This window comes from Castanea sativa, chromosome 5 (assembly GCF_040712315.1).
Source record: "Castanea sativa cultivar Marrone di Chiusa Pesio chromosome 5, ASM4071231v1".
NCBI classification, from domain to species: Eukaryota; Viridiplantae; Streptophyta; class Magnoliopsida; order Fagales; family Fagaceae; genus Castanea; species Castanea sativa.
The window spans coordinates 81,251,883-81,323,971 of NC_134017.1; the positions used below are offsets into that span (position 1 = coordinate 81,251,883).

Here is a 72,089-nt window from a genome sequence, read left to right on the forward strand (position 1 = left end):
TATTAAACGCTACGTTTGAACTTTTAGTAATATATAGATAACTACAGAGTTCCTCAGTTTGCAAAGATACTGGCATAATTATATTTCTTCTTGTTGTTATAAGAAGATGCCTTTGAGAAATACAAACTAGGCAGGGCAAGGTGTACATTGGAAAAAGCTCATGCATCTGATGTATACCTACTTCCTCTTACCACGTGTGGGTACTACGGAGGATACGTATTATTAGATATTGCCACTTGTTGGGCATTAGGCCTAAGTATACCATGGTCAGCCAAGGCACAAAAATGTGGACTTGGCACAGCGATGTGGAAATATTTTTTTTTGGCTTACTTGGGCAATGTTTCCAACATATATCCAAAAAGAAAAATACCCTCTGTTTCCTTTTTTTTTTTTTTTTGGGCAAGGTGGTATTATGTGTAATCCTTACATTTAGAAAGTGGCAATGTTTGACATGACTAGCAAATACAAAATGAACACGGTATGGCTTTTTGTGGGTTAGCATTCAATGTAAATGGAATCATGTCAAAGCAAATCGACACGCTTCAAGCCTTCAACACGATTAATAAACGTGTCAAATTTGTGTTAACCTATCTAACCTGTAATCAACATGAAATGACCCGATTCATATAAATAAATGTTATTTTTATCTAACATTAACCTCTTTTTATTTTAACTTTCTTAACTGTGAATTCAATGGGTTAAATTGGATTGTGTGTCGTATCAACCTGAGTAATAAATGGGTTATGTAAAGTTTTTAGACCTCTTAAAACAATCAGATTAACTTAGTTATTTAGTCAAGTTATTAACTTAGGTAAAATATGTAAATCTAGGTTAACACAAATATATCATATCATGTAAAGCAGCGGAAAAATAAATAACACAATGATATGATGACCCAGGAAAACCAAACCGGTAAAAAACTTGGGGAGGATTTAACCTAACTATCCTCAAGGTAAAACCAAATCCACTATGAAAGAATCGAAGTTTGTATAATAGCGATTTAGACCACTAACATCCTATTACTACCCACCAGGAGAAAACTTACTGACACGACTACGTGCAAGCTCTGAGACCACAGACTCATTCTTTCTTGGATTCTCTAGTAAGTACAAGCATTCCTGCTTGTATATCTTTAAGCTCTTATAGCAGCAACTGAATGATCATCAAGTTTTTGAAGAAATCTCCTGTTGGGATTTGTGCCCTTAAATCCTATTGTATGATACTATATATAATATTATGTATGACATTATGTATGACATGATATATGACTTAATATTGTGATTGATAAAGTTGTTTTATTATTATCTAAAATAATGGTAACATGAATATGAGACATTATCATATAGTCCATGAGATGCATTGTATGTGATTTATGTGAAAAGTCACAGAAGATGTAAATCACAAGTTCTTTGTAAACTCAGAATTTATAGTTCGTAGTTGGTGATGAAATTGGGCATTTCATCTGCGAAGACTATAACGTGTCAACTAAGATGATTTGTCTTGATCATGGAAGTGGAGACTTCTAGTTGATATGTTGATATGTTTTAAGAGTTAAGACATATTGAACAGGACCGCTGTGAGATTTATTATTCTCCTAACAACTGTTAAATGAATAATAAATCTCACGACTTCTATTTGCATGAACTCTTAATCTTGAGAGAATAATGGACATGATCATGAAGTGTAGGTTGCTTTGATATATCAGGAGTGAGATCTGAAGTGACGGTCAAAACCTCAGTATGTTGGGCAGCCACATTTAGTGTTGATGGAACATATATTCTTAAGATGGAATTCATAATCTCTTGATGGAGATATAAAATATTCCCTTGAGATAAGTTTAATGAGTTCAGTTATTCAGAGAGTTAGGCCTAACCACTTTAGTAAGAAATTACTAAAGTATATATTTATAAAATTGGATTTCATAAATATATAATGAATAACTTTAAATGATTAAACTGGGTACTCAAGGATAAGATGTAGTAATTTACAAAGTGGCAGTTTACGTTCATGACTTTGTATTACTACGAATATTTTATGAAGGGGTTACGTGTATAATAAAGTCTTGAGATATAATTTATTAATAAGGCCTAGAGTGCAATTATATTTATATAGTAGTATTAAATATAATTAATGGGAACTTTGGACTTGTCAAGAGTTGACGGAAAAGCCCAAGGCCCATTGGAGCTAGTGTCTTATTGGTCCCTTTTGGTCTCACTCCAAGCCACACACTAAAACTCAATTGGAAAGGCCTAATAGGCAAGCCCAATTAGATAATCAGTTAGTTATAAAGGGAGAAACATACAGATTTTTTTTTTAGAAAAGTGAAAAAGAAAATAAGAAACGGTGTGTGAGAGAGTGTGAGACACACTTTCATTCTCCATTTGAAAACTGATTGAGAGACCACACATCTTGGGCGTAAAGTGGAATTGGAGTGAAGATTAAAAGTGTTCCCAAGTGCTTCTAATCTTGGTTTTGAATTTCTCCACACCAAGGTACGCTATCTTGTTCTTAATTCTGAAATTTACATAGTGCACGTTATTAACCATGAATGAAATAGATCCTTGTTTGTTGCTTCCGCTATGTGTTTTGTATGAGATACAAAACCAGAATTTTTCCTTCATCTCCTTCTTGATAATCCTAAGCTTGTGTGAAGGCAAACACCTCTTAGATCTCACAAGAGATTCACACAAACAGCAATATGAGCAACCTCTTAGAGAGCTTTTGGGTACAAAATCCTAGATCCCCAAAAAAGGCACAAGATACACTCTAATCTCTCTAAAAAGCTCTGAAAAAACCTCTCTAGGGTTAGCTTATAATGTTCTTTAAGTACTAGAAAAAACGGCTTGTGATTTGGGCTTCAAACGATCAAGTTATGGGCTTTTTATGTTTGCTGATTTTTGCTGATCTGTGACTTTCGACCGATCGAATCTAATTTTCGATCGATCGAACACTGTAGCAATTGAATATTAATTTCCTGCAATTACTTGATTTCAAACTTAATTTAAACCAAACTTTGAGCAAATTTAAACCTAGACTAAATGTTTTGATCATGGTTTGCCAACACAATACACATTGAAGTTCTAATACATTAGTCCCTAAGGTCTTCAAACCTAACAAGTTATGTTAGGATTGAGGGGTTTTGACATAATTATTGAAATAGGTTAGGTTAGGGTTAAGTTATGTATTTACTCACAAAAAACATGATATGCTAGCTCAAATTGCTGCCCTTATTTGCATGCAACATCTTTCTCACATGGGGTGGGTACTACACTTATGGGGCCCACCTCCATGTGAGAAAGATGTTGCATACCACCATTACACAAAATAATGGTAAATCCATTTATCATAAAACATTACTAAGTTTATAATATCAGTTCTCCAAAAGCATTTAATTAAGCAACTGTAACATGTAATACGGTGCTACATGAGAAACATCATTTTAGGGAGACATGAATAAAAAAAGTTGGTCCTTACATATTGTTCATGTAGCACGACATTACATGAATTTAATTGCAAATCATGTTCTCTCCCCAACACCTTATCCTTAACAAGAGGCTGAATTGAATTAAATTAAATTTCCAATCAACCTTAATAAGTTCTAGTCAAAAGACGTGATTCGTGTGCCTTTACATTTTAGATACATTTATTCTATCAAACTCCTTTAAAAAAAATTTAGTTCCAAGTTTGGACAATCTAATAGTACTTTAAGAATTGCTTTAAACTCTAAGCTAGCCCTCCCATGCAAAAGTTAGTTCAAAAGAAGAGAAGGTTAAAAACACAATCAATTTTGACTGGAATAGGAAATATTTGCGAAGTCATGCTCCTTTTACCATTAGATACTTAGAAAATAGTGAGCATATGCATCCAACAACAATTATAAGGAAAAGAAAAGAATGTATCCACAAAACTTAGGAAGCTAGTTGTACTGTTGTGGCCTATTGAGGCTTGCTGGTATTACTCGAGCAATTGAGGTAGAAAGAACATACGAACATATACACATAATGACCTGTATGTAAGTATATTGAAGATACATAAGTATACAGATATTAATACAAACACATATTTATAAAGACACTATTATACATACATATACAAGTGTTCTGTGTAAGTTCTTGTTTGTGCATGTTTTTAATTAGTATACAATCATTCATTTCCATATGCATACATATGCCAATAAATATTCGTATACTATCACCTGTATAAGTATAAATACCATCTCTGCATCTCCAACTTTACCATATTCTTTCAAAATGATTCCCTACCGAAGCAAAATAGTGATAAAACATATACAATTAGTCCAGTAGTACTTCATTTCAAAATATCTAAAGACTAATTAAGCATAATCAATCAGCAGGAATGAGAGGGAATCATAACCAATAAAGAATTAATAATGGGGCATGGTGAAGAACAATGTAATATCGTTTCTGTGGACAGTGGATCCTACTTGATGAACTGCATAACCAATCTTGATAGCTTACTTTTTTTGCTTTTTTAATGATGAGAAACCTCTTCCAAGGAGGGCCACTCTACCACTATTGTTGAGTAAACCCTAGATGAGATACACGACCCCGCTCTCAAGAATTATGTATCAAATAATTTTGAGACTCGAACTAGCTAGAGACCTCAGGAGGAGTAACCATGAATAGCTTACTTTTCATACAATTGCATACAATAATAAGATTATATATATATATATATATATATATATATATATATATATATATATATATAATATCTAAATGCTAAAGAATAATATTTATTGTTGTTACGCTTATCTTGAGCCACATTAGTGTATCATTTTAGTACACTTCAATCAATTTCAATTGTAAAATCTATTAGCAAATAACTAAATGAATTTATTTAATTATTTTGTCCTAATCTATTAGTACATGAAGTCATTTAAGCCTTTTTAAAATTAATATTAATTAAACTATATGACCTTATAAGTAATGTATCCTATGAATGTTGTCATTTAAATTTTTAATTGTGATTTTGTTTACTAACTAAAAAAATTTACAAAGTGACATGATTAGTTAGTTTAACATCAACAATATAATAAATAAATTCCTAATTATTTTTTAGTAATACTATACTTAGTACAAATTTGACTATATATAATTCTTACAAATCTATATAACCCTGTATCTATATAATATTTAAAAGATGAATCACTTATTGTTGCTACGCTTCTATTAAGTCACAATATTAGCGTAGCATTTTGGTCAAGTTCGGTCTTATTCAATCCATTCACTCCACTTTGGCCCTATTTGGTCCATTCACTTCACTTTGGTCCTATTCAGGCTACATCGGTCCATTCAGTGTACTTCAATCCACTTCGGTCTAGTTTGGTCCTTTTCAGTTCATTTTGGTCCATTTCTATCCATTTCAGTCCATTTTGGACTAATTGGACCATAAATTGATTCTTTGGCCTTTGCCTCCACCTGCAAGCAAGTTCCTCCGTAAAGGTTATATTGTCTCATATCATGCATTACTAGTACTACCAATACCGCATTTTTTCAGAATGCAACATGCAATCAACAAATCTTAAATCTAAATCTCTTTAGTCCACCTTGATTGATTATACGAAAACCTAATCTATGATTCAAAAAGTCTTAAAATCAATTTTTCTTAAAAGTAAATAAGTATTTTATTAAATAAGACTACTAAACAAAACATAAATGAATCTAAAGAGTTACAAAAGGATATGTAAAGAAGGACAATGATTCTGAAAACCAATTAAATAATGAGCTAGTAGTAAACAATATTATCAACTACGTTCTTAAAATTTCCATTTTTTTTTTATAAGTATGACACATACATGCTTGCTTTAATGTCTACATCAAACATAACCAAACTAAATTCCAAATATTTAAAGAATACTTGTCTATCTAGTTCCGCTAACCAAATAAAAGGTTGGTGACCTTTTTTGGTAACACCCTTTGAATGGATGAAAAACAGAGTTCCACAACTCAAACACAACACTGTAGTGTAACAAAAGATGCTCCATTATCTCCCCACTATTGGACACATACATGTACAACACCATCCAACAAACTTATTTTCTATTTTAATTAGAAGAGCATTGTTTGTTACACGTGTAATAAGTTTTAGCCTAATTAGAATATCGCAACTGAGGACCCTCTTCCCCCATACTATCATCCATACAAAGAAAGAGACCATCTCAGTCTTAGTCTCACTCTCTTATTTTCAACATTGTAAGTTTCACTCTTTTGTGCTTTTTTTTTTTATTAATTTTTTTAATTTTTATAGAAAAGGTTAACTAACTGGGATGTTAATACAATTCTTTTTAATAAATATGATAAAATTTGCAATCCATTGTGTTTACTCCATAATAATTGTCCTTTATAAGTAATGACACCAAGGAAGTCAATACTGTACTGAAGGTTTTTTTGGTTTAGTCATGAGAACAATTTATTTCAGTACCGGTTAACATCAATGTACCGTTTCGAAGTTACTACAATTATATATATATATATATATATATATTACAAATGATGATATGGTAACGTATTGGGGTAGGGAAGTTGTTAATAAGTAAGGAAATATTTTCTTTTTTTACTGTTTCCTCTCCACAATCACTGGATTTCACATCTTTCAATAAAAAAATTACTGATATACACTCTTATATATGTTATAAAGTTGGTTTTTTATATGTTACACTTTCTTCTCCACTCTTAAATTTCAAATAATTTTAGCTCTCTCTTCTTAGTTTTGTCTTTTGAGCTTTTTGTTCTGTATCGTCTCTCTTAGTTTCACAGTTTTGGTTTTGAGTTCATTTCACTGCTTGTGTCACCATCCACCGCCACTCAAGATCTAGTTAGAGGTCATTGGCTTCAAAGAAAAAAGAGACGGTGAGCACGTGAGGGAGGAATCCATTTTTGGGTTACTAGTCAGTATTGGACCAGTATCTATTAACCAACCGAAATTTGGTATCTTGCTTGGTACGGTTGGAACAATGCCAGTATTTATACCCAAAACGAAATTGTTGCAGTTTCTGTACTGGCCAAGCTACCGGTACTAAAAATAGTGGTATCCGTTGGTATGGTATTCACTTCCTTGAATGACACAAATGGGCTTTTTTTGTTATAGGTCTGGTTCGAACTTTTTATTTTATTTGATAAGAATACTAAGTATTTTAACAAACACAGGAGATGAGAGTAGGTCTTAAAGAAACTGATAGTGATATATATCTAGAAAAGTCTAACTCTTGGTGGGTTTCAAACCTAGATTTTTTAGTTGTGGATAAAAAAACTTAAGGACTGACCTAAATGTAATTAGTGTATATGTAGTTATTAAATATCATTTAATGAAAATTAGTATTAAATTTTTTTAAAAAAACATTAGAATACGTCTTATATATTCATTTATACAACTCCTAATAAGCACAATATAATGGATATATATATTTGTTTTTATTTATTGTTTTCCAACATTAAAATTCCACTTATTTTCGTGAGTAACATTTTATTAGCCAAATTAATTACACACACGCATGTGTGTGTATATATATATATATATACACACATTAGAATACGTCTTATATATTCATTTATACAACTCCTAATAAGCACAATATAATGGATATATATATTTGTTTTTATTTATTGTTTTCCAACATTAAAATTCCACTTATTTTCGTAACATTTTATTAGCCAAATTAATTACACCCACGCGCGCGTGTGTATATATATATATATATATATATATATATATATATATATATATATATATATATGTATTATATTGGATTTGTGTGTACCTAGGCTATGATGTGTGTGGGTATGTGAAAATGTGTATAATGTATGTTACTTACAAAATTTGGAATGTCCGTACAAGAGTATTGCACTGTTGATTGGTAGTTGCATGTACGGACAGAGAATCGAATACCGTTGTCAATATAGGAAGGTAGATTTGCATTGCATTCCCACTAGGGCTACTTTCATTTGACTTCAAGTCAATGTCTTCTTTTACACCTTTTTCTATTTTTTCTTCTTTTCTAACGTGTTTTTCTTTTAATAATGTTGTGTACGTCTATATGCTTTTCTGACCTTTACAAGGGAACTAATGGAAACTCTTACAAGCCAAAAGCATGTTAGGAATCTCACTTTTTCTTTCTTTCATAATTGCCCCTATGTCGGTCTTTCCATAGGGTAACTTCTTCCAAGTTGGTTCCTTTGATGCTAAGCTAATCTTCATGATCTCTATTTTTGAAGGGTGCATGTGTGTGACATTTTGGCCATTGACTGACTTTACAGAAGAGAAGAAGGTACTGACAGAATGGAGAAGACTGCGGAGAAGAAGAGAGAATTTCCTGCAGGTCGAGGCTTAATAGATTTGGTATTCTCTTGGTCTATCGAAGATGTTCTCAATGAGGATCTTTACAAAAACTAGGTTTGTCCTCATTGAAGAAATGATCATGACTAATGAACATTCAATTAGATAAAAAGATAAATTTCAACTTCTTAGAATATATTTACAACAAAAATCATAACTCATCTTAATCCAAACTTATATATACCCACTAATTGGTTTTGGCGGATGAGGTTAGTTGCTAGTAGATGATGAGTCTAAAGGGCTCTTCTTTAGAAAAGTTCATACTTTATTAAATTAAAAAAAAATAATTTGATCACACAATGGATCTTTATCATTATTTCCCCAATAATAATCAAATAAACTTTACACATAAGCTAGACTCATCTTTTTCATGCGTTTTGCTGGAAAATGTTAAATAATTGGGACTTTAGTACATTTTTTTTTTAATAGATTGTATAAAATTTGAAACCTATGGGGTCCCCTTCCTCCATGATTATTGTTCTTTATAGGGCAAGACACCAATGGATTCTATTTGGTGGAGGAATTTCACTTTACCATTATGCCAATACACTAGTAGGTTCCTTTTTGTCTAGATGAGATTCGAACCTAGGTCTTTTATTCAAGGATTAAGGACTTTATTAGTTGAGCTTATTGGAAACCATGTTAGACACCCATACAAAGTGTAACAAGTAGCTAGGATTAAAGACTTTACTAGTTGTGCTAATTAGATACCACATTAGACAGCCGTACAAGTAAAACAAGTATTGCACTGTTGCGTGGTAGTTCCATAGACAGAATCGAATATTGTGGTGCAAGGAAGGTGGCAGGATACAAAGGGTAACTTGCATTCCCACCTTAGTCACTTTCATTTGACTTGAAGTCAATGTCTTCTTTTACACATTTTTTCTTGAGAATATATTCTTTCCTTGGTTTCTTTTCTAACGTTTTCTTTAATCTTGTTTTGTATTTCCATTGGCTTTTGCTGAATTTTTTAAGGAAGCAATGGAAATTCTTAAAAGCCAAAAGCATGTTAGGAATTTCAATTTTCTTACTTTCATAGTATCCTGTATATTGGTCTTTCTATTGAATAACTTCTTCCTAGCTGTTCTTTAGATGCTAAGCGAACCTTCATTATCTCTATTTTGAAGGGTGTGTGAGATTTTAGCCATTGACTGACCATACAGAAGAGAAGAAGAAACCGAAAGAATGGAGAAGACTGTGCTGAAGAAAAACTTTGTTCGGGGTAGAAGATTAATAGATTTGGTATTCTCCTGGTCTATCAATGATATTCGCAACGAAGATCTTTACAAAAAGCAGGTTTGTACACCATGAAGCTCTCACCCTCCTCCTCATTGTAAGAAATTAAATTGTAACACTTGCAGATTGTAGGGTACTATTAATTTCATTAAAATTGTTGTTGGCTAAATGTAAAAAAATGTGGATAACAAAATGAAAATTACATCTGAGCAAAAGGGGTATTATTAATTTTACAATTCCTCTTTTTGGGGGGCTTTTATATACCAATAGAAAGTATGTTGTCACGTTGGGCTAACAGTGAGTTCACATTTTGGGTTAGTGTGTTAGTTCAATTTTGGAAGTAGAATGTGTTGTGATTAAATATTATGGTATCAAATTGTTAGAAATGACACTAAGTTTATTTATTTTGATCTAATTTATCTGCATACTTAAGACATGACATTGATGGTAATTTGTATGTGGTACATATTATTTCTTTATGAAGTTCCCATTTCAGGCAGAGATATAGTTGAAAGCTCGGATTTGTGTTAAAACACAAGAGCTTGTTTAGACCCCAAATTAAAAGAATACGGCTATATTGCTTTTACTCTAACTTATCTAAGTGCGGAAACAAGAGTAAATGAAGCGTAAACAACTGATACTACTCTAGTGCATAAACATGAACAACAAACAATAAAAGTAAAGCACAAGAGTAAGAGAAGAAGAATGCAAACACAAGATAACACGCTGATGTATTATCGAAGAGGAAACTGAAGAACTTGGCGAAAAACCTCTCCGCCGCCCTCCAAGCGATAATCGATCCACTTGAGAATAAAGTTGGAGTACACGAATAACAAAAGACCCTCCAAGCTCCCGCTACCAACGGACTTTACTGAGTCATGTCTTCTCTAACTTTCTAGATCCCGCAATACGCCCGATTGCATTTGCCAAGCCTTCACCGGCTTTTTTTGGCAAATCTCCAATGCTTCCTAATCTCCAAAACACTCTCTACACTCTGAAAATGTGTGAGTTGTGTTTGGGTACAAATCTCCTCTCAATGTATGATTATGGGAGAGGGAAGGAGAAGAGGCTACAATGATTTTTCTCTAAGGATGAGTAGCTCTCTCTCTCTAAAAGATGGGTGTGTGTGTTGTTGAAAACCTATTTAGGGTTTTCCTCTCTGAATGGCCTCCTTACACATTTGTGGGTAATGAGGGTATATATAGTATGAGTGAAGGGTAAGAAAGTCACATTTAAAAAACCTCTAGGCAGAGTTTTGCAGGTGTCTCGCGGGAAGGCCTTACTCGCGAGACACTAGTGAAATCCTCCATATTGGCACGTTGCTTCAGCTTCCAGCATGTGCTTCTCACGTGACTCTTTCGCGGGTTAGCTACTAGCGAGACAATCGCGAAAACCACTGATCTTCAATTTAGCTTGAATCTTCACCAACTTAATACTAAATCTAATACAGTAAAATCCCACAAAAATACAAGGAACAAATTAAAGCAAATACAACACTTTTTGTCATGGAATAAAGCCAACATAAAACATAGTTGTAAATCACAACTTTACAATCTCCCCATTTGGTTATTCTATAACAAAACACCCTATAGCAGACTCTAGACTTAAACGTGAGTTTGGGAACAATGGCAAAACTCACTCACACCTAAATCTAGAAGCTGTGAACTTGAAACACTTGCACAAAACACATTAGACCCTCAAGGTAAAGCAAGTAATAAAACACATTAGACCCTCAAGGTAAAGCAAGTAATAAAAGGACAAGTATAATGTAACAAGTAAAATGCGATCAAGTAAACAAGATGTGAAACATATGAGCAACTTGATCATACACCAAAACAGTCATATGGAAATGACTACAATGATCATATAGCAAAGTAAATGATCATCCGAACATGCAACCAATAAAGCACAATGGCAAAAGGATGTATGCATGTCCAACACTCAACCAATGCAAAACACCAAAGTATTTGCATTAAGGATATAAGATCCAATAAGGGTACAAGAACACACAACTAATGCAAAACACAAAAGGTATTTACATTAAGGATATAATATCCAACAAGGGCACAAGTGTGTTCCAACACAAAAACACGATGCAAAGAGAGCAACAAAGCATAGATACTAAAAGTAACTCAAAGTACCATAAAGCAACGAGAAAACAAGCATAAAGTAAAACAAAGGAAAACAAGGTTTTCTAAAAAAGATGTCCTCTCTCCCTTGGTATATGCATCTCCCCTATGGCTTTCTCCCCCTACGAATGTGTACGAGGTAAAATATCCCCCCTAAGAATGTGCACATGAGTCATATAAAAATGACAAAACACATCAGCATACTCTCCAGTATACACTCCCCCTTTTTGTCACGAATAGACAAATGAATCAAGAGGAATGAGGGAAAGAAAAGAAGATATGAACAAGAGTATGATGCATGAGGGGTGCAAGATGTATGAGAAAATGAAGCTCAAAAAAAGAGAAAAAATATCTTAAAGACACAATGCTACAAAGCATAAAGAAAACATGACATGCTAAAGATGTGGAACAAGATATAGACCTAGGCATGACATAGACACAAGAACATGTTATATGAGCTAAAAGATCTAAAAAGACTTAACTAGTATGAGTGAATGCAAAACATGTCAAGTGTTAGAGTGCAGCAAATGTGCATCTAGTGTGCATCTGTGTGCATGTGAGATGCATGACCAATGATGATTAAGCACTTACGGGGCAAAGTGTATAAAACACACCACCGATGATCAAAACATGATAAACATGAATAATTATGGCGATCTCCAAAATTTGGTACTCATCGGAGTCCAAAACAGCGAGAAAATGCCATTTGGGCATTTTATCAAACACTTAGAGTGCACATATTACACATGTATGTTAAACAATGCAAGAACATATGAAAATCTTGCCTAAATACATGTTATTTTTGTCACAAGGGGCCAACAACCAAAGCAAAACATCATTTAAAACAAAGCCCAATAAAAAAGATTTGATAAAAATTAAGTTTTTCAATTTCCATTTGAGAAAATCCCAACTATGTACATAAAACCCCTAAAAACATAATCTAAGGATCAAAATCAATGAAAAGAGTTAAAGATTACCTTAGAGATGTTTATGGAATGTAAAACACTTGAATTTAGTTGGGTTTTGATGTTGGAGCATCAAAATAGGGGTTTGGGAGAAGACGAGAGAAGTTTAAAACAAATGTCCCACAAATTGCCCTTTAAAAAACTGATCTGAGAATTTTCGCGGGAAGCTGACTCGCGAAAGTACTCGCGGGTAAGCCTTACTCATGAGATACTCGCGAAACTCTCTGTCCAAGGTTGAAAAACTTGAGAATTGGACCATTTAACTCCCAGTTGACCTTATACATGAAAAAAAGGTCACAAAAACATCCAGAAAACATGTTTTTCAAACAAAAACAACTTGAAAAACTTTGAAAAACATGAGTGATACAAATTATTTCCAAAAGCAAACAAAAAGAACAAAAATCTTTTTGGTTTGATCCACATAAGGTTGAGCACACACACATCACATTTGAGCATGTACAATCATATAAATGAAATAAGCATTCATTGAACAAAGTCTTATGTGTTGTGCGTGAGTATCAAATGTGAAAGAGTCCTTAATCTAGAGTGAAGCTTCAATGATCAATTCAATTATGTCATACACAACTAGTACTAAGTCAAGTGGACTATCTCAATTATAGAAATGAACATATATGATTTCCCACAAGAATGAGTACATAACTTTGAAGCTTTTCATTTGGCTTCATTACAAAACATAACATATAATCATTTTTGAACAAAGTACATCTCATTTTGAGATCGATGCCTAAACTTTTGATATTTCAACTTTGTAAGTGAGTAAGCCTTTGGCTTTTTAAGGAACCATACATTTCAATACAAGTCGCTTTCCCTTTTTTCTATTCAAATACTAGTATGTGCGACGGCTTTTACAACTCAATATCTCTTTTTGAGATTTTACATTTGATGAGCGCTTTAAGCAAAATATAAAAACGTGAGAAAAGATATAGACACAAGTCTATGCATGTATCAAGACCAACAAGACTATTGACTAATCATTAATAACAAGCTTGAAGATCGGTTTACAATAATCACACATAGATTTCAAGATTTGTCCCACAAAGATAAACGTGCATACAAAACAAACTAAGTTCGTAAATGCACTACGCCATTAGTATGAATGTACTAGGCCAAACTCACATGTGATATGTGTTCAAACATATACGATCAAACTTTTTGAATTTTTCACTTTTTATGTGTTTTTGGATTTTTACACACACAAAAACAAAAGTATAAAATTAAGATCAAATGCAAAACACAACAAACACAATGCATATAAAGAGATGCATGATGCACAAATGCATGACAATGAAGTATCTAATGCATGAAAGGTCCTATAAAGATCCAAAGAATTAGATCAAGGACCAAACGAGCATAAGCTTAACCATAGGAACCCTTCCTCATCCAAACGGAATGATTGTTTGGAATAAGTGTCTCATGAGAAGTAAGATGAGGGTTGGAAGAATGAGAATCGGAGATGCACATAGACAAGGAGGTAAGAACATTAAAAATTTTCTTCAACAACTTACCATTTTCCCCCAAATCCAATTTTGCTTGCAAAGTACAACTTCCAAGAAGCTCAAGTTTCTCTTTTCTTTTGATTCTTTTAAGAGCCTGAAACTTAGAGCAAAGAGGTCTAAGATGGCCAAAAGCACCACAATGGTGACAAACAATGGGTTTAGGTCCACTAGGCTTTTTAGGGAGGGATCTAGTAACATGGTTTTGTTCTTTCTTCAACTTGGAACATTGAGATCGTATATGACCGATCACACCGTAATGGTGGCAAGTTGGAACAAACTTAGATCCATCCAAAACCTTAGGTTGAGACCTAAACGGAGGCTTTGGCTTAAGAGCCTTTCTCTCCACTTTTTGGTTTCTTTTGTGTGGAGGAATGTATACCGATTTGTCTTTAGATGTAGAACTCACAATAGGCACAAAATTGAGTACCACAACATGATTGCTACAAATATTTTCATCATTTTTAGCAATAGGTTCAGCAATCAAACACTTGGCATGCAACATAAGAGATTCATTTTCACATTTTAACTCATCAACAAGTTTGTTAGACAAAACAAGTTTAGCATCCAAGTCCATATTCAAACATTCAAACTCTTTTAGCTTTTCAAGAGAATTTTCAACAAGCTTCTTATTCTTTTCAACCAATTTATTGGATTCATTGAGCTTAGCAATCAAATCATCATTTTCACAATGAAACTTGCTCAAATTCTTATGAAACTTCTTAGCTTCTTTCTTCAAGAGTTTGATGTTTGGAATATCAACAACAACCAAAGATTCATGTAACATGGCATCACAATTTTGAGGATTAACACTCATAGAGACATTTTCACAAACACATGGTATGTTACAATCAATAAGATCCATAGAAGCATAAAAAACACTATCCATGAAAAAACACACAAAGAGGTCAAGGATCACACTTAGGTAATGAAACCAATACAAGTGTACCCACTCTAATACCAATTGAAAGCTCAGATTTGTGTTAAAACAAGAGTACGGATAGATTGCTTTTACTCTAACTTATCTAAGTGCGAAAACAAGAGTAAATGAAGCGCAAACAACTAATGCTACTCTAGTGCATAAATATGAACAACAAACAATAAAAGTAAAGCACAAGAGTAAGGGAAGAAGGATGCAAACACAAGATAACATGCCGATATGTTATTGAAGAGGAAACCGAAGCACTCGGTGAAAAACCTCTCCACCGCCCTCTAAGCGGTAATCGATTCACTAGAGAATAAAGTTGGAGTACACGAATAACAAAAGACTCTCCAAGCCTAGTCTACCTAATGTACTTGTGCCCTCCAAGCTCCTGCTACCAACAGACTTCACGGAGTCATGTCTTCTCTAGCTTTCCGAATCTCGCAATACGCCTGATTGCATCCGCCAAGCCTTCACTAGTTTCTTTTGGCAAATCCCCAATGCTTCCCAATCTCCAAAACACTCTCTACACTCTGAAAAGGTGTGAGTTGTGTTTGGGTACAAATCTCCTCTCAAGGTATGGCTATGGGAGAGGAAAGGAGAAGAAGCTACAATAATTTTTCTCTAAGGATGAGTAACTCTCTCTCTAAAAGATGGGTGTGTGTGTTGTTGAAAACCTATTTAGGGTTTTCCTCTCTGAATGGCCTCCTTACACATTTGTGGGTAATGAGGGTATATATAGTATGAGTGAAGGGTAAGAAAGTCACATTTAAAAAACCTCTAGGCAGAGAGTTTTGCAGGTGTCTCGCGGGAAGGCCTTACTCGCGAGACACTAGTGAAATCCTCCAGGCTGACACGTCGCTTCAGCTTCCAGCATGTGCTTCTCACATGGCTCTTTCGCGGGTTAGCTACTAGCGAGATAGTCGCGAAAAACACTGATCTTCAATTTAGCTTGAATCTTCACCAACTTAATACTAAACCCAATACAATAAAATCCCACAAAAATACAAGAACAAATTAAAGCAAATACAACACTTTTTGTCATGGAATAAAGCCAACATAAAACATAATTGTAAATCACAACTTTACAATAACCTTGCAATCATGTCCAGAACTTGTTGATCAGATTTGTCCATGTACTTACTTTTCTCTCATGAAAATTGCAGTCTTAACCCTGACTTTATTTACTAACAGGTGAGACAGATTCCACAGACATTTTCCTCCATATCAGAATACATGAATTCATTTATTTATCCACTTATTGAGGAAACACGTGCTGACTTGTTATCAAGCGTGTCAACATTGCCTCTAGCACCTAGCCGTGTTATATTGTCATTCATACAAGCTACGGAATATGAACCACCCAAAGACTATTTTTACCATGTTATATTTAAAAGTGTGAGTGAATTGGAGAATAATAATGGGGCATATGAGCCTATGGTTGGAGACCTCATTGTCTTGACAGATGTAAGACCAAAATACATTGAGGATTTAGACAGACCCAACAGACCCTTTGTTGTTGCTTTAGTTCAAAGGGTGATAGACGACAATATTCTTACAATATTAGCCTCAAAGCCTATCTTGGCAGAAGAACAAGAAAACAAGAAGAAAAAAACTCTTTATGCTGTTTTCATGATAAACATGACCACAAATATCCGTATATGGAGAGCATTGAACTTTGAGCTGGAAGGTGAAAACATAGACATCATTGCAAAAGTGCTGCAACCAAACTCTGCTGTAAGAATTTCAATCATTGCTTAATTTAGTGTGCCATATTGATGTTTTTGGAAACAATTCTCAGAAACTTTTTATTTACTTCTTGTAGGAAGCTAAAATATGTACTACTTTTTCTGAAAGAAGTTGCAGTACTGCCTATGCAGATATGAGGTCCATAATTTGCTTTTCTGATTTAAATGACTCCCAGAAAGATGCAGTTCTTAGCTGTTTGGAAACTAGGGAATGCAAGCATCAGAATACTGTTAAACTAATATGGGGCCCTCCGGGAACTGGGAAAACCAAAACAGTTGGTGTGCTATTGTTCTCTCTGCTTAGAATGAAATGCAGAACTCTTACATGTGCCCCAACGAATACTGCAGTTTTGGAAGTGACAAAGTGCCTTCTAAAGCATGTAACAGAGTCAGTTGAATATGATACCTATGGGCTTGGAGACATAGTTTTATTTGGAAATAGGGAGCGAATGAAGATTGATGATCGTTATGACCTTCTGGATGTATTTCTTGATAACCGAGTTAGTATACTGTATGAATGCCTTGTTTCATCAACTGGTTGGAAAGGTAGTCTATTATCAATGATTAGTTTGCTCAAGGACCCTAAAAGTGAATATCATTTGTATTTGAAAACTAGAAGAGTGGTAGAAAATGAGGAGGAAGAAAATGATGGTATATCTGAAAATAAAGGGATAAATGTTAATCAGGGGAAGGAGATTGATGATCAATCCTCAAAAGACAAGAAGAGCAAGAAAAATTTGAAGAAAGTTATCATTCAAACCTTAAATGAAAACAAAAACAAAAACAAGAAAACACAGAAGGAGATGAGGCCTTTGTGGAAAGGAAAGAAATTAGAGAACGAGGAAATAGAAAGCGGGGGTAATTCTTCCCAAGATAAGAAAAACGAAGGACAGGGAACTGATGAATGTGACAATCCTTTGACATTTGAGGAGTTTTTACAGGAGAGATTCAATTGCATTTCAGAGCGTCTGACATGTTGTATTGGAAATTTGTATACACACTTACCTACTTCTTTTATTTCATTAGTGGTGGTAAAGAAGATCATTAAAGCTCTTGATTTCCTCAAATCTCTTGAAACTTTGTTGTGTGCTGTCAGTGTTACTGACAAAGGGTTATTAGAGAAAGTCTTCAGCGAGAATGTAGGAACTGGACTTGGTCACTTAAGAGAGTTGAGTATTGTGAGAAATGAGTGCCTTCTTGTACTTACATCTCTTCCTCAAAAATTCCCAGTTCCAGATTTTGAAGACAAGTATGATATAAAAGAATTCTGCCTGCAATATTCTTGTCTGATTTTCTGCACTGTATCAAGCTCTGCTAAATTGCATGAAGTAATGGCTGATCTGGAACTGCTGGTTATAGATGAAGCTGCTCAGCTTAAGGAATGTGAATCAACCATTCCTTTACAACTTCCTGGAATCCGCCAAGCTATTCTTGTTGGGGATGAACGGCAATTGCCTGCAATGGTTAAAAGCAAGGTTCAAAGTTTTATTTTTATGGTTCTCTTGTTTTCCTTGTTTGTCTTTAAAAATTATCAATGTAACATCTTTAAAATTTGCTATTACTAGATTTCTGAGCAAGCTGAATTTGGAAGAAGTTTGTTTGAGAGGCTAGTATTGCTAGGACACAAGAAACACCTTCTTAATGTCCAGCATAGGATGCATCCATCCATAAGCTTATTTCCAAATAAGATATTCTATGAAAATCAGATTTTAGATGGCCACAATGTCAAAGGAAGAAGCCACGAGAGGCATTTTCTTCAAGGGAAGATGTACGGCTCCTATTCTTTCATAAATGTACCACATGGAAAAGAGGAATTCAATAAAAGCCATAGTCTGAAAAATATGGTTGAGGCTGCTGTGGTGTCTGAGATAGTTTCAAGCCTTTTCAAAGGTATGTCTAAAGTAGCAACTAATTCTAGTCTTATTTTTGGCAAAATGTTTTGCTAGGAATGTTAGTTATGGTTAGCTTGATCATCAATAAGTTAATGTGTATGATAACTATCATTTTCTTTTGTTTCTCCTTTCACTCCTAAAGAATCAGTTCGCACAAAGAAGAAGGTTAGAGTTGGTATCATCTCACCATACAAGGCCCAAGTCCTTGCAATTGGAGAGAAGGTGAAAAAGTACATTGCAGATCCTAATGATGACTTCTCCATTTGTGTTCGCTCTGTTGATGGATTCCAGGGTGGTGAGGAGGATGTGATAATTATCTCTACTGTCAGATGTAATCAGAATGGAATAGTTGGTTTTCTTAAAAATCATCAAAGAACAAATGTGGCACTAACGCGTGCAAGGTAACAAATGATGTATACAGTATAGACTTCACTATGTTGCAGCTAGAACATTTTTTGAGAATCTGGTGGTTTTGCAATTAATGGGCACAATTTTAATTTGCAGGCATTGCCTTTGGATATTGGGAAATGAAGCTACTTTAACTAAAAGGTGCACTATTTGGAAGGAGTTAGTCATTGATGCCAAGAAACGGAGGTGTTTCTACAATGCCAATGAAGACCAGGGCTTGTCTCAGGCTATCACAGTTGCCTTGGTTGAATGTGGCCAAATGCACATTTTATTCAACATGGATTCTTCCCTGTTCAGGAAAGCAAGATGGAGGGTATGCTGATTCTTACTTGTTTTTTCCTTTTAATAGTTCTGGTGGTACATCAACAACTTATTTTCTTTACTATTCTATGTCTCTTTAATATTATTATATATAAAAAAAAAGTGTATGGGGATGTGGATCCTCTTTTCATGGTCGTGTTGCTCATTAGTTTTAAACATTTTGTTGGACCCTCTATTCATTTCTCAATATAGGTCTCCTTCAGCAATGATTTTTTGAAATCTATGTCAAGAGTTAAAGATACTGAGACCTGTAAAGAAGTGCTTACTTTATTGAAAAATCTTGCAAATGGTTCGCGTCAATCTCTCAGGAAGAAAAACCTCTATGACCATCATGGAACTTCTTCCCAATTATTAGAGCAGTACAAGGTCAAAGGTTTGCTGCATCTTGTTTGGACTGTAGACATTCTCAAGGAAAATTCATACTACATTCAGATTTTGAAGTTTTGGGACATTTTGCCATTAGATGAAATTCCAAAACTAGCAAATCATCTTAATGTCTTATTTGAGAACTATACTGTGGAAAAGATGAATCGCTGCAAATACAAACGTAACGATGGGTATGTGTTTTATTTGAATTCATTCTTGTTACTATCCAATTTTCTCCTTGTAAAAATTACAAGCAAAAAGGTCAAGTGTTCAATTATACGGTCTTTTGGTTAGATTTTCTTCTTTGAAGCAACATGATGTAACATGCCATATGATTGAAAATTGTTTAATCCAATTAGTCTCCCCCGGCGCCCCCCCCCCCCCCCCCCCCCCCAATAACAAGAACAGGAGGGGGATGGGGAATTTTTGGTAGAATTTCCTCCGTGGGAGAACTAGGCAATTCCATTGAGCTACAAGGCTCTTGGCTTAACCAATGGAATCTATAGATTAGACTTTCAATAGTGGTTTAAAATTTCTTATATGTATATTGAGAGAGAGAGAATGATTGAAAGGTGTTTAATCCAATTAGAATCCCCCCCCCATAACAAGATAGGAGGGGGATGGGGGATTTTTGGTAGAATTTCCTCCATGGGAGAACTAGGCAATTCCATTGAGCTACAAGGCTCTTGGCTTAACCAATGGAATCTATAGATTAGACTTTTAATGGTGGTTTAACATTTCTTATATGTATATTGAGAGAGAGAGAGAGAGAGAGAGAGAGAGAGAGAGAGATTTGTTTTATTACTATTTAGGTAGGGCATTGTTGCAGAAGACGTGCCTTATGCCTGCAGGATGTGGAACAGGAAATAAATAAAAAGAAAATATTTATGGCAATATCTCTACTACAAGGATTTCCTTTATGGGGACCTAACATCATTTTTTATTTGCTACAGGTGTTTAGTTGTTCCAATGCAATGGCCAGCCAACTTAAGTAGTTGTCCTGAAGCTGATTCTTTATTGTCACTATCAGAACTATTAGCATCACTCAGTTTCAGGGATGAGTCAGAATCATCATCTACAAATTATAGGTGAGTAACATCAGAAATTATCCAACTAATCAATTTTTCTTACTTTAAAATTAGCTTTAAAGAGATTTAAAAGAGCGTAAGCCAGTTTTATTCAATCTAAATAGTCACTTAGCTTGTCAAATGGGAGTTATCCATGCTGTTGTTGTAAGGTATAAAATTTAACATCAACAGCATTTTCTGTTTTGCTTTAGGTGACTAGCACTGCTTGCAAAAATTATACTACTGCATATAAGGTGACCGACAAATTCTCATGCTGGTGATTGTAGAAATCCTTATAGAGGACTAAAAATTATGCCTAGATACAGATACACTGTTTTCTGTCCTTCAGAGTATTAGATCACGTTCTTCTTTTCATACTAAATTTGTTATTATCAATATGGTTCCTGATTTGTGACAGTCTCAGCTCCCACCAGAATCATGATTCTTGCTGAACTTATTTCTCCTCTAGATTAACACACACACGCACACACAAACTTTTTTATTTTTATTTTTCTTTCTTCTTTCTTTTGCAAATGATATTGAAAGTTTCAAGCTGCATAATTTGATCTTGATGTTTCATGCTTCTCCTTCTCTTTTCCTTACTTTTCCCCCTTAGTACAAGACATGCATGTTAAGTTGAAGGTTTGATTGTCGGACTGATTGTTTTTCCCATCAATAATTTCCAGAAATAATTAAAAGTACACAATGGGGAGAATTGTTGTTACAAATAGATGGCCAAGAAATTTGCCTAGTTACTAATCGGGTACATTTACCTTCTTATTGGGAATAGAATTTGAGTATGCACTTCTGAAGCCATCTTTATTTTTACCTAATTAGAACTAAAACATAGGTTGTATCCATCAGTATCCTGAAATGTTTCTTACATATTATACATGTTTTATCTATTAATGACACTATTACATACAGAGTTGAAAGGGTTAGATCTAATATATTAATATCATACTATGCATGTCCTATTCATTTAGTGTGAGATGCTAAATCAAATGTCTATCCACAAAAGTGTTTTTGTAGAACAAAATCCTCAAAACTGAAATCCATAACATCTTATTAAATTTTATAACAAATAATCTATATTGGTACTTGTATTAAAATCCAATGATTTCAAATCCTAGAATACATATGCAACCCCAGAAAATGCTGAAAGTATATGAGCTAGTTCTTCAGTTGATATTTCACAAATCTGTTTTCTACTTAATATGCATACAATGCAAAAGACTCCCCTCATTGTTGACATTCTATGACTCTCAGATAGTGAAGACCTATAAAGAATCCGAAAGATAGGTTTCGTAGGAGGAGTTGCTCTACAGAAGAAAGACACACAAAGCTTCTGGGGTGTCTTACTCTTAACGAGGCACGTTCACTCTACAGAAGAAAGACACACAAAGCAAATCGACACGGTTTAAGCCTTCAACACCATTAATAAATGTGTCAAATTTGTGCTAACCTATCTAACCTGTAATCAACATTAAATGACCTAATTCATATAAATAAATATTATTTTTATCTAACATAAACCTCTTTTCACTTTAACTTTCTTAACTATGTATTGAATGCCTTCTCAAAAAAAAAAAAAACTATGTATTGAATGGGTTAAATTGGATTGTGTGTTGTGTCAACTTGAGTAATAAACGAGTTGTGTTAAGGTTGAGAGGTTTTGATATAATTATTGAAATAGCCTAGGTTAGGGTTAAGTTATGTATTTATTCACGACAAACACAATCTGCTAGCTCAAATTGTTGCCTTTATTTGGATGCAACATCTTTCTCACACCAGGTGGATCCAACACTTATGGGCCCCACCTCCATATGAGAAAGGTGTTGCATATCACCATTACATAAATAATAGTAAATCCATTTATCATAAAACATAAGGTTCTAATATCAGTTCTCCAAAAGCATTTAATTAAGCAACCCTAACATGTAATGAGGTGCTACATAAGAAACATCATTTTACGCAGACTGGCTTACATACATGAATAAAAAAAAAGTTGGTCCTTACATATTGTTCATGTAGCACGACATTACATGAATTAATTGCAAATCAACGTGTCTCCCCAAACACCTTATCCTTTGTCAAGAGGATGAATTAAATTAACTTCTGAAAATTTAGTAGACCTATGCATAATAAACGAACCATGCTTAAAAGTATAAGTGCCAAGGGTCTACACTAGCATGTTAATCATTGTTATTACGTCAAAATGTACAAAATTAAAGAGACCTATATGGTTTTGATTTAATTTCCAATCAACCTTACTTCATACGTTCTAGTCAAAAGACGCGATTCGTGTCGCTTTACATTTTAGATACATTTATTGTATCAAACTCCTTTAAAAAAAATTTAGTTGCAAGTTAGTATAATCTAATAGGACTTTAAGAATTGCTTTAAACTCTAAGCCCTCCCATGCAAAAGTTAGTTCAAAAGAAGAGAAGGTAAAAAACACAATCAATTTTGACTGGAATAGGAAATATTTGCGGAGTCATGCTCCTTTTACCATTAGATACTTGGAAAATAGTGAGCATATGCATCCAACAACAATAATAAGGAAAAAAAAAAAAGAATGTATCCACGAAAACTTAGGAAGCAAGTTGTACTGTAGTGGCCTATTGAGGCTTGCTGGTATTACTCGAGCAATTGAGGTAGAAAGAACATATGAACATATACACATAATTTCATACATAATGACATGTATGTAAGTATATTGATGATACATAAGTATACAGATATTAATACAAACACATATTTGTAAGGACACTATTATACATACATATACATGTGTTCTTTGTAAGTTCTTGTTTGTACATGTTTTTAATTAGTATACATTCATGCATTTCCATATGCATACATATGCCAATAAATATTCGAATACTATCACATGTATAAGTATAAATATCCTCTCTGCATCTCCAACTTTACCATATTCTTTCGAAATGATTCCCTACAGAAGCAAATTAGTGATAAAACATATACAATTAGTCCAGTAGTACTTCATTTCAAAATATCTTAAGACTAATTAAGCATAACCATCAATCAGCAGGAATGAGAGGGAACCATAACCAATAAAGAATTAATAAAGGGGCATGGTCAAGAACAATGTAATATCCTTTCTGTGGACAGTGGATCCTACTTGAACTGCATAACCAATCTTGATAGCTTACTTTTTTTGCGTTTATTAATGATGAGAAACCTCTTCCAAGGAGGGCCACTCTACCACTATTGTTGAGTAAACCCCGGATAAGATACACGACCCCGCTCTCAAGAATTATGTATCAAATAATTTTGAGACTCGAACTAGCTAGAGACCTCAGGAGGAGTAACCATGAATAGCTTACGTTTCATACAATTGCATACAATAATAAGACTATATATATAATATCTAAATGCTAAAGAATAATGTTTATTGTTGTTACGCTTATGTTGAGCCACATTAGTGTATCAGTTTAGTACACTTCAATCAATTTCAATTGGAAAATCTATTAGCAATTAACTAAATGAATTTATTTAATTATTTTGTCCAAATCTATTAGTACATGAAGTCATATAAGCCTTTTTTAAATTAATATTAATTAAACTATATGATCTTATAAATAATGTATCCTATGAATGTTGTCATTTAAATTTTTAATTGTGATTTTGTTTACTAACTAAATTTTTTTACAAAGTCCATTCACTTCACTTTGGCCCTATTTGGTCCATTCACTTCACTTTGGTCCTATTTGGGCTACGTTGGTCCATTCAATGTACTTCAATCCACTTTGGTCTAGTTCGGTCCTTGTCAATTCATTTTGGTCCATTTCTATCCATTTCAGTCCATTTTGGACTAATTGGACCATAAATTGATTCTTTGGCCTTTGCCTCCACCGGCAAGCAAGTTCCTCCGTAAAAATTATATTCTCTCATATCATGCACTACTAGTACTACCAATACCCCATTTTTTAAGTATGCAATATGCAATCAACAAATCTTAAATCTAAATCCCTTTAGTCCACCTTGATTGATTATACGAAAACCTAATCTATGATTCAAAAAGTCTTAAATCAATTTTTTAAGTAAATAAGTATTTTATTAAATAAGACTACTAAACAAAACATAAATGAATCTAAAGAGTTACAAAAGGATATGTAAAGAAGGACAAAGGTTTTGAAAACCAATTAAAAAATGATCCAATAGTAAACAATATTATCAATTACGTTCCTAAAATTTCCATTTTTTATAAGTACGACACATACATGCTTGCTTTAATGTCTACATCAAACATAACAGAACTAAATTCCAAATATTTAAGGAATACTTGTCTATCTAATTCTGCTAACCAAATAAAAGGTTGGTGACCTTTTTTGGTAACACCCATTGAATGGATGAAAAACAAAGTTCCACAACTCAAACACAACAATGTAGTGTAACAAAAGATGCTCCACTATCTCCCCACTATTGTACACATACATGTACGACACCATCCTACAAACTTATTTTCTCTCTTAATTAGAAGAGCATTGTTTGTTACATGTGTAATAAGTTTTAGCCTAATTAGAATATCGCAACTGAGGACCCTCTCCCCCATACTATCATCCATACAAAGAAAGAGACCATCTCAGTCTTAGTCTCACTCTCTTATTTTCAACATTGTAAGTTTCTCTCTTTGGTGCTTTTTGTTGTTGTTGTTGTTGTTTTTTATTTTTTTATTTTTATTTTTTATAAAGAAAAGGTTAACTAATTGGGATGTTAATACCATTCTTTTTAATAAATATGATAAAATTTGCAATCCATTGTGTTTACTCCATAATAATTGTCCTTTATAGGTAATGACACCAAGGAAGTCAATATTGTACTGGAGGTCGTTTTGGTTTAGTCATGAGAACGATATATTTCAGTACCAATTAATACCGATGTACTGTTTCGGAGTTATTACAAAATTATATATATATATATATATATATATATATATATATATATATATATATATTACAAATGATGATATGGTAACGTGTTGGGGTAGGGAAATTGTTAATAAGTAAGGAAACATTTTATTTTTTGACAATGGTGAAAAAAATTAAATAACAAATAAACTAATGGCTTCAAACGAAAGAATCAAGAATCAATAAATACATCACCTGTTTTCTTATCTTTTCACACGTTGGTATTGCTACCTTTTTTACTTTTTCCTCTCCACAATCACTGGATTTTACATCTTTCAATAAAAAAATTACTGATATATTCTCTTAGATAATTCTTATCAAAGGTGCTAAAAGTGCTAAATACTATTTTTTAGCATTTTTAGCACCTCAAATGATAAAAACACACCTACATCAAATATGCTAAATCATAAAAATTTTAGCATTGAGAGAGAGACAGAGGAGAGAGAGACAATGAGAGAGAGGAATAATACAAAATAAAAAATAAAATAAAAAAGAATATTGAAATGAACTGTTAAAAAAATAGAAGTTTTGATGTAATGTATATTGTAAAGTAATGTATTATATGTTATAAAGTTGGTTTTTTATATGTTACACTTTCTTCTCCACTTTCAAATTTCAAACGATTTTAGCTCTCTCTTCTTAGTTTTGTCTTTTGAGCTTTTTGTTCTATATCATCTCTCTCAGTTTCACAGTTTTGGTTCTGAGTTCATTTCATTGCTTGTGTCGCCATCCACCGCCACTCAAGATCTAGTGAGAGGCCAAAGAGACGATGAGTGTGTGAGGGATGAATCCATTTTTGGGTTAGTGGTCAGTATCAGACCGATATCTATTAACCAGCTGAAATCCAGTATTTTGCCTAGTACAGCCGAAACAATGCTGGTATGGTTGGGATTTATACTCAAACGAAATTGTTGCAGTTTCTGTACCGGCCAAGCTACTGGTACTAAAATTACTTGTGGTATCAGCTGGTACGGTACAGTATTCACTCCCTTGAATGACACAAAGGTGCTTTTTTTGGTATAGGTCTGGTTCGAACTTTTTATTAATTTATAAGAATACTAAGTATTTTAACAAACATAGGAGATGAGAGAAGGTATTAAAGAATCTGATAGTGATATATCCAAAAGGGCCTAACTCTTGGTGGGTTTTGAACCTAGATTTTTTAGTTGTGGATAAAAAAACTTAAGGACTGACCTAAATGTAATTAGTGTTTATCTAGTTATTAAATATCATTTCATGAAAATTGGTATTAAAAATTTTCTAAAAAACATTAGAATACGTCTTATATATTCATATATACAACTCCTAATAAACACAATATAATGGATATATTTGTTTTTATTTATTTATTTATTTTTGTTTTCCAACATTAAGGGTCTGTTTGGATACCGCTTATTTTGCTGAAAACAAAAAAATATATATATAAAAGTTATTGTTCACAAAATTTTTACTGTTCATAAGTCTAAATGCACTGTTCATGGACAATGAACAGTGCAAGAGGTGCTGGATTTTTAAATAAAAAAAAAAATGTAAATACAGGAGATTTCATCCATATCCAAACCAATCCTAAAATTCCACTTATTTTCGTGAGTAACATTTTATTAGCCAAATTAATTACACACGCGTGTGTGTATATATATATGCATTATATTGGATTTGTGTGTACCTAGGCTAAGATGTGTGTGGGTACGTGGAAATGTGTATAATGTACGTTAGTTACAAAATTTGGAATGTCCGTACAAGAGTATTGCACTTTCGCATGGTAGTTGCATGTACGGACAGAGAATCGAATACCGTTGTCAATGTAGGAAGGTAGTTTTGCATTGCATTCCCACTTGGGCTACTTTCATTTGACTTCAAGTCAATGTCTTCTTTTACACCTTTTTCTATTTTTTCTTCTTTTCTAACGTGTTTTTCTTTTAATCATGTTGTGTACGTCTATATGCTTTTCTGAGCTTTACAAGGGAAGTGATGGAAACTCTTACAAGCCAAAAGCATGTTAGGAATTTCACTTTTTTTCTTTCTTTCATAATAGCCTCTATATGTTGGTCTTTCCATAGGGTAACTTCTTCCAAGTTGGTTCCGTCGATGCTAAGCTAACCTTCATGATCTCTATATTTGAAGGGTGCGTGTGAGTTGTGACATTTCGGCCATTGACTGACTTTACAGAAGAGAAGAAGGTACTGACAGAATGGAGAAGACTGCGGAGAAGAAGAGAGAATTTCCTGCAGGTCGAGGCTTAATAGATTTGGTATTCTCTTGGTCTATCGAAGATGTTCTCAATGAGGATCTTTACCAAAACCAGGTTTGTCCACCATCAAAACTCTCACCACCCTCCTTATTATAAGAAACTAAGTTGTAACGCATGCAGATTATAGAGTACACTATTGATTTCATTAAAGTTTGTTTGTTAGCCAAATGTCAAAAATTATATGACCAAATGGGGGTATTAATCTTTTTTTTTTTTTTTTGTAGTTTTCTTTTTTTCTCTACCAATAGAAAGTATATGTTGTCAAGTTGGGGTAACATTAATTTCACATTTGTAGGTTAAAGTCTGTTTGTTCATTTGTTTTTTCTTCCCTTTTTTCCCCTCTTCATTCTTATATCCTCTCATGCAACTATTGGGAAAACCTCGAACTTGTTATGATTGAAGAGTGTATGAAATCAAATTTTTAGCCATGGCACAAAATTCCTATATTGTGATTTTATTTGTTTGCATACTTAGACCTGGCACAAAATTTTATGATAATTTGGATGCGGTTACATATTATTTCTTTATGTTCCCATTTCCTAGCAGAGATATAGCCTTGCAATTATGTTCAGATCATGTTGATCACACCTGTACATGCACTCAACTTTCCTCTCATGAAAATTGCAGTCCTAACCCTGAAATGACTCACTATCAGGTGAGACTGATCCCGCAAACATTTTCCTCAACAAAAGAATACATGAATTCATTCACTTATCCACTTATTGAGGAAACACGCGCTGACTTGTTATCAAGCATGTCAACACTGCCTCTAGCGCCTAGGCGTGTAATATTGTCATTCAAAAAAACCAAAAATTTTAAACAACCCAAAGACTTTTTTTACCATGTTACACTTCAAAGTGCGAGTGGATTGCAGAAGAATGGGGGATATGAACCTATGGCTGGAGACATCATTGCCTTGACAAATGTAAGATCAAAATACGTTAAGGATTTAGACAGACCCAACAGACCCTTTCTTCTTGCTTTTATTTATAGGGTAAATTTAAAGGACGACAGATTTCTTTCAATATTAGCCTCAAAGCCCATCTTGGCTGAAGAACAAGAGAGCAAGAAGAGGGAAACTCTTTATGCTATTTGCCTGACAAACTTGACCACAAATATCCGTATATGGAGAGCATTGCACTCTCAGCTGGAAGGAAAAAACTTAGATATCATTGGAAAAGTGCTGCAACCAAACTCTGCTGTAAGAATTTTAATCATAGTTTACTTTAGTGTTGCATATTTAATGTTTTTGGAAATAATTCTCAACAACCTTTTTTTTTTTTCTTTTTTTTTTTTTTTAAATTCCTTGTAGGAAGCTAAAATTTGTACTTCGTGCATTTCTACAAACAATTGCAGTACTACCTATGCAGATGTGAGGTCCAGAATCTGCTCTTCTGATTTAAATGACTCCCAGAAAAATGCAGTTCTTAGCTGTTTGGAAACTAGGAAATGCAATCATCAGAATACTGTCAAACTAATATGGGGTCCTCCGGGAACTGGGAAAACCAAGACAGTTGGTTGTTTACTATTCTGTCTACTTAGAATGAAATGCAGAACTCTTACTTGTGCCCCAACGAATACTGCAGTTTTGGAAGTGACCCAGCGGCTTCTAAAGAATGTGACAGACTCACTTGAATATGATACTTATGGGCTTGGAGATATACTTTTATTTGGAAATGGGGAGCGGATGAAGATTGGTGATCGTCATGACCTTCTAGATGTATTCCTTGATAACCGAGTTACCATACTATATGAATGCCTTCTTTCATCAACTGGTTGGAAAGATACTTTACTGTCAATGATTACTTTGCTCAACGAACCGAAACAGCAATATCATTTGTACTTGAAAAATAGAAGAGTGGAAGACCTTGAGGAGAATATAAATGAAGGAAAATCTAAAAATAAAGGGATAGATAGGAATCAAGGGAAGGAGGTTGATGATCAATCCTCCAAAGACAAGAAGAGCAAGAAAAATCTAAAGAAAGTTATCATCCAAACCTTAACTGAAAACAAAAGCAAGAAAAAACAGAAGGAGAAGGTGCCTTCGTGGAAAGAAAAGGGCTTAGAGCATGAGGAAAAACCGAGGGAGGATAGTTCTTCCCAAGAAAAGAAAAATGAAGGACAGGTAGCCAATGAATATGACAACCCTTTGACATTTGAGGAATTCGTACAGAAGAGATTCAACTGCATTTCAAAGCGTCTGACATTTTTTATGGAAAATTTATATACACACCTACCTACTTCTTTTATTTCATTAGAAGTGGTAAAGAAGATGATCAAAGCTCTTGATCTTCTCAAATCTCTTGAAACTGTGTTGTGTGCGGTTAGTGTTACTGATAAAGGGTTATTAGAGAAAGTCTTCAGAAAAAATGCAGGAAGGGGACTTGGTCACTTAAGGGAATTGAGTATTGTGAGAAATGAGTGCCTTCTTATCCTCAGATCACTTCCTCAAAAATTCCATGTTCCAAATTTTAAAGACGAGGATGCTATAAAAAAATTCTGCCTGCAAAATTCTTGTCTGATTTTCTGCACTGCATCAAGCTCTGCTAAAGTTCATGAAGTAAAGACTGATCTGGAACTACTGGTTATAGATGAAGCAGCTCAGCTTAAGGAATGTGAATCAACCATTCCTTTACAACTTCCTGGCCTCCGCCATGCTATTCTCATTGGGGATGAACGTCAACTGCCTGCGATGGTTAAAAGCAAGGTTTAAAGTTTTATTATTATGGATTATGGTTAGTTTCTTGTTCTTTTCTTGTTTTGAATTATCAATGTAACATCCTTAAATTTTTTTATTACTAGATTTCTGAGGAAGCTGAATTTGGAAGAAGTTTGTTCCAGAGGCTGGTATTGATAGGACACAAGAAACACATTCTAAATGTCCAGTATAGGATGCATCCATCCATAAGCTTATTCCCAAATAGGATGTTCTACGAAAATCATATTTTGGATGGCCACAATGTCAAAGGAAAAAGCTACGAGAGGCGTTTCATTCAGGGGAAGATGTATGGCTCCTACTCTTTTATAAGTGTAGCACATGGAAAAGAGGAACTCGATAACAGCCATAGCCTGCAAAATATGGTTGAGGCAGCTGTGGCATCTGAGATAGTTTCAAGCCTTTGCAAAGGTATGTATAAAATAGCAAATAACCTTAGTCTCAATTTTGGTAAAATGTTTTGCTAGGAAAATTGGTTTTGGTTATCTTGATCATCAATAAGTAATTGTGTTCCATAAATCTCAATTTCTTTTGTTTCTCCTTTCACTCCTAAAGAATCAGTTCGCACAAAGAAGAAGGTCAGAGTTGGTATCATCTCACCATACAAGGCTCAAGTCCTTGCAATTGGAGAGAAGGTGAAAAACTACAGTGCAGATCCTAACGATGACTTCTCCATTTGTGTTCGCTCTGTTGATGGATTCCAAGGTGGTGAGGAGGATGTGATAATTATCTCTACTGTTAGATGTAATCAGAATGGAATAGTTGGTTTTCTTAAAAATCAACAAAGAACAAATGTGGCTCTAACTCGTGCCAGGTAACAGATAATGTATAAAGTATAGACTTCACTATGGTGCAGAGAAAACATGTTTTGAGGCTCTAGTGGTTTTGCAATTAATAGGCATGGTCTCACTTTGTAGGTATTGCCTTTGGATATTGGGAAATGAAGCAACTTTAACTAAAAGGAACACTATTTGGAAGGAATTAGTCATTGATGCCAAGAAACGGAGGTGCTTCTACAATGCCCATGAAGACAAGGGTTTGGCTCAGGCTATTACAGTTGCCTTGGTTGGATGTAACCAAATGCACATTTTACTCAACATGGATTCTTTTCTGTTCAGAAAAGCTAGATGGATGGTATGCTGATTTTATTTCTTCTAATAGTTGTAATGATACATTAACTTGTAAAGATGTGTCGTCATCAGTTTCAAACATTAATTGGTTGAACCTCATTTTATTGTCTGATATAGGTCTCCTTCAGCAAAAATTTTTTGAAATCTATGTCAAGACTTAAAGATGCTGAGACTTGTACAAAAGTACTTACTTTATTGGAAAATCTTGCAAATGGTTGGCGTCAACCTCAAAGCAAGAAAAATCTCTATGTCCATCATGGAGCTTCTTCCCAATTATTAGAGCAGTACAAGGTCAAAGGGTTGCTGCATCTAGTTTGGACTGTAGACATTCTCAAGGAAAATTCGAACTACATTCAGATTCTAAAGGTCTGGGACATTTTGCCATTATCTGAAATGCCAAAACTAGCAAATCAACTTGATGTCCTATTTGAGAATTATACTTTGGAAAAGATAAATCACTGCAAACACAAAAGCCTCAGTGGGTATGCATCCTGTCTTAATTCATTCTTATCAACTAACTGCTATTCAATTTTGTCCTTGATTGTGAAAAATGTCATTTTTAAAGCTAAATTGGGAAAGTGCTTTCTTTTTCTCTCTACCATCTTTGAACCTTCGACAATGGGATTAACAGCAACACATATGACTAACCACCAGGGCAACAAAGATGGCTAGTATTATGGTTGAGTTTTTAATTAAATTTTTTGGTTGGAAACAACATGATACTATATGACTTACGATAAAGCATTTAATCAAGTGAACTTAGCCAAAGGAATCTCCCAACTAAACTATTAATGCATATGCACACACATATATACATATCTAGAGAGAGAGAGAGAGAGAGAGAGAGAGAGAGAGAGAGAGAAGATCTAGTGCCTGTTTGGTAAAACTTTTTCAAACCGTGCTTTTTTACAGTATGGCTTTTTGAACTTCACTTTTTTTTTTCTTTTTTTATGTACAATTTATTTAAACAATCTTATTTTCAAAAAGCTGTAATTAAACTATACCAAATGGGCAACTAGATTGACATAAATCACTATTTAGGCAAGGGAATTGTTCCAGAAGATGTGACTTAACTTAAGCCTGTAGGGTGGGGGAAAGGAAGTTGATTTTTTTTTTTTAATATATATATATATAAGAACAAGATTTCCTTCATGGAGACCTAACGACATTTTATTTGCTACAGGTGTTTAGTTGTTCCAATGAGATGGCCAGTCAACTCAAGTAGTTGTCCCGAAGCTGATCCTGTATTGTCCCTTTCAGAACCATTAGCTTCACTCAGTCTAAGGGATGAGTCAGAATCATCATCTACAACTAATGTGTGAGTAACATCAGCAATTATCCAACTAATTAATTTGTCTACTTTTGAATAGCTCTAAAAGAAGAGCTTAGGGAAGTTTTTAGTTTTTATTCAATTTAAATATGAACTTAGATTGTCAAATGGGAGTTATCCATGCTGTTGCAGTATGGTATTAATTAAATACAGCAACAGCATGTTCTGCTTTGCTTTAGGTGACTAGCATATTTTGCTTTGCAAAAATCATAATACTGCATATAATGTGACCCACATGCTTGAAGAAATCCCTACAGAGAACTTGAAATTATGTCCTGATAAATATTATTTTCTTTCCTTTGACTTGGTATGAACCATGGTCAAACCTGGACTGTCATTTTAACGAAACTTTAGGGGTCATTATTCACAAGGGAAATTGGTGTAGTTTTTCCAATTTATTTTCTTAACAGCTTTGTCCTTATATATATTGTTCCTAATTTGTGACACACTCTGAACTCCCACCAGAATCATGATTCCTGCTGAACTCATTTCTCCTCTAAAGTAACATTTGTAACCCTATGTCTACTTTGCAAATTATGAGATAAGTCATGGTTTTTTTTTTCCTTACTGTTTGTTTTTCCAATCAATGATTTTCAGAATTAATTCAAAGCACACAACTGGGAGAAGTGTTGTTACAAATAAATGGGTAAGAAAGCTGTCGGATGACTAATCAGGTACGTTTACCTTCTTACTGGTGATGGAATTTGAGTATTTTAATTCTGAAGCTATCTTTATTTTAACCCGATATTGACTTGAGTCAATTGTTCATGTTAAAATTTGAACTAAAACGAAGGTTATACATTCATCACCAACCTGAAACGTTTCTAACATATTATACATGTTCTAACCATTTTAACTACAGTCCATGCACCTTATTTTCTTTTTCTTCTTCTTTTCCCCCCTTCTACTTACATAATGAAAAAGTCTATTATATGAAAATTTGAAATGATTAGAGCTAAAATACTAATAAGTAGATTTGTCTGATCAATATGTAGATTTAAAATGATTAAGTGTAAGATGTCATTTCAAATTCATAACATGTGTTTTTATTGGATCAAAATCCTCAAAATTCAAATCTAATCATACTGTTAAAATTCCTAATAATAATTTATACTGGTTTTTTTTTCTAATCTAATAATTTTAAATCCTCAAATCCAAATGCAACCCTGGAGTATGCTAAAATCTATGAGTTGGTTTTGTCTGCTTAATATGCGTGCTTTCTAAGACTCCCGTCATTGTTGACATGTCCACTGCAATTCCAAGACTTTCAGATAGTGGAGACCTCTAGAGAAGCTGCAAGAATGGTTTCGTAGGAGGAGTTGCTGTACAAAAGGATACAAAATAGCTTATGCACTCTCTTACTTATTACGAGGTTTCTTAGTTTGCAAAGATACATGTAATATCCAGTGCACAAAACTCTTACTAGCGGTTGAGTAATCAAGTACACTTGTTACAAGATGAGTGCCTTTGTAAGGGGAAAAAAATCAAAACAAAATGTTCAAGCATAATGTAAAAATGGTGCGAATATATTCAGGAAGTTTCAGTTGGTTGTTATAATATCCAATCACAAATGAGAAATTGTGAAATTGGCTTTGTTGATGACTTTGATAAAAGATATGTATGTAATTACCTAACCCTAAAATTACAAATGGAGAATTTAGCAGGAGATTATATTTACATTCTATAAATCACAGGTGAAGAATCCTTGTCCTTTTTTATCTCCTACTGATCATTGCTAAACAGAATAATGAGAGATGATTTATGAATCCATTTATCCATGTCCAGAGTGAAAGAGTTGGAAATGCTAGATCATGTAATTCTTACAAAGAAACAAACTAGGCAAGGCAAAATTCTATGTTAGAGAACACATGTCATGCATTCAATATATACATCATTTCTCTCACAAAGCGTAAATCCCACAACTATGGAACCCACACTGCAAGAGAGATGATTCATGATACATTAGATAACTACTGCAAATTGCAGAGGCTTAGGCCTAAGTACCATTGTCAATCCCCTTCCTAAAAGGCCTAAGAATGTTGACTTGAGACTGGAGCACAATAGTGAGGAAATATTTCACTGGCTTATTTTGGTAATATTTCCAACATGTACCCAGCAAAGCCCTCTATTTTCTTGTTTTTTAGTTTTTGGCACATTTGTCATAAACTTAAGTAAATTTCTGGCATTAATTCTTTAAGAGGCATTTATGCAATCAAAATATGTGATGCCGAGCTACATGCGAAGCATCATTTTAGGAACACTGGCTTGAAATAACTCTGATGGTCAGCACCAGGAAAATAAATAAATAAAGAGCTGGTCCTAACATAATGTTCCATCTTTCAGTTCTTTGGATCCTCATCATAATAACAAATAAATTTTGTATTCTATTGATATATTTAATTTTGTAAATTACATGGAAAATCAGGGTAATGGCCTTATCCTTATCAGCCAAACCTTACACAATCTAGAGACACTGAACTAAATTAACCTATGAAAATTTTGGACCTATATACATAGTCCAAAAGTTAAAATGGAACAACATCAGGATTAAGTTATAAACGAACCATGCACAAAAACAGGCAGTAACAAAAGCAGTTACTGTCTTGACAGGCAGTAACAACAGCAGTTACTGTCTTGAGTATCGATCTACAAGTGCCTTTGCTTTCTCTGGTGCAAAGAACCGTGCCTGCACATAAGCCATTGATACTAGCTTACATCCCTGATGTGTGCATATGTGTGTACATACTATATAGACTATATAAGTGCCAAGGTTCTACACAAGCATGATAATCATTGCAATTACATAAAAAGATACAGAACGAGGTGACCCCTTCCCCAAGAGATCCACGGTTTTAAACTTCAAATTGTACCCAATCAACCTCGCTTAGACAAAGAGGAGTCAAAAGTCGTGAGGCTTTGCATTTGAGATACAATTATTCTATCAAAGTCCCTTAAAAATATTTTAGTTGCGAATTAGGAAAATCCAACAATTCAAGAGTTGCTCTAAACTCCAAGCCCTCCCGTGTTAGTTCAAAAGAAGAGAGTTAAAAAAATAAAAAGAATTCAACTGGATTAGAAAATATATATGCATAGGCATGCTCATTACCTGTCAACATAAGCCATAATCACCTCAACTCTTTTACCATTACTCCATTAGATACTTGGAAAATAGTGAGCATGGATCCATAATTACATAACAAAAACAACCATAACATTAATAAAGAAAAGAAAAGAATATATCCACAAAACTTAGAAAGCTGTCGTGCCTATCGTAGCTTGCTGGTATTACTTGTGCGATTGAGCTAGAATAATGCCCATATGAACATAGACACATACATGAATACAAGATTATATGTATATTGGTACATAAATATACATATACGTATTTCCAAAGACACTATTATAGATGCATACATACATATGTGTACATACATTTCCATATTCATGCATATGCCAATATATATTCATATAATCACCTGAATAAACATCCTCTCCGCATCTCCAACTTTACCGTTTTCTTTCAAAATGATTCCCTGCAGAAGAATAATACCAATACAATTTATATGCAAGTCCAGTTCATTAGAATATACATGTCGTAGCCTATGAAACGCAGGTGCATTTCCAGATTCAGGTGTGAGACTCGGTAATTTTTGAAAAAATAGGGTGTGGGTGCAGCGGGGTACAGCGATTAAAAAATTATTAAAAATATTCTTATTTATATATTTTATATATTGCTAAGCATACTTTTTTATATATATAATAATAATAATAATTAGTCACTAACCTGTGCGATGCACGGGCTAGTTAATTAAAAAGATAATTAATCAACCACATGGTAAAAAAAAATAAAAAAAATAAAACACTAAAAGAACTATTAATCTATTGTCAAGGGGTCAAATCAAAATGTGGAAAACATTTCATAAATAACTTATTGATACCAGGTATAGAGAGGGGACTTTCATAAATCATCAATGGAATTGGAGTCAACATCTCATTGCAAATGGAATGTAGCTCGATATTAAAACTAAAAGTAAAGTTTCAATCATTCTCTTTCTATAACAATTATCGAAACTGCATGTAGTTTACCTTGGTTTCAAATAGAAATTACTTGAAGAAACAACTATTTTGAATCATTATCTGAAAAGGAGCGACATAAAAAACTAAAATAAAATGAAATTCCTCAAACACATTTCAGCATCAATCACCAAGTTGAGCTCTATGTATAGCAACCAATTAGTCACTCCAATTGAAAGCACAATGTTTGAAAAAATCTGCCTAGTATCTTACTCACTCACAATATTCATCCACCTCCCTAGATCACTAAACTATCCATCGAACTACCTTAACTTCAATATTGAATACAAAGACAGAGCCAAAATTTCTCATAAGAAAATGCATACAATAAAGAGCCTTGAAGTCAATAATATCCTCTAAATTACTTTGCTTAAGAGCAATCTGGTTTATTCTATATATATAAAAATAAATAAATAAATAAATAAATAAAAAACATTGAATATTCTTTCCTAGTCCATTAGCAACAAAAATCTATTGAAGCAGTTATTATTAACCATAAAATAAAATAAAAAAACTATTGAATGTGTTAAAAATATTAGCCTACATAGTAATATATTGTATACCTTAGCTTTCCTAGTCCATTAGCACTTGGCTGACAAACACAATCCAAACCAAACTTGAACTATGCTTAATGTCAAAATACTATCTTTATAAGTCATGCATCCAAACCAGCTTTATCAAAAGGAAAAAAAATAAAAGACAGCTAAATCCTCATGTTCTCCAAATCAAAAACACATAGGTCTACCAGCATACCCTAACCCAAATTCCTATATCAACACAAAATCCTCCAGTCTAAGCATGCTCACCATCAAAGAGCCCCAGACATTTGAGGGAGACTATCAAACCAATACCAAAAAAACCCTTTCAATTATTTCTCTGCCTTTTCTGCTTCTTGGTGTTGTAGATGTCTTCTATCATGCTCTGCTTTTTCTCATCATTCAACCTTAATTAAAGTCAGTAACCCAAATAGTATTAATAATTGATGAAAGTTTTTAAATAATAATAACTTCCATAAATCAAAAGTCCTAAATTACAAAAATTTTAAAATAAGAATATAGTTCCTGTAATCTAGACTCAGTGTGTACTAAATACAATGAATATTCAACAAAGCAACCATAATATACATAACCATAAAAAACAATACTCAGTTCTCACATCACACAACAACAATAGCCAATAATAACAAAAAAAAAAAAAAACAATTTCAATAATACAAAGCCAAGAATAGCCAATAAATATTATAAAATGATATTTATAATACAAAACTATTTCTAAATTTAAGCATTAGTCCTATTGGAAAAAGAAACAAAAGAGAAAAACAATGGGATGCAGATTATACATACATCGTTTAAGAGTAACCCAAACGGAGCCCTTCTCAGTGCTATGCTCAAACATGCTCAAACATCTACAATGGCATGTAACTTGCCTCCGCTGATTTGGTTGAGAAAAGGAGGGCGTGGGGTCTGAAAATTTAAAGCAACGCAAATCAAGATTAATAACAAAAACAAAAACCAAACCTAACATACCATATCGTCCCCCCAACGGCCAGATGATTCTAGCGAAAACCCATTAAGAGAAATAACTGTAGCCTTTCTCCAACGGAATCGTTTTAGTCTCTGAAACTTGATTTGTCCCAACATCCCATGAGAGGCGGTCTCTTAGATCTGATTGGTGTTTGGGTTTTGGGGAAGGAGAAGGGTAGAGAGACAGAGAAAGAGAGAGAAGGGTATGGGTCTTGCAGTGTGTTGGGCTGAGTCTGCGTTTGAAGGAGAGACAGAGACAGAGACAGAGAAATAGTTTTCGTACTGGGTATTGCTTACGGTCCGTTTGGTAAGTATGTATAAAAAAATTGAAAATTGTTGTTTGAAAACACTTAGGTGGCGTTTGGTACAGGGTAATATTTTAGGATTTCTAAGAATGTTTAAAGATTCTCATATTTGGTTACAAATTACCCTAGGGAATCAGATGCCAGAAAAATCCTTAAACCCCTCTCAGTAGGAATGTGAATTCCCTTTAAAACAGGTGGGAATCTAGATTCCCAAACTTAAAAGAAATTGTATTTTTTATAAATTGACAATTTTAACCCTTTTTTCTTATCATTTAAGCAATTAAGATAAACTATAAAATAAATTATCAATATCTTCTCTCTTGTCTTTATCTTTTCCCGCCAAAACAACATAAATAGGATAAATAACTCTGCTAATAGTTATTTTTGTATTATTCTTGTCATTTTGAAATGTTAGATCACAGTTTTAATGAATGTGTTGCTAATTGATAGTTTATATAATGTTTTTTATCTATCTATTTAGAGTAATATTTTTTTTTAAATGACTAATTAATAGTTTATATATATTTTTTCATTATTTATTTAAAGGAAGATTTTTTTTTTTTAATGGGCTTGGTACTTCACATTCAAATCTAAGGACAAAATGGGAAAAACAAATATTTCATTTAAGATTCCTGGGAATACACCAAACATTATCATCTCACGTCTCTGGGAATCTCCCAATGAAACCAAACATAAGAATAGTTACATTCCTAGGAATCACATTCCTGGGAATCTGGATGCTAGGAGTAATGTGGATTCCCCATACCAAACGCCACATTATGAAAACTAGTCTCATCACACGCGCTTCGCGCGTGCGATGAGACTTTTCTTTTTTAATGGTCCTATTTTGTAGAAAAAAATTGTATTTAATTATTTTATATTTATTATATATATGATTTTTATTTTAAAAATCTAATTTATAAGTGAATAAATAAATTTAAAAATTAATAGGAGAGTGGTCCTATTTTTTAAGCAATATTTTAGTGGAAGTTGAAGTTGTATTTTTACCGGATTGCCCTTTAGTTTTATCTTTACTCAAACATAAGACTGTAGGGGCATCTTTGAACTAAAAAAAAAAAGAGTTTTTACCGTATTGTCCTTTAATTTTGTCTCTATTTAAACATAGGACTGTAGGGGCATTTTTGAACTAAAAAAATAGGAATCCAAACAGGGGAAGCCCCTTAAATAGTAGTATAGATACGTGTGGGTAGAAAAATGTATAAAAATACGTAAAATATTGTTTAAAAACTGAAAATGGTTGTTTGAAAATACAAACCAAACACTCTCTTAGGAGTTGAAGATTATCGGGATTGTTTTGGCAAGAAATAGTTATTGGGTTAGAAATAGTTACGGTGTCTAGGTTTTTTTTTTTTTTGGATAGTTTTTTTTTTTTAAATAATGCTGACGTGGAAAAATGTGGTAGTTTCAAAAGTTTTGGTTTTATCCATACTATTATTTAAGAGGTTTCCTCTGTTTGGATTCTTAATTTTTTTGATTCATCTATACCATTATTTAATGGGCTTTCCCTGTTTAGATTCCTCATTTTTTAGTTCAAAAATGTCTTTATACCCCTATGTTTAAGCAAAGATAAAACTATAAGATAATCTGGTAAAAAATGCAACTCTAACTTCCACTAAAACACTGTCTAAAAAATAGGGTCACTTTCCTGTTAATTTTCAAATTACTTTATCCACTTATAAATTAAATTTTCAAAATAAAAAATATATATATAATTAAAAAAACACAATTTTTTTTCCACAAAATATGACTATTAAAAAAAAAGCTTCTTGTTAATTTTCAAATTACTTTATTCACTTATAAATTAGATTTTCAAAATAAAAATTATATATATAATTAAAAAAATAGTTTTTTTCTACAAAAGACGACCACTAAAAAAAAACCTCATCGCATGTGCTTTGCGCATGCGATGAGGCTAGTAGATAATAATTATAATAAATTGACAAAGGTATTAAAATAGATGGGGTTTCTCATAAATAAAAAATAAATCAAAAAATGTGACTTAGTGACTCACGGATTTGGTCAGCTCAAAAATAAAACAAAGGATATATGTGGCACGTATTAAAATAGGTGTAGCTTCCCATTAAAATAGAAAAAGAAAAAAGGTAGATATGGCTCTCACAAGTTTGGTCAGAGAGGCATGAGAGCCATAAAGAACAAAATAAAGCTTCTAAGCTTTTAAGTTGTTCTTATCAAAAGAAACAAAACTCTTAAAAAAAAAAAAAAAAAGGCAAAAACACCATTTTGGTCCTTACATTTTAGGGTTACAGTTAATTTGATCCATACATTTTGGTAGCAGTCAATTTAGTCCCTGTTATTTTCAAATTGCAGTCAATTTGGTTCCTACTGTTAATTTACTAACGGAAAATGCCTACGTGGCAAACGGTGTGCACTGTTGGCCCACTTAAAGCTTATGTGGCATATAAAATAATATTAAAAAGTACCAAATAAACATTTTTACAATCAATAAAAAGCCACGTAGAAAAAGAAAAACCTACAATTCTAAACTGATTTTTTTAACGGAAAAATTAAAAATGAATTAAAAAAAATTCAATATTAAACACATCAAGATCTGAGAAAGACCCAGCAAACTTTGTTTGTGTCTGGATCTAAAGAAATGCAAAGGATTCTATACTATTATTTAAGGGGTTTTTCTTATTTAGATTCCTCATTTTTTTAGTTCAAAAATGCCCTTATACCCCTATGTTTAAGCAAAGATAAAACTACAGGATAATCAGGTAAAAATGCAACTCTAACTTCCACTAAAACACTGCCTAAAAAATAGGGTCACTTTCCTGTTAATTTTCAAATTACTTTATTCACTTATAAATTAAATTTTCAAAATAAAAAATATATATTTAATTAAAAAATATACAATTTTTTTTTACAAAATAGGACCACAAAAAAAAAACTTCATCTCCTATTAATTTTCAAATTACTTTATTCACTTATAAATTAGATTTTCAAAATAAAAATTATATATATATAATTAAAAAAATAGTTTTTTTTCCACAAAATAAGACCACTAAAAAAAAAACCTCATCGCATGCGCAAAGTGCATGCGATGAGGCTAGTAGATAATAATAATAATAATAAATTGATAGATGTATTAAAATAGATGGGGTTTCTCATAAATATTAAAAATAAAAAAAAGATGTGACTTAGTGACTCACGTATTTGGTCAGCTCAAAAATAAAACAAAGGATATATGTGGCATGTATTAAAATAGGTGTAGCTTCCCATTAAAAAAAAAAAAGAAAAAGAAAAAAGGTAGATGTGGCTCTCACATGTTTGGTCAGAGAGGCATGAAAGCCATAAAGAACAAAATAAAGCTTCTAAGCTTTTAAGTTGTTCTTATCAATAGAAACAGAACTCTTAAAAAAAAAAAAGCGAAAACACGATTTTGGTCCTTACATTTTGGGGTTACAATTAATTTAATTCTTACATTTTGGTAGCAGTCAATTTAGTCCTTGTTATTTTCAAATTGCAGTCAATTTGGTTCCTACTGTTAATTTACTAATGGAAAATGTCTACGTGGCAAACGGTGTGCACTGTTGGCACACTTAAAGCTTATGTGGCATATAAAATAATATTAAAAAGTACCAAATCAACATTTTTATAATTAATAAAAAGCCACGTAGAAAAAACAAAACCTACAATTCTAAACTGATTTTTTTAACGGAAAAATTAAAAATGAATTTTAAAAAATCAATATTAAACACATCAAGATCTAAGAAAGACCTGGCAAACTTTGTTTGTGTCTGGATCTAAAGAAATGCAAAGGATTTGGATTACCAACAACTGAATAGAGAGAATCAAACCAATTTGACCTTTGATATACTTATACATCACTGAAACGTTTGGATGCAAATGGATATGGGTTCTTTACTTTTAGATATGAGGAAGAGATGAAGTCTACAGCAAATTTCGTTGAACCCAAGCCATGACCAAGCTTTACACAGCCAAACACCATGGCTGTCACCAGCGACCACCGCAAGCCACAAACGGATGGCTAGCGCCCTCTCTCTCCATACCCTCACAAGGGTTTCTCTCTCCTAAGCTCGATTCTCTCACTTTTGATTTTCCTTTGATGTGGGCATTGTTGAGATTGTTTGTGACTTTGTATTTCTGGAATGGGGTTTTGATTTAGCTTTCAACATGGGTTTGGAAATGAGGTGGTCTTTGTGGTGGCAGTTTGTTGAAGAAAGTTGGGTTTTGGAATAGATTAGTGTAAGAAAGGCGAAGACATGTTGGGTCTTTTAATTGAATTTTTTTTTATAGTTGTCGAAAATGGGAAGGGGAGATAACCGGTCAAGAAAAAGAGAATGAAGAAGGAGACTGAACAACAACAAAGATTAACGCTTAATAAACCCATTTTGAAAGCCTCCAAGCAAGATCAATACTCATCAATCTCCAAATCAAAACAAATCATGCTGGGAAAATTTCTTATTCACTTTCACTTCTTAGGTCTTTTGCAAACCTTCGATGTTTGTGTGTTTGGATTGCAAGAAAATGAAAGAAAATCATAATTTATTTTCATTTCATTTTTATTTTTTCCGTTAAAAAAATCAGTTTAGAATTGTGGGTTTTTTTTTTATGACATGGCTTTTTTATTAATTATTAAAATGCTGATTTGGTAATTTTTAATATTATTTTATATGCCACATAAGCTTTAAGTGTGCCAATAGTGCACACTATTTGCCACGTAGGCATTTTTCGTTAGTAAATTAACAGTAGAGACCAAATTGACTGCAATTTGAAAATAACAGGAACTAAATTGACTGCTACTAAAATATAGGGACCAAATTGACTGTGACTACAAAATGGTGTTTTCGCCAAAAAAAAGAAAAAGAAAAAAAGATACAGAACAAAACTCACTTAAAAAGACGAAGCAAAGAAGAAGAGGAAGAAGCAAAGAAGAAGGAGAAGAAAAAGAAGAAGAAAGGGGTTATGGCCGGTGAAGAAGAAGACGAAGAACAACTCATTAATGTGCTTAAGTTTTTTTTTTTTTTTTTTACCAGCTAATTTCCTTTTTCCGGCCAAAACACACTGATATTCAGCCGATACGATCCAAATCGGCGCGTGTTGGAGCTGAATTGGCGCAAGTTGGCGCAAATCCGGAAACGAAAAAAAAATTTTTGACGCGGCACTGACGCGCGGGTAGCGATGTCGCCCGCCGCACCCCTCGTCGGGCCGCGTTAAACTCCGATACGACGACCCTGTAGCCGCGTTGGTGCTTCATAGGTCGTGGCTGGTATTGGCATATTGTGATGAGATAAGCTGGTGTATTGGTAAAAAATAATTTTCATCATTAGTTCTAAATCAACAAACATTCCAAGCTATGAGAGAGAGAGAGAGAGAGAGAGAGAGAGAGAGAGAGAGAGAGAGAGAGAGAGAGAGAGAGAGAGAGAGAGAGAGGAACCTTAGCTAAGTAACCACTGAAGTCATCTGGGTTGTCACACCCCGAACCCGAAAGGGCCCAAAGCATGAGAAAAATCTCAAAGGTAGCTGTAGATTTTTCCCTTTTAAACAATTCAATCCAAATAATTCATATTGAGTACCAACATCAATAATTATCATAATAATTATCTTAACAATACTCCAAAAATAAGTCAGAACTCTATGCAAAATTACAAGAACCATTGGCCACAAAAGAATAGAGGTCTAAATAAACACAATTACATATCATTAACTTGTCCTATCAGTGGAAATAAAGTCATAACCATTATAATATACAAAAGAATGAGGCAAGTCTACTCTATGATGTATATCTAAATATCTCCATCACAAAAGTTCAGCCTCCATCAGTAGTTAGCTTAACTACTACTAACTACCAAAAAACTATCTCAAAACGATCGTTGCCTACTTTGAAAAAATTTGTAAAATGATAGAATGAGACAGAGCCCAGTAAGTAGCATAACTAATGGGGGTGGGGGAAATGCAAGTTTCATGATGATAACAATTTACAAATCATGTTTTAATTTGGGAATTTCCAAATAATTTCTACAAAACCATTTCCAAAAATAATATGACAAGAATGAATAAAATGACATGGCACAAAGCTTCTCAAAATGCTCTCATGAAGCTACATACTAAAATTTGTGAGCAATAACAATACAATTCTGAAAGTTCAATTTTGTGTTAAAAACATAAGAGCTGTTTAGACCCCAAATCAACAAATTACGGCTCGGTTGATTTTACTCTAATTTAAACTAAGTGTGGAATAGACTAAATGTGAGCGAACAAGCAAAATAACTACTCTAAGCCATATTCATCACAACACAACAGTAAAATGAAAGCTAAAAGAGTATGGAAGAGAAATGCAAACACAAGATAACACGCCGATGTGTTATCGAAGAGGAAATTGAAGAACTCAGCGAAAAACCTCCCCGCCGCCCTCCAAGCGGTAAATCGATCTACTAGATAATAAGTTGGGATACATGAATAGCAAGAGACCCTCCAAGCCTAATCTACCCAGTGCACCTAAGCCTTCCAAGCTCCTACTCCAACGAGGCTTCTCGGAACCGTGTCTTGTCTAGCTTTCCGGATCTTGCAATGCGCCCAATTGCATCCACCAAAACTTGGCTTCTTCCAATACTTCCCAACAGCACCAAAACCTCACTTGACACTCAATTTGGATGTGATAAGTGTTTGGGCTATCAAGAATTTGGATATGGAGAGGTAGGAGTTGAGGAAAACCACAATGGATGGTGTAAAGGATTGTGGGTATGACAATCTCTAACTCTTAAGGGTTTGTAGCTAGGGTTTTCACTCTAAAAAGTACTCCTCTCAATATATGGGTAATGATGGTATATATAGTGTGTATGAGGATATAGTAGAGCAGATATGACAAAATAGCAAGACAGACTGTTTCGCGGGTATCGCGAGAAGGCTTTACCCGCGAGACATTCGGAAAAACTAGTTGTCACCATCTGTCTTGACTCTTCGCATTCTAGTCATATGCTGAACACATGCTTCACTTCGCGGGAAGGCTACTCGCAAGCTACCCGCGAAAACTTCTTTAGTCTTCAATACTGCCTTGAGTCTTCACACTCTCTCTCTCACACATAACCCTTACAAATAAATCCCATATAAAATACAGGGTACAAAAGATTGAACAAAATTACAATCAAATTTGGCATGGAATTAAAGGCAACACAAAATAGTTGTAAATTACAACTTTACAATCTCCCTCTTTGGCTATTCCGTGACAAAACACCCTATAACAAACTCTAGACTTAAACGTGAGTTTGAGAAAAATGGCAAAACTCACTCACACCTAATCTAGAAGCTGTGAAGCACTTGCACGAATATACCTGTATCCTAAAACACTCGCACACAAACAAAACTTTCATTAATCTCATGACAAGTTGAATACAAGGTACGTATAGCCGCAAGTATAATGTGATCAAAGTAAACAACAAGATAAAACTACGAAGCATAACTTGATCATACAAGAACAGTCATTAAAGAATAACTACAATGATCATCTAACTAGTAAACGATCATCCGGACACGCAATGCAATTAAATGCAAAGTAAGAACCAATTGCATGTCCAAACACACAACCAATGCAAAATATCAAAGAATTTGCATTAAGGATACAAGATCCAACAAGGGCACAAGTGTGTAGCACTCAAGATAAACTAAAAGTACAAAAAAATGCTACAAAGTAATGAGATAAATACAAAGTACTGAATATTAAACTAGAATTAAACCAAAGCACTTAAAGCTTTAAAAGAAAGCAATGTAAATAAAAGCATTTTAGAAACTATGGCAAAAGAAAGTAAACAACTAAACCACCAAAAATTAACCAATATATCTATGAAGTGCATGTGCTATGTTATGCTCCCCCTCAAAATGTGCAACTCCCCCTTAAAAGTTTCTCCCCCTTTTTGACCGGAACGGCCAAAGGTGCTAGAATTGCTCAGATTTTGAATCGGATCCTTGCACCATCTCCATATCCTCAATCTTCGATGATGATGCAGTGATTTGGCCTTGAATATAAGCGAACCGATCTGCAATGTGCTGCACATGAGATTTGAGCATGCCATACATCTGCTCTACCCTTGTAATAAGGCAATAAAGACGATCAGTTCCCCGTGGTTGTGCTTGGGAAGATGGCTGTGCAGAACTCTTCGGGGCTGAGGTAAATTTTTCAATCTCATCCTCCATGTCCCCACCTTCTTCTTCAACATTAGCCCTTGGGATTTGAGAGATGACGGTTTTCGGTTCGGTGATGTGGGCTTAGCTCCGGGTCACTGTATAAGCACCAATGGGATAGTCCCTTTGCACGACAGTAAGTCTGCTTGGTACCTTCAGCTTTGTCTTTGCAATGAGACCCATGATGAGAGTAGGGAATGATATTATTGTCCTTGAGTTCCTTTTGGTGATGCTCTTTGTCAGGAGGTGATAGATGTGACCACATATGTCGATCTCCTTATGTGTGAAGAGATCATGCAGGAAGATAGTTCTTGGTGCAGACAATGTTGTCAAGTTCGTCACTGGATAGAGATTGTGGATCATTACATAAGCCAATGTCCTCATTTCCGCAAAGAAGGGAATGGTGTTCATTGACTTCTTTTTTAGAGTACCACCGAGTAGCCTCGCCATTGGCTCAAGAGAGTCCAATCTATCATCATATTGTATGGAGATTGGTTGAGATGGTGGATGAACATCTAGAAACTCCTGAATTGAATCCCTTGTGATAATGAACTCTTTTTGTCGCACCTAACAGTTGATGTGATCTCCTTCCACTATGGTATTAGGAAAGAATTCCTTAATGAGTTTAGCATACAGATTTCCACTTGGATTCAGCAGCTTTGTCCAAGTTCTCTCCTTGAATATCTCATGAATGGCAGTGTTTTCAAGGGTCTCTATTCTTACAACCCTTTCCATAATGATTGTTGCCTTCTTTGTAAAAGTCATTGTTGGTCATGTTTGCCTCAATGGAGCGGAAATTTGCTGAGTCCGTGCGAGCACTCTTTAAGGATTTCTTGATGGCAGAATGCTTTGTAGGAGACATCTGCACAAATAAACACAGGACACAAAAAAAAAGGTGCAAAAACACAAAGACAAGACCACAAACTTGATTAGTGTCAAGTTAGTCCATAAAAATAAGTACAAAGTCCTAAAAAGAACAAACAATGTAATACAGTCATGTTGAAAAGTGCTAAACATGTAACAACAAATATCTGGCAAGAATGATATGCAAAACATGACAAGTGAACAACTGTGTGTGCATCAAGTGCGCATGTGGTGTGCATATGTGATGCATGTGTAAGACATGACTAATCACATTTTGGTTAGAGTTTATAAAACACATTCCCAATAATCAAGACATGATAAACAAGTCCAATCACGGTAATCCCAAAAGTTTGGTACTCAATGGAGTCCAAAACAATACCAAAAGTCATTTGGGCATTTTAACAAACACTTGATATGCACTTATAAAACTAACATGCAAGCAATGCATGAACATGAGTGAATCTTGCCTAAATACATGTTGAAATTGCCACAAGGGGCCAACACAAACACCGACAAATCAAGTGGGATAAAGGTCAATCAAGAGATTGAAAGAATTTTCACAAAAATTTAAAATTCCCAACCCTTTTTCAAAAATGAACCCAGCTAAGGAAAACCTAGAATTTTCTGCATAATCTAAGTAAATAGAGAGAAAAGATTGTATAGACATACCTTAGATATGATCTGAAAAAGTTTTCTCTTGAGTTTATTTGGGATTTTTGAGTGAAAAACAGTTTTGGGATGAGAGAGGCACGAGGGAGGAAAAAGGGGTGAAATAGGGTACGTTTGAAAAACCATTTACATCAGCCCTTTAAAACTGAAAACACGTGTTTTTTGCGGGTTACCATCTCACAATGTACTCACAAAAAATGCATCTAAAGCACAAAGTTTTTCGCGGGTAAGCATTACTCGCGAAACAGTCGCAAGACAGTCGCGAAAGTCTCTGTCTAAATTTTGTGTTTTCATGTTTTTGCCTTAGCCCATTTTTTGCAGGAGGAGCTTAGTCGCGAGCCTCTCGCGAAAATACCTCTGAACAAGTTTTTGTTGAAAAACAAGAAAAAAATGCACTTAGAACAAAAACTTAAAATACGAAAGCATAAATTTTGTGTCTCTGTCTAAATTTTGTGTTTTCATGTTTTTGCCTTAGCCCATTTTTTGCAGGAGGAGCTTAGTCGCGAGCCTCTCGCGAAAATACCTCTGAACAAGTTTTTGTTGAAAAACAAGAAAAAAATGCACTTTGAACAAAAACTTAAAATACGAAAGCATAAAAACACTTTCAAAAACTAATAAAATACTCAAAAATCTTTTTGGGTTTGATCAACAAGCGATTGAGTATACACATCACATTTGAACACATGCAATCACACAAATGAAATAAGCATTCATTGAACAAAGTCTTGTGTGTTGTGTGTGAGTATCAAATGTGGAATAATCCTTAGACTAGAGTAAAACTTCAATGATTAATTCAATCAAATCGTACACAACTAGCACTAACCCAAGTGGTCTATCTCAATTATAAAAATGAACATATATGATCTCCCACAAGAAAAGGATTACATCTCTTTGAAACTTTTCATTTGGCTTCTTTACACAACATAACATTTGATCATTTTTGAACAATAAATCTCATTTTTGAGATCGATGACTGAAATTTTTGATATTATAATTTTGTGAGTAAGCCTTTAGCTTTTTGAGGCACCATACATTTTAATACAAGCCGCTTTCCCTTTTTCTTAGTCAAATACTAGTATGTGCGACGGCTTTTGTAGCTCAATTTCTCCTTTTGAGATTAGACATTTGATTAGCTATAAACAAAAACATAAAAACGTGGAAAAATATATAGGCACAAGTTTATGCATGTATCAAGACCAACAAGATTATTGAGTAATCATTCATGACAAGCTTGAAGATTGATTTACAAAAATCACACATAGATTTCAAGATTTTTTCCACAAAGATAGATGTGCATATAAAACAAATTAAGCTCGTAAATGTACTACGCCATTAGTACAAAGGTACTAGGCCAAACTCACATGTGATATACACAACACAAGCGATCAAACTTTTTGGAGATTATTCAATTTTTTTATGGGTTTTTGAATTTTTCAACACACTAAAAAACATAACAAGAAAAGTAAGATTAACAAAAACAAGTACAAAATGTAACTTGCAAAAGAAACATGCTATGAACCAGAAGCAGTGACACATGAAGATTTTGCATGACATGATGCATGAACCTATAATCCTAAACATTGGAAGTATTAATGCATGGGCATAGGGAGTAATCATGCATGAGTACCCTTCTTCACCCACACTTTGCGAGTGTTTTAAGTGAGAACTTTGGATGGAGGGGTACGACCAACATAGCTTTCCAACCTCGGAGTGAAGCTAGCAAGGCATAGGAAGATGTTCTTCAACATTTCAATGACATCTCCAATGAGATGTCCTTCATTTTCTCCTTTAGGTTGTGCTCCCTTTGACTGTTTTTTTGAAATTTCTTAGCCACACATGGAGTCAGCCTTCTTGAGTGCATGGAGCTTGAAACAATTGGGTCTTATGTGCTCTTGAACGCCACAATGATGACACACATGCTTCACTTGAGGCCCCCTTTGGTTTTTGGAAAATGACTTCCCTTTATCTTTTGGTTTTGCATCAGTGGTTCTCTTCACAATTGCAGGGTTCTCAGTCTCAAGCTTCACTTCTTTAAGTTTCTCAACACTCTTGGCTGATACGAATCTCACTTCCTTCTTGGGTTCGCTGCTGGAGCTTCCTTCTCCGGTATAACCTAAACTGGTCTTGTCATGTGAAGATTTTTGTGAAGACAGCACGCTGTCAAGTTTCTTGGTTGAGATACGCTCAACCTTGACATTAACTTGGAATATTTCAAGTTCAAGAAACTTAATCTTAGAGTAAGCTTCAACTAGCTCTCCCTTAAGCCCTTCTACTTCACATTTTGCCTCTTTAAGTTGCACAAGAGTATACTTATGCTCTTCTTCAATCTTCTTCGTCTTGCTCATAGCATGATTAGTAACCTTGGCATATTTTCCACAATCTTCTAACAAAGAATCATATGCTTCTTGAAGGTTGTTCTCACCTTCATTTTGGCATACATCTTCATCTTCCGATTTTTCAACTTCCTTACCCTCGGAATGCTCACCAAGTTCATTTACCAAATTGCTTAATTCATCCCTAGAATCAACGGAGGTAATTGTCATGAAAGCTCTATACTTCCCATCACTATCACACTCTTCTTTCGTGTCTGAATTTGAGCTTTCAGAGTCACTAAGTGTAGTGGCAAATACCTTACCCTTCCCTCTCAAGTAATTGGGACATTCTTTCTTGATGTGTCCATGGTCGTTGCATTCGTAGCACATAACTCCTTGGGGGGTGGGTTAAAAGTCCTTCCCATCTTTCTTCTTGAACTCCTTCCTACCACCTTTGGATGATGAAAACTTTCCTTTGTTCAAAGACTTCCCACTGTTCTTTATCTTCAGAAATTTCTGGAAGTCCTTCGCAAGGAATGCTACTTCTTTCTTCACATTGTCTTCTTTGGAGGAGTCATCCATTCTCTCATTGATGGTTTTGAGAGCAAGTGATTTGCTTGGCTTGTGAGAAGGTAGTCCAAGCTCATATGTTTGGAGAGATCCAATAAGCTCTTGAATCTTGATCTCAACCAAATCTTTGCTTTCTTCTATAGCAGTAACCTTAGTACGGTAACTCTCCGGTAAGGACCTTAAAAATCTTTCTCACTACCTTAGCGAGATTGAGCTAAAGTGGTGAGAAAGATTTTGAGGTCCTCAATCTTTTCACCGAGATTGATCTTGGCAATCATGATTTTATTGAGCTTCCCATAGAATGAGTCAAATGACTCATCGTCACTTATCTTTAGCTCTTCAAATCGGGTAGTAAACATTTGAAGTTTTGTGTCCTTGACTTTCTTGGTATCTTTATAGGTAGTCTCAAGAATCGTCCAAGCTTTCTTAGCGGTCTTCACATGCAATATCCTGTGAAATTCATCAGTAGACACGCCACAAAAGATAGCATTAATTGCTTTGTTATTGGCATTTGCCAAAGCAAGGGCTGCCTTGTCCCATTCGGACTGGCTGTCGTGGGTTTAACATACCCATTCTCAATGAAGTCCCATACGGACTCATCTATAGCACAAAGGAATGCCCTCATACGAACTTTCCAAAAAACATATTTGCTCCTATCAAAGTATGGTGGAGCATTGAGAGATTGTGACCGATCCATCACAAAAGGGGTCTTGGATTGCACTTAGATAATGAAACCATAGCAAATGCACCTGCTCTGATACCAATTAAAAGTTCGGATTTGTGTTAAAAACATAAGAGCCGTTTAGACCCCAAATTAACAAATTATGGCTCAATTGATTTTATTCTAACTTAAACTAAGTGCGGAATAGAGTAAATACGAGTGAACAAGGAAAACAACTACTCTAAGTCATATTCATCACAGCACAGCAGTAAAATGAAAGTTAAAAGAGTAGAGAAGAGAAATGTAAACACAAGATAACACACTGATGTGTTATCGAAGAGGAAACTGAAGAACTCGGCCAAAAACCTCTCCGCCGCCCTCCAAGCGATATATCGATCCTTTAGACAATAAGTTGGGATACATGAATAGCAAGAGATCCTCTAAGCCTAATCTACCTAGTGCACCTAAGCCCTCCAAGCTCCTACTCCAACAAGGCTTCTCGGAACTGTGTCTTGTCTAGCTTTTCGGATCCCGCAATGCGCCCGATTGCATCTGCCAAAGCTTGGCTTCTTCCAATACTTCCCAGCAGCACCAAAACCTCACTTGACACTCAGTATGAGTGTGGTAAGTGTTTAGGCTATCAACCTCTCAAGGATTTGGTTATGGAGAGGTAGGAGTTGAGAAGAACTACAATGGATGGTGTAGAGGATTGTGAGTATGACAATCTCTAACTCTCAAGGGTTTGTGGTTAGGGTTTTCTCTTTGAAGAGCACTTCTCTCAATATGTGGGTAATGATGGTATATATAGTGTGTATAAGGATGTAGTGGAGTAGATATGACAAAATAGAAAAACAGACTATTTCGCAGGTATCTCGCGGGAAGGCCTTACCTGCGAGACACTTGCGAAAACCAGCTGTCACCATCGGTCTTTAACTCTTCGCATTCCAGTCATGTGTTGAGCACATGCTTCACTTCGTAGGAAAGCTTCTTCAATGTTACCTTGAGTCTTCACACTCTCTCTCACACACACAACCCTTACAAATAAATCCCACATAAAATACAGGGTACAAAAAATTGAACAAAATTACAATCAAATTTGGCAATGAATTAAAGCTAACACAAAATAGTTGTAAATTACAACTTTACAAATTCCAAACCCAAGGCCACATGATAATGCCATTACAAAGACGGAACTAATTTGAAGTCACAAAGACGGAACTCATCGCCGACACACAGCCAGAACTAAATATGCCATCACAAAAATGGAACTCATCGCCATCACAAAGACGAAACCAATATGCCATCACAAAGATGGAACTCATCGCCGTCACAAAGACAGAATTCAATAACCATCACAAAGACGGCTGCTAAGATACCAATGTCACATAGACTATAGTATTTAGCTAGGTAATCACCGGGTAATCACATGTCACAGCACATGAGTAGAACATAAAGAGCTCACAAATTACCTTTAATTCAAAATACATAATTAACTTCCAAGTAGTTTCATAAAAGATTTGAATGCCCAAGATATTCACAAGGTTCTCAAAGCCCTTAACTCATTTCTTGTCAAAATGATTTTGTAGTAACTTCCCAAATAACATAGGTCAAGATAAAACATCTTTATATTTTGCAAATAATGCAATAAATCCATAAAATACATTCTCAAGAATTTAATCAAAGATGCTAGTCTTTTCTATGCTAACAAATCATGTAATTCCCCATATGCAATAAGAATATGCACTTTCATATATAATCATATATAGTAGGGTCACAACACAACACTTTTTAGAACAACATAGTTCCACCATTAATTTTTCAAAATATGTTTGACCCAAAAATAATGTTTATGCAACATGGTTATTTTCAAAAAATCCCATTAAAAAACTACTTACCTCGCAACCCGCAAAAACCTAATTTTCCAAGCTCCAAATGAAATTAGCTAGAACCTAAACAATACCAAGTAAACCTATCACAATAAGCATAAAGCTTGAAATTGTATCTAGCCACATATTAGGAATTGCCAAATAGGTACTAAATTAGGCAAGCCTAGATTTAGCCTCACAAATAATATTTTCCACTTCCAAAGTTTCTCAACAAATTACTTTACAAGGCATAGACTCCCATTATACTCATGAATCATTTAAGGTATTATCTCTAACATTAAAACCTCAATAATTTATGAGTAGTTCCCACAAGATTTTCACAACATCATCAAGAGACCCATGACACCAAAATCACAATATCATTCAAAACAAACAATTTAAATCTTTGACTAGCTCCAAATAATCAATAAAAATTATATTCACCATCTATTTCACATTAAAGATGCAAAACCCCTAAATCTTCACCACTTAGATAGCCACCATTGTAAAATCTATAAACCCACTCATTAAATAATTCCACCAACACAAAACCCATACATATAAACATATGAATATCACTTCCAAAACTCATTAATCACATGGGTATCATTATCAAAGCTTAGATAAAAAAAAGCCTCTAGCAAAGCATATAAACCCACAAAAAGATTAGAAATTTTTACTTCAAAAAGTAGAGGTGAGTGAGCCTTACATTTTTCCTATGGAGTTTTCCGGTGATCTTGCTGGAAAAATGGTGGTGGAAGAGGTGAGGAGTGGTACCGGTTGGAGAGTGAGGGAGTTATGAGAGAGGAGTGCTGTGTAAAAAGAAAAGAAAGAAAACAAAATAAGAGCATTCGCATCCGGAATTCCTATACTATTCTATTTTACCATCTTAAAAATCTACTTTATCAATTGTACAATACCATTTTACAATACACCTAGAATTCCAACTTTTATTTTCCTATTCAACTCATTAAAATAATATATATACTACCCAATAAAATAATATAATAAAATCTCACTCTCACCCTTCTCCCCCATCTGTTTATGTTTTCCTCCCTGTTTCTCTCTCAACCACCATTCTCCACCACGTCACCACCACCATGCACAGAAACCCACAAAAAAATCAAAGCAAAAATCCACACAAATGAAACCCACCTTTGCCACCATGAAACCCACCTTTGCCACCACAACCAAAGACACCACCATGGCAACAACACCCACCACCACCATGCATAGAAACCCACAAAAAATAAAAGAAAAATCCATTCAGAACCCCATCAAAACCCATCGAAAGCTGATCTCCACGGCCCCACGCCGCCACTGCACCACCACAACCCACAACCCACTCCCACACAAATCAAAACCCCACACCCACACCACCGTACCCCATTACAAATCACCCCACAACCTAGATCAACCCAGACCAAGCAAACCCAGATTAACCCACCATCACAGACCACCCCAAAACCACCGACCCAGGCCCATGCCACCATTGACCACCAACACAGACCTACATCGTTTCCATTGAACACCGACCCAACCCACATCGCACCGCCACTGCTAGATCAACACCGCCACCGTTGCTGCTAGATCAAATTTTCCTCCATCGTTGATCAACCCAGATCAACCCATCATCGGCGAGAATCATAGCGTCACAATAGAAAAAAAAAAAACGCAGAACTCCAAAACCTAGAACACAAAACATGACCCGAATCGCAACCAACCAGAAAAAATGAACCACTATGATGTGGTTTTGCCTTTGAATCAATTTTGCTATTGTTTAGGTTTGATCATTGATGTGTGATGTTGGATTTGGGAGGAGGATGGTGTTTAGGTTTGAAGAGAGGAGAGAGCAGATGAGAAAGAGAGAAGGAAGAGAGAGAAGGGAAGAGAGAGAAGGGAAGAGAAATAATGAGAGAGAGGAGAGAGAAATTTTAGGGTATTAAAAAAGTATTATCTGTACATACCATTAGCTATAGTACTATCATACATTTGCGATGGTACTGTAGCAGTATGACAAAAAAATTTGGAATTTTACACGTTTTCACTTTCGGATGCTGAGCTCCTTTGGGTCAGAACGCCAAATTTTCCTTACATTTGGCATTTCGCAGGCCCGATGCGAATGCTCTAAGAATAAGAGGGATGGCCGGCTAAAGAGGGAGATATTTTGCAAGATGTGTGGTTGGGAATGGGTGGGGTAGTCACATGTGACACTAAAAATAAAATCTTACCCTTTTTCCCTTTTTTTTTTTTTTTTTTTTTTTTCACTTTGACTGGGACGTTCAGGGTGACTAGAGATGAGGCGGTCGTAAAGAGATACGGCATCACTGATATGGCCCCAATCTGAATATGCTTAACCAAGAAGTAATTCAACCTGAAATAAATCTCATTGCAAAGAACACAATGGCAAAAGACAACCAAGAAAAAGAAGCCACTGAAAATCAGATTTCATTTAAGAGAAAGCAATTAAAGGATACCTGATACTGAAAAGCATTCTTTTAAAAAAAAAAAAAGTCAAAATTTTAGAATAAAAAACAGACATTATGGAACCTGAAAGATTCAGCTATCATCTTAATTTGGCGTATGTATTCTTGAGATTTTTTTCACATGTACTCTTATATATCATTATCCACGGAAAAAAGGATTTTTTTATTTTAAATTGAGGATACAACAAATACAACAGAGGAAAGGCATATAGAGGAGCTCTAGATTTATTTTCTAGATTAGGCATATTTTGAACAAATTCCTAATTATTTTTTTAGTAATACTATAGTTAGTATATAACTCTTACAAATCTATAAAATCTATATCTATATAATATATAAAAACTGAAGTATATTATTTATTATTGTTATACTTCTATTTAGCCACATTAGCATAGATTTTCGGTTCAATTTGATCCATTCAGTCAACCTTTGGTCTATATCGGTCTAGTTCGGTCCATTTAGTCCTCTTCTGTCCATTCAGTCTACTTTGGTCAATTTCAATCAATTTTGGATTAATTGGGCTATACATTAATTCTTTTTGTAGGTTGCATTTTTTAGTTTTGAGCTCAAAGTTTTTTATTTTCTTAATTTTTGGGTTGAAAAGTATGAAATTTTAGTCTATTAGGGCCATACTATTTAATTTTTAGTTAAAAAATACCAACAAAATGGGCATTAGACTTTAGAGATGTGATCGCTAAAAAAACAATAAAAATGATAAATATTTAGAAGATTACCTTAAAATTCAAATTTTAATAATATAGGCATTATATTTACATTTTGTAAAGAAATTTTTTTTTTCTATAATTCTAAACTTTTGTAGTAATTTAAACTTAATGTAACATGTTATATGTGTTCCATGGAATAATAGTGTACATTTTTTTTTTCTTTTCCATCTATATAAAACAATATTATAATTATAATTTAAATCTTTTTATTACATTATATGTTCTATTGCATAAAACTTATAAAAATTAACAAATACTTTTAAATATAACGTGTGCACTATTTTATTTTCGCATGAGTTTGCGACTAACGACTAGTAATAATAAAAGGTAACTAACTTGCATACATTCTTTGGCCTTTGCACTGCATCCAATCATAAACTAGTTCTTACTTTTCCTTCGTAAATGTTATATTCTCTAATATCATGCATTACTAGTACTACTAATACCTCATTTTTCCCATATGCATTATGCGTTTGTTTGTTGAGCTTATTCATTGATCGGTCCAGCTTCACTGAATTTCAATTTTTTTTTTCCTGCTGCTTGAATGTTCTTGAGAATATGTCTTATATATTCATACATACAACTCCTAACAAATACACACAATATAATGAATATTATTGTAATTTTTTTTCCAACATTAAAAATTCCACTTATTCCGGTGAGTAACATTTTTTAGCCAAATTAATATATATATGCATTATATTGGATTTGTGTATACCTAGGCTATGATGTGTGTGGGTATGTGGAAATGTGTATAACTTATGTTAGTTACAAAATTTGGGACGTCCATACAAGAGTATTGCACTGTTGCATGGTAGTTGCACGTATGGACAGAGAATCGTATACCGTTAGTGCAAGAATTAAGGAAGAAGGCAGGAAGCAGAGGTAGTTTTGCATTCCCACTTGAGTAACTATCATTTGACTTCAAGTCAATGTCTTCTATTACACCTTTTTTCTATTTTTTTCTTCTTTTCTAACGTTTTTCTTTTAATGATGTTGCGTACGTCCATATACATTTCTGACCTTTACAAGGAAAATGTAATGGAAACTCTTATAAGCGAAAAGCATGTTTGGAATCTCACTTTTTCTTTCTTTCATAATAGCCTCTATCTTGGTCTTTCCATAGGGTAACTTCTTCCAAGTTGGTTCCTTTGATGCTACGCGAACGTTCATGATCTCTATTTTAAAGGGTGTGTGACATTTTGGCCATTGACTGACTATACAGAAGAGAAGAAGGAACTCACAGAATGGAGAAGACTGCAGTGAAGAAGAATGAAGTTCCAGGTCGACGCTTAGTAGATCTGGTACTCTCTTGGTCTATCAAAGATGTTCGCAATGAAGATCTTTACAAAAACCAGGTTTGTCCACCATAAAGCTCTCACCACCGTCCTCATTGTAAGAAATTATGTTGTAACACATGCAGATTATAGAGCACTATTGATTTTATTGAAGTTTGTTTGTTAGCCAAATGTGGTATTAACCACTAATTTTTATTTTTATTTTTTTATATACCAATAGAAAGTATGTTGTCAAGTTGGGGTAACATTAATTTCACATTTTATGTGAATTCTGTTTGTTCATTTGTTTTTTCTTCTTTTTTTCCCCTCTTCTTTTCTTATTTCTCTCATGAAACTATTGGGAAAAGCTAGAACTTGTTATGCTTAAAATAGTGTATGACATCAAATATAGTGTTCCTATATTGTGATTTGATTTATCTGCGTACTTAGAGCTGGCACAGAATTTGATGATAATTTGGAGGCGGTTACATATTATGCTTTTATGTTCCCATTTCCTAGCAGAGATATAGATCCTTGCAATTATGTTCAGATCATGTTGATCACACTTGTACATGTACTGAACTTTCCTCTTATGAAAGTTGCAGTCCTAACCCTGAAATGATTCACTAACAGGTGAGACAGATCCCACAAATATTTTCCTCAACAACAGAATACATGAATTCATTCACTTATCCACTTATTGAGGAAACACACGCTGACTTGTTATCAAGCATGTCAACACTGCATCTAGCGCCTAGTTGTGAAATATCGTCATTCAAACAAACCAAGGATTTTAAACCACCCAAAGACTTTTTTTACCTTGTTACACTAAAAAGTGTAAGTGGATTGCAGAAGAATGGGGGATATGAACCTATGGTTGGAGACATCATTGCCTTGACAAATGTAAGACCACAATACAAGGATTTAGACAGACCCAACAGACCCTTTCTTGTTGCTTTTGTTCAAAGGGTGAAAGACGACAATATTCTTACAATATTAGCCTCAAAGCCCATCTTGGCTGAAGAACGAGAGAACAAGAAGAGAGAAACTCTTTATGCTATTTGCCTGATAAACATGACAACAAATATCCGTATATGGAGAGCATTGAACTCTCAGCTGGAAGGAAAAAACTTAGATATCATTGGAAAAGTCTTGCAACCAAACTCTGCTGTAAGAATTTTAATCATAGTTTACGTTAGTGTTGCATATTAATGTTTTTCGAAACAATTCTCAGCAACCTTTTGTTTTTTTTTTAACTTCTTGTAGGTAGCTAAAATTTGTACTTCGTGCATTTCTGAAAACAATTGCAGTACTACCTATGCAGATGTGAAGTCCAGAATCTGCTCCTCTGATTTAAATGACTCCCAGAAAGCTGCAGTTCTTAGCTGTTTGGAAACTAGGAAATGCAATCATCAGAATACTGTCAAACTAATATGGGGTCCTCCAGGAACTGGGAAAACCAAGACAGTTGGTTGTTTACTATTCTGTCTACTTAGAATGAAATGCAGAACTCTTACTTGTGCCCCGACGAATACTGCAGTTTTGGAAGTGACCCAGCGGCTTCTAAAGAATGTGACAGACTCATCCGAATATGATACTTATGGGCTTGGAGATATACTTTTATTTGGAAATGGGGAGCGGATGAAGATTGGTGATCGTCATGACCTTCTTGATGTATTCCTTGATAATCGAGTTACTATACTATATGAATCCCTTCTTTCATCAACTGGTTGGAAAGATACTTTACTATCAATGATTACTTTGCTCAACGAACCTAAACAGCAATATCATTTGTACTTGAAAAATAGAAGAGTGGAAGACCATGAGGAGATAATAAATGAAGGAAAATCTAAAAATAAAGAAATGGATAGGAATCAAGGGAAGGAGGTTGATGATCAATCCTCCAAAGACAAGAAGAGCAAGAAAAATCTGAAGAAAGTTATCACTCAAACCTTAAATGAAAACAAAAACAAGAAAAGACAGAAAGAGAAGGTGCCTTCGTGGAATGAAAAGGGCTTAGAGCATGAGGAAAAACAAAGGGAGGATAGTTCTTCCCAAGACAAGAAAAATGAAGGACAGGTAGCCAATGAATGTGATAATCCTTTGACATTTGTGGAGTTCGTACAGAAGAGATTCAAATGCATTTCAAAGCGTATGACATTTTTTATGGAAAATTTATATACACACTTACCTACTTCTTTTATTTCATTAGAAGTGGTAAAGAAGATGATCAAAGCTCTTGATCTTCTCAAATCTCTTGAAACTTTGTTGTGTGCTGTTAGTGTTACTGATAAAGGGCTATTAGAGAAAGTCTTCAGAAAAAATGTAGGAAGCGGACTTGGTCACTTAAGGAAGTTGAGTATTGAGAGAAATGAGTGCCTTCTTATCCTCAGATCACTTCCTCAAAAATTCCATGTTCCAAATTTTGAAAACGAGTATGCTATAAAAAAATTCTGCCTGCAAAATTCTTGTCTGATTTTCTGCACTGTATCAAGCTCTGCTAAAGTGCATGAAGTAAAGACTGATCTGGAACTACTGGTTATAGATGAAGCTGCTCAGCTTAAGGAATGTGAATCAACCATTCCTTTACAACTTCCTGGCCTCCGCCATGCTATTCTCATTGGGGATGAACGTCAACTGCCTGCGATGGTTCAAAGCAAGGTTTAAAGTTTTATTATTATGGTTATATTTTGCTGTCCTTGATTGTTTTTATGAATTATCACTGTAACATCTTTAAATTTTTTTATTACTAGATTTCTGAGAAAGCTGAGATTGGAAGAAGTTTGTTCCAGAGGCTGGTATTGATGGGACACAAGAAACACCTTCTTAATGTCCAGCATAGGATGCATCCATCCATAAGCTTATTCCCAAATAGGATGTTCTATGAAAATGATATTTTGGATGGCCACAATGTCAAAGAAAGAAGCTACGAGAGGCATTTCCTACAGGGGAAGATGTATGGCTCCTACTCTTTTATAAATGTAGCACATGGCAAAGAGGAATTCGATAACAGCCATAGTCTGAAAAATATGGCTGAGGCGGTTGTGGCATCTGAGATAGTTTCAAGCCTTTTCAAAGGTAAGTCTAAAGTAGCAACTAATCCTAGTCTCAATTTTGGTAAAATGTTTTGCTAGGAAGGTTAGTTATGGTTAGCTTGATCATCAATAAGCTAATGTGTTCCATAATAAAAAAATTTCGTTTCTCCTTTCACTCCTAAAGAATCAGTTCGTACAAAGAAGAAGGTTAGAGTTGGTATCATCTCACCATACAAGGCTCAAGTTTTTGCAATCGGAGAGAAGGTGAAGAAGTACAATGCAGATTCTAATGATGATTTCTCCATTAGTGTTCGTTCTGTTGATGGGTTCCAGGGTGGTGAGGAGGATGTGATAATTATCTCTACTGTCAGATGTAATAAGAATGGAATAGTTGGTTTTCTTAAAAATCATCAAAGAACAAACGTGGCACTAACGCGTGCAAGGTAACAAATAATGTATAAAGTATAGACTTCTCTATGGTGCTGCGAAAACATGTTTTGAGGCTCTAGTGGTTTTTGCAATTAATAGGCATGGTCTCACTTTGCAGGTATTGCCTTTGGATATTGGGAAATGAAGCAACTTTAACTAAAAAGAACACTATTTGGAAGAAATTAGTCAATGATGCCATGAAACGGAAGTGTTTCTACAATTTCCATGAAGACAAGGGTTTGGCTAATCCTGTATTGTCCCTTTCAAAACCATTAGCTTCACTCAGTCTGAGAGATGAGTTAGAATCATCATCTACAACTAATGGGTGAGTAACATCAGCAATTATCCAACTAATCAATTTGTCTACTTTAGCTCTAAAAAAAGAGCTTAGGGAAGGTTTTATTCAAATTAAATATGCACTTCTTAGATTGTCAAATGGGAGTCATCCATGTTGTTGCAGTATGGTATTAGTTAAATACATCAACAGCATGTTCTGCCTTGCTTTAGATGACTAGCATGTTCTGCTTTGCAAAAATCATAATACTGCATATAATGTGACCCACATGCTTGAAGAAATCCCTACAGAGAACTTGAAATTATGTCCTGATATATGTTGTTTTCTTTCCTTTGACTTGGTATGCACCTTGGTCAAGGTGGAGGATGGTTTGCTCTTAGGTATTAGATAACTAATTTCTTTAGAAAAATTACATCAACCTTTCTTGAGGTATAAGAAAATGACAATGAACTCCAAAGTTTTGCAAAAATGACCGTCCCCTAGTGTGATATATAACTAAAAAAAAAAATTAGGCCATGAGTTACCCTAATTTTATGCATCAAATTGCCCTTGGTTAAGCAATAATATTCCTAATTCGTGATACAATCTGAACTCCCACCAGAATCATGATTCCTGCTGAACTCATTTCTCCTCTAAAGTAACATTTGTAACCCTATGTCTATCGTGCAAATTATGAGATAAGTATTTTTTTTTCCTCTTACTTGACCGTTTGCTTTTCCAATCAATGATTTTCAGAATTAATTCAAAGCACACAACTGGGAGAAGTGTTGTTACAAATAAATGGGTAAGAAAGCTGCCTGATGACTAATCAGGTACGTTTACCTTCTTACTGGAGATTGAATTTGAGTATTTTAATTCTGAAGCTATATTTATTATTACATGATATGGACTTGAGTCAATTGTTCATATTAAAATTTGAACTAAAACGAAGGTTATACATTAATCACCAACCTGAAACGTTTCTAACATATTATACATGTTCTATCCATTTTAACTAGTCCTCAAATCCAAATGCAACCCTAGAGTATGCTAAAATCTATTAGCTGGTTTTGTCTACTTAATATGCATGCTTGCTAAGTCTCCCCTCATTGTTGATATGTCCACTGCAATTCCAAGACTTTCAGATAGTGGAGACCTCGAGAGAGTCCGCAAGAATGGTTTCGCAGGAGGAGAGGAGTTGCTGTGCACAAGAAAGACACAAAATGGCTTATGCAGTCTCTTACTTATTATGAGGTTTTTAGTTTGCAAAGATACGTGTTATAACCAGTGCACAAAACTCTTACTGGCAGTTGAGTAATTAAGTACACTTGTTTAAAGACAAATGCCTCTGAGAGGGGGAAAAAAACAAAACAAATTGTTCAAGCATAATGTAAAAATGGGGTGAATATATTCTGGAAGTTTCAGTTGGTTGTTATAATATCCAATCACAAATGGGAAATTGTGAAATTTGCTTTGTTGATTACTTTCATAAAAGATATGTATATACGTACATTTCCTTATTCATACATATGCCAATAAATATTCATATACTCACCTGAATAAACATCCTCTCTGCATCTCCAACTTTACCGTTTTCTTTCAAAATGATTCCCTGCAGAAGAATAATACCAATAAAATTTATATGCAAGTCCAGTTGATCTCAAAAAATCTAAACTAGAAGCAAACCATCAACCAGCAGGAATGTGAGGGAATCATAATTAATAAAGAACAATGACACATAGTGAAGAACAATGTCAGTAACCAACTTGCATGCATTCTTAGGCCTGTACACTCCAATCTGAATATGCTTTACCAAGAAGTAATTCAACCTGAAATAGATCTCATTGCAAAGAACACAATGGCAGAAGACAACCAAGAAAAAGAAGCCACTGAAAATCAGATTTCATTTAAGAGAAAGCAATTAAAGGATATCTGATACTGAAAAACATTATTAAAAAAAAAAATTGTCAAATTTTAAAATAAAAAAGACACTATGGAACCTGAAAGATTCAGCTATCATCTTAATTTGGTGTATGTATTCTTGAGAATTTTTTCACATGTACTCTTATATATCATTATCGATGGAAAAAAGGATTTTTTTATTTTAAATTGAGGATACAACAAATACAACAGAGGAAAGGCTTGTCTGAACATCTCATATAAAGGAGCTCTAGATTTATTTTCTAGATTAGGCATTTTTGAACAAATTCTTAATTATTTTTTAGTAATACTATAGTTAGTATATAACTCTTACAAATCTATAAAATCTATATCTATATAATATATAAAAACTGAAGTATAGTATTTATTATTATTATTATGCTTCTCTTTAGCCTCATTAGTATAGATTTTCGGTTCAATTTGGTCTATTCAGTCAACCTTGGTCTATATTAGTCCACTTCAGTCCATTTAGTCCTCTTCAGTCCATATAGTCTACTTTGGTCAGTTTTAATCAATTTTGAACTAATTGGGCCATACATTGATTCTTTTTTAAGGTTGCATTTTTTTAGTTTTGAGCTCAAAATTTTTTATTTTCTTAATTTTTGGATTGAAAAGTAGTCTATTGGCCATACTCTTTAGTTTTTTAGTTAAAGAAAATACCAACAAAATAGGCATTAGACTTTAGAGATGTGATCTCTTAAAAAAAAAATGATAAATATTCAAAAGATTACCTTAAAATTCAATTTTAAATAATATAGGCATTGTGGGGAGTAAAAGGACCCAAATGGGCATATGGGCCTTTGGGCTGTAACATGGAGGGCCGACCTGCTCCAGGATTAAACTCTATGAGTTGGCCCATACGCCGAGGGTCCGAGGATACAGCCGAGGGAGAGTTTCACCTCGGACAGATCCAAGAGAACTCAAGATTTCATTATAAAGGTCAAGGCACAACTCTGGAAAGACTAGTGGTTAAAAGGGGACATCTTGAATCTTCTAGATGCACTAGTATTAAAGAAAATATCAAGAGTATAGGCTGCCACCTCCGCATTAAAGGCTCTGCACCTACTTCCCTGGCCGCATTAATGGGAAGGTGACCCCTGAACAATGAGGTGGAAACTTTTAGTCACTGTTCAAAAAGTATCAGGGAAGGAAGTATAAAAGGGGGGTAAAGGCCAAAGAAAAGGGGGGGGGGGGCGGAAACGAAGAAAGAAATTAAGAAATTGTAATCTTGAAGGAAGAAAGAGAAATAATAAAGAAGTAGTCCTCGGCTCGAGTCCGAGGAGATCCATTTGTCATTATCGTTCGTTATTTACTTGTGTTTGTTTATAAAAGCCTGTTATCAAGCTCCCAGTACTTCTAACCTAGGTTTCAAGCCCACACTCTACAAATTTTATTGTTTAAGGCTCATTGGGCCTGAGCCCGTGATTGTCTTTGGGTCCAGGTGCATTTGTGCACTTACATGCATTATATTTACATTTTGGAAAGAAAAAAATTCTATAATTCTAAACTTATGTAATAATTTAAACTTAATGTAACATGTTATATGTGTTCCATGGAATAATGGTGTACATTTTTTTTTCTTTTCCATCTATATAAAAAAATATTATAATTATAATTTAAATCTTTTTATTACATTGTATGTTCTATTACATAAAACTTATAAAAATTAAAAAATACTTTTAAATATAACATGTGCACTATTTAATTTTCACGTGAGTTTGCGACTAACGACTAGTAATAATAAAAGGTAACTAACTTGCATACATTCTTTGGCCTCTGCACTGCATTCAATCATAAACTAGTTCTTACTTTTCCACCGGCATGCAAGTTCCTTCGTAAAGATTATATTCTCTAATATCATGCATTACTAGTACTACTAATACCCCATTTTTCCCATATGCATTATGTGTTTGTTTAAATCCCTTAAAACATATTTTTTAACCTAATATATTAGTCAAGTGATGACTACTTAGGTTAATTATGAGATCTAGGTTAAACAGTGAAAGATTATATCATGCACAACAACTGAAAAATAAAGAACACAAAAATATAATCACAGGAAAACCAATAAAACGAACCGTTTCAAAGTAAAAACCTGGAGAGGATTTGACATAATTATCCTAAGGTAAACAAATCCACTAACAGAGAATAGAAGTTTCTACAATAAGATTTAACTCTAAATCTATTGCTACCTCTAGTAGTAACTTATTGACACAACCATATGTAAGTTTTGAATCCACGGACTCTTCTCTCTTAGATTTGCAGTATACAAGCTCCTATGCTTATGACTTTGAGATCCCACTCAAAGATTTCAAATCACACTTGTTGATCTTGTAGTAGCAACTAGATTCTATTAGCACTTGATTGTAGGTCTTGTTCCAGTAGATACTTGTGGAGTTAGAAGGTACAAAACCTCTCAAATTTCATAGGAGTAACTCACAAGTCTTCCAAGAGTCTCCAAAATGTAATTAGAGTTTTCCTTTTATACTTAGGAATGTTAGACTGAAACCCTAAATGTTTTCGTGGGCTTGAGCCTGATTTAGAATTTTACAAAAATATTGCAATTTTCAATTGGTCGAGCTCATTCTTCAATCAATTGAGTTTTATTGAATTTCAATTCTTTTTCTTGCAACTTGAATGTTCTTAAGACTTGACTTGATTGACCTTGAGCAATGTCTAAGACCTGTTCTAGACATGTTTTCGTTCTTGGTTTGCCAACATAAACAAATTAGGACTCTAAATATTTAATCCTAAATCTTTAGAACCTAATATTATGCAATCGATAAATCCTAAAATCTAAATTCTTTTAGCTCACATTGATTGATCATATGAAATCCTAATCTATGATTCAAGAAGTCCTAAATCATTTTTTAAGAAATGCAATAAAATTTGCAATCTATAGCATTTACTTAGGTAATGACACAAACAGGTTCTTTTTGGTATAGGTGGAGTTCGATCCTAGATTTCTTACTTGAGAGTAAGAAACTTTAAGGACTGGACACCTAAGATGTACTTAGTGTCTATCTAATTATCAAATATCATTTCATGAAAATTATAAGTGAAGTTTCAACTAAAAACATGAGAATATGTCTTATATATTCATATATACAACTCCTAATAAACACAATATAATGGATTTTTTTTTTATTTCTTTGTGTTTTCCAACATTAAAATTCCACTTATTTTCGTCAGTAACATTTTATTAGCTAAATTAATTACACACACGTGTATATATATGCATTATATTGGATATGTGTGTACCTAGGCTATGATGTGTGTAGGTATGCGGAAATCTATATCTATATACATCTAAAACTTGAAGCATAGCATTTATTGTTGCTACGCTCCAGTTGAACCATAGCAGCAATTACATCATTATCTTTTTTCTTTCCAATTTTCCTATAATTGTTTTTTAACATTTATTTATTTTTAATAATTACATTTTCTCCAACCTTTCTCATTCCCTTACCTTTTCATCTCCTCACTACCCTCAATATTAATAGCACTATTCATCTTTCCCTTTATCTTCCTTTATTTTGTCTCTTCATCTTTCCCTTCATCTTTTCCTCCCTTACCTTTCCATTCTTTAAAACACTCAACCTTAATATCACTATTCATTTTGCTTTTCATCTTTCTTAATTTTGTCTCTTCATATTCACACACCATCTTACTATAAATTTGTCATTCTCTCTTCCAATCTTCACATAGTTTTCTCTCACAAAAAGGTTTCTCTCTCTCTCTCTCAATATTTTTTGGATTTTTTTTTTATTTTTCCTGCATCTCTGCTTTAAGTTGATAAATTTTTGTGTTCGCATAACTCTACTTTGAGTTGATGCGATTTAGTTTTGTGTTTTAAGTTTTTTTTTTTGTTCTCTTTGATTGTTAAATGCTATCCTATTGGGTTATAAAAAATTAAAGATAATATATATTATTCTATTACATAACATGATTTGGGTAATTTAGTGTTTATTGTTATATCTTTTATTTTTACTTTTTGTTTCCTATCATCTTATTTTATTAAATATTTAAACTCAACCATATCCTCCCTATAATTAAATTATTTATATTTTCTCTTTTTAAAAAAATTAAACATATAATATTTTATTTAAATTCAAATAAATAAAATTGTACTCATTTTTTTTTTAACATTTACAATTTCTCCAACCTTTTTCATTCCCTTTACCTTTTCATCTCCCCACAACTTTTTATTTTAATATCACTTTTCATCTTTCTCTTTATCTTCCTTTATTTTGTTTCTTCTTATTATTATCATTTTAGTATAAATTTGACATTCTCTCTTCCCTTTTATGCATAATTTTTTTTCGCAAAAATTTTTATTTCTCTCTCAATTTTTGGTTTGGGGATTTTTTTTTTCTACTTTAGGTTGATAAAATTTTTGTGTTTTTTATAACTCTACTCTACGTTGATGGGATTTAATTGTGTTTTAAGTTTTTTTTGGGGGGGGGGGGGGGGGTTCACTTTGATTGTTAAATTTTATCATATTGCATTATAAAGAATTAAAGATAGGATATAAGAATTTAATATTATTAAATTACATAGCATGATTTGGATAATTTGGTATTTATTTAGAGATAATTAATTTGGTGTTTATTGTTATATCTTTTATTTTGACTTTTTTTCTTCTCACATTATTTTATTCAACATTTAAATTCAACCACATCCTCCATATGTTCAATTATTATTATTATTATTATTATTATTATTGAATTAATATATTAGATTGTATAATTTTTTTAACTCAATATGTGTTATTTGAAATAATGTTTTAAATTAGAAGTTTTTTTAGTGTAACATAATATATTTTGTAGTAGGATATTATATATATATATATATATATATATATATATATATATAAAAATATTAGGTTGTATATTTTTTAAAACTCCATATGTGTTATTTGAAATAATGTTTTAAATTAGAAGTTTTTTTTAGTGTAACATAATATATATTTGTAGTAGGATATTATATATGGTAAGATATGTATGAAAACACAATGCAATAAAAAAAAGTTGTCTTTTTATTTTATAGTGTGAGAACTATTATACTAACTTATAACCATGTATACTATAAATTTGTATGCGAATCAACTCTTATAGATATATTTTTCTCCACAACATAGATTGATATCTTTTTTTTTTCTTTTTTCTTTTTTTCTCACAATCAATAAATCATATATCATAAATTGGAAATATAAAATAAAATAAAATGAAATGAAAAAAAAAAAAATTTTTTTTTTCACCATATGAACATATGAATACATCTTGCAATATAAGTCTTCAAATTCATAAGATACATGATTACTTAGATTATATAGTAAAATAAGACCAACTTATCCATCATGACATTGCAACATCGTCTAGATATAACTATATATAAATATCGTTTTGTTAATCTTGTCTCATAAACCAAAAGTACCATTTTTATAGCTAATAATATCTTTAAAGAGTAACATATGATGGAGAATTCTTAATTTGAATAGCAGATTATATATATATATATATGTGTGTGTGTGTGTGTGTGTGTGTGTGTGGGGGGGGGTGGGGTAAGAGCTATTAAATGAACAAATGGGTTTTGGGCTTGATCAATTGGTACCAGTTTGTTTTTGTCATTGGGCCTCTAAGCCCACGAGTGAGCCTACACTGCAGAGGTCCGAGGAGTTGTTCGAGGATGAATGTCTCCTCAGACAAGTCCGTTGATGACCTTGGGACTTGCTAAAAAGGTTAAAGGCACAGTTCTGGAGAAAGCTAATGGGTAAAAGGGTGATCCAAGCACCCTCTAGAAGCAAGGACGTGGGAGAAAGATCTAAGAAAAAAGCTGCAACATCCACATTAAAGACCCTGCACCTATCTCCCTGACCGCATTAATGGGAAAATGACCTTTGAATAGTAGAGTTCAGCCTTCCTGCTATTGTTTGAAGACTTCAAGAAGGTGGCAGATGTGACAAGTATCTAAGGGGAAGATTTGTATGACACGTGGAGAAGCTAGTGAAGAAGAAGTATATAAGGAGGCAAGAGAGGAAAGAGAAGAGGATCCGAACCTTTTTGCTAAAGAAAAATAGGAACTAAGGATTGTAAATATTGGCCTAGAAAGAGAACATTTATACGAATCGTCCTCGGCTTACATCCGAGGAGATCTATTTGTCATATTTGTTCATCATTTGCACGGATTGCAACAATTCTAATAACCTGTTAATTGAACTTCCAACATCTCGAACCTAGATTTCAAACTCATACTCTACAAGTTTTTATTATATAAGGCTCATTGGGCCTAAGCCCAACATTCGTTTATGGGTCCGGATACAATTGTGCACTTACAATTGGTGCCGTCTGTGGGAATCTAGTGTTGGAGGAATTGGAACATCATGGCAGGCTTGGGTTTGCATCACGCAGAATCTCAAGGATCGCAGCCCGAAGATCTTTTTGAGCGTCTTGAGCGCCGGAGGGATTGAGAGGGAAGCGTTCATACTGTATATCCTGGCGTGAGCCATGCGCGCGGTGGAGGCAGCGCCTCCCACAAGGATGATGCCAAGGCCATGCAGAGGGAGATTGACCACCTCAAGAAGAAGCTGCGCCGTATCAGAAGAAGGCAAGCTTCACCTCCATCCAATCCTTCTTCAAAGGAATCCCGGAGAAGCAGTTACAGTTCAAGGTCCTGGACGTCCCTCAGCAAAACCTCCTCTTGCGACGAGGATGACCTACTGGATCGCAGGCGTAGGAAGCTCCCCTCTAGGAGCTTGGGGAATGACGCTATGAGCCGAGCGTTGCACTAGCTCTCCAAATTGCCATTTTCACACAGGATTGAGAATGGAAGGCTCCCTAGGTGGTTCACCCAGCCCACCTTCACCATTTATAATGGCCGAACAAACCCGGTGGAACATGTGAGCCACTTTAATCAGAGGATGGTGGTGCATTCCCACAATGAAACCTTGATGTGCAAAGTCTTTCCTTCTAGCTTGGGACCTGTCGCTATGAGATGGTTCAATGGGCTAAAGTCGAGGTCTGTCGGTTCGTTCGGAGAACTCACTAGGGCATTCGCTTCTCGGTTCATTACATGTAGTAGAGTTCCTCGTCCATTGGACTCGTTGTTATCTATGGCCATGAGGGATGGGGAGACATTGAAAGCCTACTCCGATAGATATTGGGAGATGTTCAACAAGATAGATGGAGATTTTGATGAAGTGGCGATCAATACTTTTAAAGTGAGCCTTCCCACTGATCATGACTTGAGGAAGTCCTTGACCAAGAAGCCCGTAAGGAGTGTACGTCGCCTCATGGACCGTATAGACGAGTACAAAAGGTTCGAAGAAGATCAACAGTAGGGTAAGGGTAAGGCGAAGGTTATCCCGCAGGAGAAAAGGGATTTCAAGTCAGATAGGTATCACAACAATAAGCCGAGGAGAGATTACTCTGGGCAGTCTGGCTCAGCTACTCCCCAAACAGTTAATACTATGTTTCGAGAACTAGTATATCAGCTACTGGGGAAAGTCCACAAAGAACCCTACTTCAGATGGACTAGTAAGATGGCAAGAGACCCCACGAAGCAGAACCAGAATCTTTTTTGCCAATACCACCAGAATGTGGGTCATACTACCGA

The 72,089-nt window shown here is 34.2% G+C and overlaps 3 protein-coding genes across 9 annotated transcripts; all 3 read left to right on the forward strand.

Moving 5' to 3' along the window:
- Positions 1 to 8,283: 8,283 nt before the first annotated feature.
- On the forward strand, positions 8,284 to 22,493 carry LOC142633358 (uncharacterized). Of its 4 annotated transcripts, XR_012843889.1 has the most exons (11): positions 8,284 to 8,412; positions 9,483 to 9,651; positions 16,316 to 16,858; positions 16,947 to 18,344; positions 18,435 to 18,759; positions 18,904 to 19,162; positions 19,266 to 19,482; positions 19,683 to 20,047; positions 20,810 to 20,944; positions 21,610 to 21,686; positions 22,193 to 22,493. XR_012843889.1 is itself a non-coding variant. In XM_075807582.1 (10 exons), the coding sequence occupies exons 2-10, from the start codon at positions 9,541 to 9,543 to the stop codon at positions 22,194 to 22,196; spliced, it is 3,357 nt and encodes a 1,118-aa protein (XP_075663697.1). In that variant the 5' UTR covers positions 8,284 to 8,412; positions 9,483 to 9,540; the 3' UTR covers positions 22,197 to 22,493. The 4 variants fall into 4 exon arrangements, 2 of the variants coding, with proteins under 2 accessions (XP_075663697.1, XP_075663698.1); XM_075807582.1 differs by lacking the exon at positions 21,610 to 21,686; XR_012843890.1 differs by lacking the exon at positions 8,284 to 8,412 and having other exon boundaries at positions 9,198 to 9,651.
- A 5,348-nt stretch (positions 22,494 to 27,841) lies between these two features.
- Positions 27,842 to 34,742, forward strand: LOC142636526 (uncharacterized). 2 transcript variants are annotated; one of them, XM_075810778.1, is made up of 10 exons: positions 27,842 to 28,162; positions 28,764 to 29,309; positions 29,421 to 30,815; positions 30,911 to 31,235; positions 31,380 to 31,638; positions 31,742 to 31,958; positions 32,072 to 32,436; positions 33,138 to 33,272; positions 33,882 to 33,958; positions 34,548 to 34,742. In XM_075810778.1, exons 1-9 carry the CDS (start codon positions 28,049 to 28,051, stop codon positions 33,952 to 33,954), a joined length of 3,429 nt encoding a protein of 1,142 aa, XP_075666893.1. In that variant the 5' UTR covers positions 27,842 to 28,048; the 3' UTR covers positions 33,955 to 33,958; positions 34,548 to 34,742. The 2 variants fall into 2 exon arrangements, with proteins under 2 accessions (XP_075666893.1, XP_075666894.1); XM_075810779.1 differs by having other exon boundaries at positions 34,556 to 34,742.
- Positions 34,743 to 58,596: 23,854 nt separating this feature from the next.
- LOC142634166 (uncharacterized) lies at positions 58,597 to 64,012 on the forward strand. Of its 3 annotated transcripts, none has more exons than XM_075808454.1 (8): positions 58,597 to 58,877; positions 59,430 to 59,966; positions 60,063 to 61,457; positions 61,550 to 61,874; positions 62,016 to 62,274; positions 62,379 to 62,585; positions 63,291 to 63,367; positions 63,672 to 64,012. In XM_075808454.1, exons 1-7 carry the CDS (start codon positions 58,767 to 58,769, stop codon positions 63,361 to 63,363), a joined length of 2,907 nt encoding a protein of 968 aa, XP_075664569.1. In that variant the 5' UTR covers positions 58,597 to 58,766; the 3' UTR covers positions 63,364 to 63,367; positions 63,672 to 64,012. The 3 variants fall into 3 exon arrangements, with proteins under 3 accessions (XP_075664569.1, XP_075664570.1, XP_075664571.1); XM_075808455.1 differs by having other exon boundaries at positions 63,680 to 64,012; XM_075808456.1 differs by having other exon boundaries at positions 63,291 to 63,339.
- The last annotated feature ends 8,077 nt before the right edge of the window (positions 64,013 to 72,089 follow it).

Coding starts and splice junctions, on each gene's coding strand:
- LOC142634166 (XM_075808454.1), top strand. CDS start 58,767: ATGGAGAAGACTGCAGTGAAGAAGAATGAAGTTCCAGGTCGACGCTTA. Junction 62,275..62,378: donor GTGGCACTAACGCGTGCAAG/GTAACAAATAAT, acceptor CTCACTTTGCAG/GTATTGCCTTTGGATATTGG. Junction 62,586..63,290: donor TCATCATCTACAACTAATGG/GTGAGTAACATC, acceptor AATGATTTTCAG/AATTAATTCAAAGCACACAA.
- LOC142633358 (XM_075807582.1), top strand. CDS start 9,541: ATGGAGAAGACTGTGCTGAAGAAAAACTTTGTTCGGGGTAGAAGATTA. Junction 9,652..16,315: donor AAGATCTTTACAAAAAGCAG/GTTTGTACACCA, acceptor ATTTACTAACAG/GTGAGACAGATTCCACAGAC. Junction 16,859..16,946: donor TGCTGCAACCAAACTCTGCT/GTAAGAATTTCA, acceptor TACTTCTTGTAG/GAAGCTAAAATATGTACTAC.
- LOC142636526 (XM_075810778.1), top strand. CDS start 28,049: ATGGAGAAGACTGCGGAGAAGAAGAGAGAATTTCCTGCAGGTCGAGGC. Junction 31,959..32,071: donor TCAGAAAAGCTAGATGGATG/GTATGCTGATTT, acceptor TGTCTGATATAG/GTCTCCTTCAGCAAAAATTT. Junction 33,273..33,881: donor TCATCATCTACAACTAATGT/GTGAGTAACATC, acceptor AATGATTTTCAG/AATTAATTCAAAGCACACAA.